Source organism: Camellia sinensis, chromosome 3, assembly GCF_055761805.1.
Source record: "Camellia sinensis isolate YWXY chromosome 3, ASM5576180v1, whole genome shotgun sequence".
NCBI lineage: Eukaryota > Viridiplantae > Streptophyta > Magnoliopsida > Ericales > Theaceae > Camellia > Camellia sinensis.
In genome coordinates, this window is record NC_138963.1 from 222,919,871 (window position 1) to 222,991,959 (window position 72,089).

Sequence of the window (72,089 nt, forward strand, 5' to 3'; positions counted from 1 at the left end):
GATGTCATGCGGTAAATACGACTTTGGTAATCCCTAGGTCGGTGTCTGCAAGTAGACTATACAAGTACTACCAATTTGTCATTTTTATCAGCATTGACTAGAAGGCTCGACACCTATAATCTGTCATTTTTACCAGTATTAACTAGAAGGCTCGATACCTATTCAATTTCATCTACACCACCTGTCAAAACTTACCACCGTATTTACCCCAAAACCAATTCATAGAAACTTGTTTCTCAACGTTTTTTTCTCAATGCAAGTTTTCAAATCAACTTTCAAAGTTTAATGTAATCAAATGAATTGATATGCCAATAACACAAGATGAATATTGTGGAGAAGCAGTTTGGTAATACTCTTCGGATCCAATGGGACACTCAAGATTCTCAGCTAGTCACCTGAAAAGGAATGAACACTCCGGTCGGGGGTGCCGGAATTAGCACTCTGACGGATAAATCAGTAAATACTCTCTTAGTTACTTATATCTTAAGTTAAACTTACTTGTTCTCACATACATCTTCTTAGCTGATACTCTCCTTATTTATAGTCGTTCTTGATGTTGATGGTTGGGCCCACCTTTCTTCCAATGAATAATCCCTCATTCGGCTAACTGTTCGTACTCGGCCAAGTCTACAACTGATTATTCGGCCGATCTGGTTATTCGGCCTTCGTCCCTCCGGGATAGAGCCGTATAATACACAACTTGGTTTCTTTCCTCAAGTTATTCGGCCTCCGTAAGTAATCGATTTATTCGGCCCCCACAATTGCCCCCCAAACATCCTATTAACGTCAGTTAGTCGGCATGTTTGGTCCTTGGACCTAGGGAGTCAGAAAATACGGCGGTTTCCCGTATTTCAATGCTAGCGTCAGGACGCCTACTATTTTTGAGCATCATTACAATTTCCCGTCCCTTTGTACACTTCATTCATTTAATACGATTTGAAACCGTGCTGTCTTTTAGTTTGTATGTTCTTCCTTGAATGCTCAAGGTTTCTCGTTGCCTGTTAGTTCAACACCCTCGCCTCTTGTCCTCTGCAACTTCTTTCCGCTCTTCATTGTCCTCCTCATTTCTTGTAAGTTTCTCTTTCTTCTTTCTCGACCTCCTTTTCCTTGCTAGTTTGCTGTGTAAAGTGTCCGTTTTTCATGTCGTGATGGCTAAACATTTGAGAGCCTTTCTTTTTGCGGAGCGAGTCACTGGTTTCCGTCGCCACTTTTCTATCCCTGATGACGTTCATCTGTCACATTTGGCAGAGAACGTGATTGACACGGAGAGGATTGATAAGAGTACAATCGTCTTTCCTCTCCTGTCAATCGCAGAGGGTGGAGTCCGTTTCCCCCTTCATCCACTTTTGAGGTCTGTCCTTCGCCATTGGAGTTTAATCCCTTCCCAGCCGAACATAATCTTTTTTCGAATAATAATGGGAATTGTAGAACTAAACCGTCGCCATAGGCTTAACCTTGGAGTCCCTGCCATTCGGCATTATTATGCCTTGGCCAAGTCCTCTGGCCAGCAGGGCCGCTACTTTCTTAAGGCCAAGGACACCGATCATCATTTGGTCACTATGCTTGCCAGCTCTGGCAAGCGTGTTGACGATGTTATGGTTGTTGTCCGTGGAAACTGGGAATTCGGCAAGGGCGAAGATCGTTAAGATCAAGTGCCCAAGTGAAGGGGCGAACCAGGTGGCTGTTTAACCCCCCATGAATTTTTATTAAATATTTCCAGTTCAAATTCCATGTGTTTACTGTTTTAATTGTGCAGGAAACAATTTGAAAAAAGTTCTAGTTTCGGCCGACGACGCCATACTTGCTCAGATCAGAACGGTACTCCTGTTCGTTGGCTGTCCGAATCTCTAGAAACAGGGGAGGGTGGCCCACATTCTCCTGCGATACAAGCCGACCTACGCCACTTTTTTAGCCATAGAAAATATTCTGATTCCAAGGGGCGAACAGCACCTTACGGCGCTTGTTTTTCTAAGCTTCAAGAACCTTAGGCAAATTGGTTTTGAGGCTTCAGACTCAGAGCTGGTGGGTGAACAAGTTGCCGCAGGAGTCACTAAGCAGCCGAATCAACCATCTTTGGATAAATCCGACGGACTAGAGGAGAAGGTTGACGCAGCACTAGATTTGGCTTTTGAAGAAGCTGGCCTCAATCCTCCATCCACTTTCGGCCGAGCGGACGTGTCCTTCGAGGATATTTTTACCGATTTAGGGGACCTACCCGGCTCATATCCTAACAACATGGCTGGTGATTCGCTCACTCAATTGACCAGACGAAAAAACACCGAGAGGATGGCTGCACATAGGAGAGCCGAAGCTGAGTGAAATAAACCTGCACCGCCTCCACCCGACGTTAGGGAAGAAACTCCTCCACCTGCTCCTATTGAAGAAGTTAAGACCGAAGTGGCCAAAATGAAACCTGTTGTCGATCAACAGGAGGGTCAAGTGACGGAGCATGGGGGAGAAAAATGCCCGACCGAGCACGAAGCCAATTATTCAGAAGACCTAGTTGATAAATGGCCACGAATGGAAGAATCTGACCTAGTTGTGCTGTTTACAATACAACCAAGGATAAAGAACATACCGGTTGCCTCTGATGCATTGGCTATAAGAGACCCAGCCATGGCCTTGAGCTTGGCGTCCTCCATTTCTCTGCCGGTTGACAGAGCAGCTTTTATGGCAGAGACCGATCTGCTGGCCATCGTATTAGTCGCTTAATCGGTGATATTGGTACGTGTCCTTTTATAATTTTGCAAGGCTAACCAAAAGAAAAGTTTTTATATTAGCTTATTGATCCCTTGTTTTGTAGGCGTCAGGGGGGATAGCTGAAATTGGTCGTTGCTAACACGACGCTATCGAACAGATCAACTTTCTTGCAACCGAGTTGGAAAACGAGAAGGGAAAGGCAGCAGAGGCCTCTCTCCAGGCCGAGTTTGAGGCCATGAAAGCGGAGGCAGAGAGAGTTAGGGCCGACTCTGAAGTTGATAAGGCCAAGACTGCTAACAAATTGAGAGTGGCCGTCGAGGAAAGGGCGAATGCCCACGAAGAAGCGCTCAAATTGGCCAATGAGACAATTTCCAAGCTGGAGGCCGACTTGGAAGAGTCAAAGAGGGCGATGGCAAACGCCGAGTCCAAGATCTCCAAGTTATTCCTAGCTGGCAAGGATGCGGCCTTGGCGGACTACGTAGAAGAAGTGCCGAAGTTCAAGAACAGGGGGTTCAAGCATGGCTGGCTCAAAGCCTTGGCTACCGCTAACGTGATATTGGAGCAGCCGATTCTGTACGAGCAGGTAGACATTGAGCCGCTAGAGTCTGACCCCGAAGACTGATCTAGAGTCCAGTATTTTTCATTTTGTTTTTTTTTTTTTTGGTGGTGTGTGTATGTAGGTTTTGTTGGAGTTATTAGGTTTTGACTGTTGATTTTTGTGAGAAGCTGATGTAGGGTGGTTTTCATTTGTAAAATGACTTATGTTTGTGCTCAGTTTATGAATGAAAATTACTTTTTCCTTTCTGTCTGATGAATATGCTTGTTAATGGCTAAGTAAGATGTAAAATCATGAAATGAATGGAACAAACTACTGAATTAAGCCAGCGCACAAATAATTGTATAGCACTACAACTTAGCCGAATATATTGATAAATCTGCCCTTTCCCCATCAAGTTGAACATGACTGCCTAAAAGCGGCAGTTCAGGTGTTTGTTGGGGCACAATAGATATTCGGCGAGGAGCTCTGATATTTAGGCCGAATGGATTGATGAATCTGTCTTTGCCCCAGCAAGTCGAAGGTGGCCAACGATTATCGGTCGTTCATGAATTGGCTGGGACAGCCTGTCTGTTTAGCACAAAGACTTATGTAAGGCTGAATAGATTAATTAATCTGCCCTTGCCCTAGCAGATTAGTGAAGGTGGCCAACGATTATCAGATGTTTACGAATTGGCTGGGGCAGCCTGTCTGTTCGGCACAAAGACTTACATAAGGCCGAATAGATTAATTAATCTGCCCTTGCCCCAGCAGATTAGTGAAGGTGGCCAACGATTATTAGCCGTTCACGAATTGGCTGGGGCAACCTGTCTGTTCGGCACAAAGACTTACGTAAGGCCTAATAGATTAATTAATCTACCCTTGCCCCAACGGATTAGTGAACGTTGCCGCCTATTATTAGTCATTTATGAATTGGCTAGGGCAGCGTTGAAGGGATCGCTTTGGGAGCGGTGCGCTCGTGGTTAATAAAAAGGGGGGTTACTTCGTGCGTGTAGGTCCCATTAGCGTGTTCAGATTCAACTCAATCCAGTCTGTCGAAGAAGGTTAAATAAGTGTGAATGTCAAGTAGACTATTCTTCAACAGCAGAGGAGAAGGTAGGACATTGGCTGAGCAGGACTTAGCGATGAATCGAGGTGGAGAACCTTCACGGACAGGAAGTAGGATGTCTAGGGAGTGGAAGAGGCGTCACTCTCCACATCGTCGAAGCAGGTCACCTAGAAGGAAGAAGCGACAGCGAGGGAACTCCCCTCATTCGCAAAGTGAGGCCAGTGGGCCACCGCACCCGCTGAGTTTTTCAGTCTTTATCGGGAACAAACCGATGACGGAAGCAGATTCGATTATCTGAGATCCAAGCGTGGCAGTTAAATTTGCACGATAGATTTTTTCACCGGAAGTCCAACAGTCGATGATTGGTCGACAAGATTTTGAAGTGTTTCGAGAGGGCGTTCACGGAGCGGTGAAAGGACTATACACCGCCTATGAGATAGGCATACGCCTTCGTGCCACGCAGCGGGAGCTCGAACAGAAAGATGAATACATTCGTATTTTAGAGGCTCGCGCAGAGAAAGCCGAGGGGGAGTTAAGAAAAGTCAAAACCGCCGAAACTCAGTCGACCGGCCTAGCTAACCCGATTATGGAGGAAAGGGTGACCCAGCGTCTTATAAGTCACGCGATTGCCGATCGCAATACGGCAAGCATGTTTGCGATAGAAGCTGCAAAGACCAGGGCTTATGAACAAGGCTTTCATACAGGCCGAAAAGTTAGGATAGAGAAGACGAAGGAAAAGCTTGCCGAGGAGGTCTGTTAATGCAAGAATCGTGGATTCAAACATGGATGGGCCAAGGCTCTTCAAGCCGCGGAGGCTCTCTGAGCAACAAGCGTTGATTCGACGTCGCCGTTGTATTAGGGTCAACATTTTTCCTTTTCGGCTTTCAAAGTCGAGAAGAGTGACAACGAGGGTGATGCCGAACAAAACTGAATGTAATGTACCGCTTTAACATGATTGGAAGTGAACTATGTATTCTCGATTATTTTAATGAAACGTATTATTTTAAACGTCTGCATGTTATTTCAGTCTATGTTTATAGATTCAACTACGATTATCTTTCATGTGTCAATCACAATATTCAAGAAGAGGGCTCCGAATTCGGATGCTCTTTCGTGCCAACTGCGCTTTTACATAGAGCGCTCCGAATCCGAAGTCTTACTCAGCCCAAAAGTGTCATTCACTGATGGGGCTTCGAATTCGGAGGCCTTTAACTTGGCCAATCGTGATTTCCACGAAGGGCGCTCCGAATCTGGAGTCTTATTCAGCCCAAAAGTGTCATTCACTGACGGGGCTCCGAATTCGGAGGCTTTTATCTTGGCCAATCATGATATCCACGAAGGGCGCTCTGAATCCGGAGTTTTATTCGGCCCAAAGGTGTCATTCACTGATGAGGCTCTGAATTCGAAGGCTTTTAACTTGGCCAATCGTGAAGTCCACGAAGGGCGCTCCGAATCTGGAGACTTTTAACTTGGCCAATCGTGAGATCCACGAAGGGCGCTCCGAATTCGGAGGCTTACTCGGCCCAAAAATGACATTCACTGATGGGGCTCCGAATTCGGAGGCTTTTATCTTGGCCAATCATGATATCCACAAAGGGCGCTCCGAATCCGGAGTCTTATTCGGCCCAAAAGTGTCATTCACTGATGAGGCTCCGAATTTGGAGGCTTTTAACTTGGCCAATCGTGAAGTCCACGAAGGGCTCTAGGAATCCGAAGGCTTTTAACTTGGCCAATCGTGAGATCCACGAAGGGCGCTCTGAATTCGGAGGCTTTTATCTTCAAACTAAAATTTCATGTAGTGAGATAAGTAATCTTGCATTATAAAAGTGAAAGTTTGTACACGGCAAACATTCAAAATAAATCATCATGCCCCACAAGTCGGGTTAATGATAGAATTTACACAAATTCGTGGAATTCCAAGGACGCGACAGACTTCTTCCGAACATGTCTTTGAGCCGATATGCCCCTATTCCCGCGATTGAATCGATTTGATAGGGGCCGTCCCAGTTAGGATCCAGTTTCCCATCAGTCGGATTCCTGGCAGTTGGGAGTACTTTTTTGATGACCAATTCTCCTAGTGTATAACGGCATAGATGAACACGTTGATTATACGACTTAGCAAGCTGTTGCTGGTACCGTGCCATGGTCGCAAGGGCACAAACTCATCGTTCCTCAATCAGAGTCAAATCCAAGGCCAACATCATGTCATTTCGGCACATATCAAAAACTTTCGATTTCAAGGTTCGGAGGCCGATCTCCAAGGGGATTATTGCTTGGGTTCCAAAGCATAAAGCAAATGGCGTTTCCCCAGTGGATCGTCTCGACGTAGTGCGATGAGCCCACAACACACTCGGCAATTCTTCAACCCATCTACCTTTGGCTTTTTCCAGCCTCTTCTTGATGCCGTCCACGATGGCTTTGTTGGAGGCTTCGGCTTGGCCACTGCTCTGTGGATAAGCTGGCATCGAGAAATAAGGCCGAATACCGTACTTGCTACACAGTTCCCGGTAGACGCCACAATCAAACTGGATGCCGTTGTCTGAAATAAGTGCAATTGGAATATCGAATCGTGTGATGATATTTCTCCATACAAAACGCTTAACATCAGAATCTTGAATGTGCGTTAGTGCCTCCGCTTCGACCCATTTTGTGAAGTAATCTATCGCGACAATCAAAAATCGCTTGTTGCCCGGGGTAGGAGGCAGTGGTCCGACGATGTCAAGTCCCCATTGGGCGAACGGCCAAGGACTGGTGATAGAGCTTAACTCTTCAACAGGAAAATAGGTTAAAGGGGAAAACTTCTGGCACTGTTCACATTTCTTGACGTAACACTAGGCATCAGCTCTCATTGTCGGCCAATAATACCCTTGTATCGCAGCTCGATGAACCAAAGAGCGCCCGCCGGAATGGGCACCACAACTACCTTTATGTATTTCAGTCAAGAGTTCTTCGACTTTGTCCGGATGAACGCATTCTAGATACGTACCTTTATGTTCCGCAGTTTGTGTGCTTCTTTCTTATCTGTCGGGAGCTGTTCAGAAGATAGGAATGCGGTGATAGGGTCCATCCAACTTGGACCTGATTCCATGACATCAGTTTCAATTGACTCTAAGAGGGCAATGCTCGGCTCAGGGATGAATCCTACTTCAATTGTCCATTTGATTTCTAAGTTGATGGAGGAGGCTAGGTAGGCCAGGGAATTTGCATGTGTGTTCTGATCCCGGGTTATTTGATTTAGTTCATGATGGTCGAATTTTGCCAGCAAAGAATTCGCCGTTTTCATGTAAGCTGCCATACGGTCATTTTTGGCAGCGTATTCCCCTTTCAATTGGTTGATGACTAGCTTTGAATCGCAAAAAATAAGAAGACATCGAGCACCAAGGAGATGCGCATTCTGTAAGCTGGTTAACAATGCTTCGTATTCAGCCTCATTATTCGATGCATCAAAGCCCGTTTGACTGTCTGCTCAATTATTGCCCCGTCGGGAGCCATGATCACTATGCCCGCCCCAATGCCACGTTAGTTGGACGATCCGTCACAATACAACTGCCAAATGTCCCTAACATAAATTCTCTAGTTCGGCTTAGGTTGAATCTGATTAGACTTAAAGTCGACGAGGCCTCCAGTGAATTCAGCCACAAAGTCAGCGAGCACTTGCCCCTTGATTGAGGTCCTAGGAAGAAATTGAATGTCATACTAGCCGAGTTCGAGAACCCACTTTGAAACACGCCCCGATGCTTCTGCACTACGAAGTACTGACCGGATGGGGTAGTCTGTTAGTATCCCAATGGTATAATGCATCAGTTTTCTTGTTGCCATGGAGAGAGCAAGGACGAGTTTTTCCAACGGTAGGTAACGTGTTTCTGCATCAACCATTACTTTGCTCACATAATACACTGGCCGCTGCTCCCCAAGTTCTTCCTTTAACAGTACGGCGTTGACGGCCCGGTCGAAAACTGCCAGATATAAAATGAGCGGATCACCTGCCGAAGGTGTTGTCAAGAGTGGAACTGATCGGAGGTAAGTCTTCAAACCGTTCAAAACAGCTTCACACTCAGAGGTCCATTCAAAAGCTTTGTCCTGCCGTCGGGTATGAAAAAATTATCGGCAGCAATCTGTGGGACGACTGATGAACCTGTTGAGTGCGACAGCCATCCCCATCAACTTTTGAACCTCTTTAACCGATCAAGGAGAGCCGAGTTCCATAATTGCTTTGATTTGCCTCGATTGGGCTTCGATTCTGCGGTGGTTAACAATGTAGCCAAGGAATTTGCCGGATCTGATCCCAAATGCACATTTGGAAGCGTTCAGCTTCATTTTGTATTTGCGTAAAATACCGAATGTCTCTTCCAGATCAGCTAGATGAGTTTGCTCCTCTTTGGACTTAACCACCATATCATCAATATACACTTCCGTAGTACGGTCGAGTTGCTCTTTGAACATGGTAGTGACTAGTCTTTGGTAAGTTGCCCTTGCAATCTTTAGCCCAAAAGGCATAACCTTATAGCAATAGGCTCCTCTTGGGGTGAGGAATGCGGTTTTGTCTTGGTCCTCTGGATGCATGGCAATTTGATGGTAGCCTCTGTAGGCATCCAGAAAGCTCATACGTTGATGATGTGTCGTGGCATCTACGAGTTGGTCTATTCTAGGGAGGGGAAAGCAATCCTTGGGGCAAGCTTTGTTTAAGTCCGTGAAATCCACACAAACACGCCAAGTCCCATTTTTCTTCTTTACAACCACGGTATTCGATAGCCATGTAGGATAGGTCACTTCCCGTATTGCCCCGGCATCAAGCAACCAATCAACTTCTTCAACAACGGTAGCAGTGTGTTCTGCGGCTGATCGCCGACTTTTCTAAATAATCGGCTTACATTTGGGGTCAACATTTAAACGGTGCTGAGAAATAGATGGATCGACCCTCGACATCTCATATGGTAACCACGCAAATGCATCAAGGTTGCCGAGTATGAAGGAAATTAACTGCTGTCTGTCAACTTTATTCAGGGAAGCACCGACCATGAAAAACCTGTCAGGATTCCCATCAATTTCAACTTGATCCAAGGCTTCGGTTGCCTTTTCGTTTGGGAGCTACCCAACATCGTCGAGGCTCTCTCGGTCCGGCACCTCAATAGAATTCACTTCCAGCTCTCGTGGTGTTTTTACGGCAAGCAGATAACATGCTTATGCCGATTTCTGGAAACCACAAATTTGTTCAATGCTGGGTTCAGTCGGGAAGCAAAGTAGTTGATGATAGGTGCTCGGCACGGCCTGCATGGTATGTAGCCAAGTTCGTCCCACGATGAGATTATACGGTGAAGGAAGCTTGACAACCAAAAATTCCACATCCACTGATCGGGAGCCCGCTCGAATTGGTAGCGTGATTTTGCCCAACGGATATTCTGGGTTGGCGTTGAAGTTGAATAACAGATAATGAGCTGGAGACAGGTCCGACTCAATGAACCCAAGTTTGATGAAGGTCTTGTAGTACATAACTTCCAAAGTACTCCCCTGGTCAATAAGAACGCGTTCTACGGTGAATCGGTTTACGCGTAGTTCGATGACTAAGGGATCAATGAAGGGGAGCGTTACGCCGACCAAATCAGAATCGTCGAAAGTAATACTCGAAGCTTCATGGGGCTGCTTCGCTTGGTGTGATTTGCTTTTGTGGGTCAGAATGCGACTGAATTGTATGTACCGCGGATGCCGTCGGCAAGCTGTATATCATATGGATTACGCCGAGTGGGGGTGAATCTTGCCGTAAAGCAACTATTTTGGTTGAATTATTCTTTCGGACGTGTTGATTAAGCCGACCGTCTTGTACCAACTCCTCAAGATGATCTTTCAAGGCATAATAACTGTCGGTATCATGTCCGTGGTCTTTGTGATATTCGCAACATCTATCCCGTCTCCTCGTGTCGGGAGGTCCCACCATCTTGGGTGGCCATTTGAAGAACGAAAGATGTTGGATTTTAGACATAACCGTACTGATCAGCTCTGACAACTCCGTATATTTCTTGTATGCGCACCCGATGCGCCTGTTATCTACTTGAAGTTGTTCATTAGCCCGTTGCGAACATCAGTCATTTGATCGGCACGAATCTCGTCTTTTGTCTTGTTTAGCCCGATTCCGTGGTTAAGGGCTCCGTGAGGGTACAGAATTTATCAGCTGAACGATCTCAGATGGGGCCGTCTTGTTGGCCTTGTGCACCCGCAGGGTGTCATCCTCCACTTTGCAGTATTCCTCGACTTTCTTCATTAGCGACCAGACTATTTGGGGGGCCTTCTAGTCAAGGAGCTGCGAAGGGCACTATCAGGGTGCAACCCCATTTTAAAGGCAGTAATGGCCATGAAGTCATTGTAGGCATCATCTATGAGATTAAAGCATTCTCAATAGCGCGCCGAATAAGCACGAAGGGTTTCCCCTTGTTGAATTTGCATTGCCCAGAGAGAATCGGCCTGCTTCGGCTGGACCTCATTAGTGATGAATCTTTCCCTAAAGGATTTTTGGAGTTGATGGAAGCTCTTGATTGATGATGGTTCCAATTTATAATACCATCTGACGGCCAATGGTCCCAAACTGCTGGGAAATATTCGACACATGAGGGCCTCGTCGTCTGCATGTAGTGTCATGGCTTGCTTGTAATGACGAATGTGATCGGTGGGGTCTAATTTTCCATCATATAGGGTGAACGATGGAGCTTTGAACTTTTTGGGTAGTACCGCCCTTGCGATCCGTCGCACAAAGGGGTCATGTTGATCCTTTTCATCTGAATCATTTCTTCTTCGTTTATTCCTTGCACACGGACTCCCTTCGGAAGAACTGGAGACTTCGGCTCATCCTTTCTTCTTGGATTCTGGGGATGACGAGTCAGAATCACTGTTACTATCTTGTCTTCGAATTCGAGGTCGTCGACTATCCTTTCTCAGAGGTCTTCCCGGATCTTGGCGCGCGGCCTGTTGGGATTTTGCCACCTCCAAGGCCAAATCCTGTCGAAGGCGCTCGTTCTCAGCCATCATGTTTTCCAACCTTTGTTTGTTTTGCTTCGCCTGATCCATAATTGTTTGCATCGTCTCATGTGCTGATGTTGAGGTGAGGTCTAGGCAGCTGAGTCGAAGTTCAAGGCTCTTCGTGCGGCAATGTTTTCTGGTCCAATCATGTTGCTTGGGGTGGTATCAACTCGTGGTGTAAGGTCGTCAGCGACTACCGGAGGATCTTCTGTCACGCCCACCATGGATGTGCTGGAGTGTTCCCACAAACGGCGCCAATTGTAGAGAAGTGGTTTGGAAATACTCTTCGGATCTAATGGGACGCTCGAGATCCTCAGCTAGTCACCTGAAAATGAATGAACACCCTGGTCGAGGGTGCCGGAATTAGCACTCCGACGAATAAGTCAGTATATACTCTCTTGGTTGCTGATATCTTAAGTTAAACTTACTTGTTCTCACATACCTCTTCTTAGCTGATACTTTCCTTATTTATAGTCGTTTTTTATGTTGATGGTTGGGCCCACCTTTCTTCCAATGAATAATCCCTCATTCGGCTAACTGTTCGTACTCGGCCAGGTCTACAGCTGATTATTCGGTCAATCTGGTTATTCGGCCTTTGTCCTTCCAGGATAGAGCCGTATAATACACAACTTGGTTTCTTTCCTCAAGTTATTCGGCCTCCGTACGTAATCGATTTATTCGGCACCCACAAATATAAATACTTTTATTCCAATTCATCATCCAAGAAGTAACACAATTCCCTCTTCTCAAGTATCCTTAACAATTAGTCATTTCAAGACTATTTCAACGTTTTGAACAATAATTTCTAAAATGAACAACAATTCTTATATTACCTGAAATTCATCATTTATAGAAATATAAATAAGAAATTTTCCAAACATCCATTTATTTTGACACACAAAATAAATATAATAATATCATTCTGGGATTTTCAGTCTCTTTTAAAAAAATCTCCAAATTCTAGGTTTTCTCACAAAAACTATACAACTCAAATCTTTTGAAAGAAAACTTTTCAAAATCATCTTTTCTTCAATCAACGAAGATCAAAACCCATAAGATCATTTTAAAAGAACAAGAGACAAACCCACTTTCCAAATCGCTCAACTTCTTGAATCAACAATTAATTTTCAAAGCTATCGAAGGATGATTTCGAAAATCATCTAGATCTTGCAAAAATATGTATATAACTCTAAGAAAATCCCTACCTCAAGTTTTGAAGAAAAATTGAGATAAAACCCTAAAATTTATGATGTTGAAACTCGATCTCCACCACACACAACAAAGCCCTCGAGGTGATGACCAACTTTGGTGAAGAACTTGGGCCTAAATCCCAATGGATTTGGAGAAATCAAAGAGAGAAGGTGACTTCTAGAGAGAGGAGCTGCAGGTTTAGAATTTTTGAGTGAAAAGGAAATCAAAAGTGAAGCAAAACGGCACTGTTGGTAACTTATATACGCCAGGCTCGCTCGAGCAAAGGAGTTCTCACTCGAGCATAAAATACCTAGCTTCAGAAGTTTTTCAGACGCACTGCTCACTTGAGCGCAAGAAGCTTCGCTCTAGCGGACAAGCAACTTCGAATGCATTTTGCATTTTTGCTTCGGGTGCGCTGCCCCTCGGACCCGCCAAGGGGCGCTGCCCCCTGGGCCCCCGCGAGCTGACCGGGCAGCTCAATCCCCGACATACTCAGCGATGTGGCAAAACATTAAACAAGAGTCAAAACTGGGATCGCTACAGGGCAACTGTAGACACCCTATTTTGATCGATCCTAAGACTTGGGCGCTTTCTTTTGATTACCGGATGATGAAAATAAGAATATGCTATCTCACAAAATTCTCAGTGAAAAGATGGAATGTAAACTTTAATCCCAACCTTACTCCTGTTTTTGCCAAATTATTTTAGATCCATTCTCCATTTTCTTTTATTTTTTTTATTTTATATATATATATTATATATATATATATTATGTTAACTTATCATATATAATATTTTATTAAATTTATTCGGTGTCATGGCTTTACCCACGCACCATACTTTTGTATATATATATATATATATAAATTTTATTATATTATATAAGGGTAGTATTCCCCCTTTGAAAAATTCACCACACTCTTACCGTTTGCTTTTTTGTCTTCTTCTGCTTCAGACCCGCTTTGGTCAAATTATGTTACGTATTTGTCCTGCTAAAATATATTTTATTAGTCCATGTATTTTGTTATTTTAATTTTATATATTTGTTTGTGTTTTTATATTTTTTTTTTTGGAATTTGTACGTATATTTATGCTAATAATACATTTTATATATTATTATATTGTAAAGTAAATAGTAATTTTATTGTGCAGTGCACAGTAAAATCACTGTGCACCTTTTGAGAAATTTATTCTCCTCCACCGTTTATTGTTTTGTTTGTTTGTGTTTTTTTTTTTTATTGCCTATAAAAGAGGCATATGGATGAAGAAAAGAAATGAGGGGGTTTTGGGAGGAGAGAATCAGAGAGAGAAGAAAAAAAGAATTGGTGCGAGAGAGATTGAAAGAAAAAAGAATCAGAAAGGAAAATTAGTTTTTAAGAGAGAGAGAAAATAAAATATTTTCTTAGATATTTTATTTTTCTGAACCAAACTTTTATTTCCATTTCATCAATACACCATTCAAAAACCAACCACTAAAGCTATAATTCCAAATTTTGGACTGAGAATTGAGAACACATTCCACAGACTTAATGGTAATCAAAAGAAAGTTTGTGAATCAGAAAATTCATCATGTCCCCGAAAGGTAAATTTTCATTTAATTTAAAAATATGATATAACTTGTTTAATTACTGCATTTACTGTTTTCCATAACTATTTTTTATCGCTTTAACGAGAATGCTGCACCACTCATATATTTGTTGTAATTTACTATTTTTTTTAATATAACTATTTTATTGCTTTAACGAGAAGGCTGCACCAGCCACATATTTGCTATATATAAACTATTATAATTTATTTATTGCTTTAAATAAAAATTTATAATTTACTACTTATATATAAATTGTTGTAATTTTACCGCTTTAAATGGTTGGTCGAACCACCTAATTTGTGAAAGATATGACTTCACCAGATGAGTAGTGATCGATGGTGAATAGTAACATTCGGCGGTGAATAGTAACATTCGGCGGTGAATAGTAACCCTGGCAATGAATAGTAGCCGCAAACGAAAAATGCCCAGTCAAATGTAAAACGACCAAGAAGGGTGAATAGTAATTGTCGTAGTGAATAGTACTATCAGCGGTAAATAGTGCCTCGAGATGAATAGTGCTCCAGCAAAATAAGTTTTCCCAGACAGAACAACGCAGTCTTCATGCGTCGAGCAGAACAATTTCTGGCGATCTCCGAGGCACATGAAGTTTTTGTTTTCTTTTTTAGTTTGAGAGAGTTATGAGGTTTTTATTTTGTTATAATATTCTCTTCTCTCTCTCTCATTTGGTTTGTAGTAATTTATTCAAAGTGTTGTAATAATTTCCCGCCCCACTTCTTTCTATCCCGTTCTTTTACTTACTTTCCTTATTTGTGGATATGCATCATGTTTTGTTGTTGTTGTTTTTTTTTAGTATATCCTTGCTTTGCATCTATGTTTCATGCAACTTGATTCAGCTAAATTTGTATTTGTGGATTTAATCAATTCCTACGTGATTATATGTGCTACCTTCTGTTCTTGCGATGATTCACATGTCATATCTTAGAAGCCGAATCTTTAGTCGCATCTCATGAGTGAATTGCATTACGATTTTGTATATAAGATCATGCATGTTTTACTAATTTTGTTTTGTAGTTGTTCGCGGGACGTCGGTAAATATGTAAGTTTTTATGCTTTAGCATCCCGCTTGTGTGTGTTGTTTTATTATGCTTAAGCATCCTACCATTTGGCTACTTGTTTATTTGATATAACTGTATGAATGCCAGTGGATGGAGATTGTGTCGCTTAATTTGGAATAATGTTGATTTCTCATGTTTGTAAACTCAATTTATTTGGGTTGTACATCTTCAAAACTCTTTCAAAATATATGAAATCAAATTATTTCAAAATAAATGACATAGTTTATACTTGTATGCTTCACATAGTAAATTTTAGGATTTATTAAATAATCAAAATATGAACATATAAAGCAAATAAAATTCGTATCATGGTTTAGTAAAGGTCGATCTTTTGATCGGGTGAGCGGGGGTGCTCAATTAATAACCTTCCCCTCTCATACCTAAGGTTCCGAACTGAGACAACTTTGGTTATGACAAACAGTGGCCTTGGCACGAGTCATGGGTTTCCTAATTTTCCAAAATATTAGGTGGCGACTCTGAAATCTGATGACGCAGTCCATTTGTGGCAAAATATGTTTTTGCAATAAAATGGATTTTCTAAAATTTGCCAAATGTGGACTCTTGTCTATGTTTTATATTGCACTCGTGAGACTAGATCAAAGAGACCAAGGGTCCGAACTGTTTAACGCACACAAGTACCCCTCGGCCATGTTACACTGTCCTTAAAAGTCAGAAAGTTTCTCTTCTAGATTCTTATGATCCTTTCTTGGGCTCCTTTAGGAATTCTCAACCCTGATGCTGCTTGAGCCATCTCATTGGCTTATTTATTCTATATTCTATATCTGTGTGCGAAAGACACATTGTTGAAAGAGTTTGTCAACCACTTTGACTCAATTAAATACTCTTCTAATGTTTTGTTCACACATTTGAATTCCCCTACCATTTGCTTGATGACTAATTGAAAGCCACCAAAAACTTGCAACCTTCGAATCTTGAACTCTATGGCCAACTCAAGTCCGATTATCAAAGCCTCATACTCAACTTGATTACAAGACTGCAAATGTTGCTCATCCAACTGATAAGCAAACTAATACATCAATTGACTAGGAGCAATCAAGACAATACCTGCTCCAACTCCCTCATCTGTTTTAGATCCATCAAACATTAACCTCCAAGGCTTAGTATCTATCAGATGAACCTCAAATAAATCTGGTTCGACAAGCAAGCATGGATGCTCTGCCAAAAAATCTGCCAAGGTCTGTCCCTTTACAGCTTTATGTGGCACATACTTAAAGCATTATTCAATTAAGGCCAATATGCATTTACCTTGCCTACCTCTCAACACAGGTCTAGACAAGATATATTTTATTACATTAGTTTGTGCCACAACAAACACTTCTGAAGGGAGCATGTAATGTCTAAGTTTTATGGCAGCAAAATATAAAGTCAAATATAACTTTTCGACATAAGTGTACCTAGTTTCAGCATCATTCAACCTTCTACTCAAGTAATAAATAGCATGCTCATGACCCATATCATTTTCCTGGGCCAACAGACATCCAACGACAAGTCACATGCTAAAATGTAAAGCTTCAAAGGCTTTCCATAAACAGGTGGCATAAGCACTGGACGATTGATCAAATATTTCTTGATCAGATCAAAAGCCTTTTGATGACATTCCTCCCATTTAAACTCACAATCTGACTTTATCTTTACCAAAGAAGAAAACACCAAAGTCTTCCTGGCTAAATTGGCTATGAATCTTCTTACGAAATTAATCTTACCTAAGAAACTTTGCAATTCTTTCTTATTACTTGGGGGTTTAGTTGCCAATATAGCCTAGGCTTTGTTAGTATCTACCTTTATTCCTTTGTGATGCACTAAAAAGCCTAAGAACTTCCCAACAGTTACCCTAAAGGCACACTTTAGAGGGTTCATTTTTAACCTGTGGCTTCTCATCTTTTGAAATGTCTGCTTTAAATGGTTCAAATGCTCTTCAATTGTGTCAGATTTGACAGCCACATCATCAATATATACTTCTAAAAACTTTCCTATCAAGTCATGAAATATAAGATTCATTGCCCTTTGATAGGTGGCTCCAACATTTTTCAAACCAAAAGGCATGACCACCAACTCAAATGTACCTAGAGCCCCAGGACACCTGAATGCAATTTTATGAATGTCATCTGGATTGATGAAAATTTGGTTATATCCAGCATGCCCATCCATGAATGATAAGACTTTGCTTTTGGCTGCTGAATCAACTAGCAAATCAGCCACTGGCATAGGATACTCATCTTTTGGAGTTACTAGATTTAAATTCCTAAAATCGATGCAGACTCTCAATTTTCCATTTTTCTTTGTGACAGGCACAATATTTGACAGTCATTCCATATATCTGGCTGTCCTAATAAAATCTGCCTTTAAAAGTCTCTAAGTTTCTTTTTTGACTAACAAAGTTACATCATTAGTCATTCTCCTTGGGGCTTGTTTATGTGGGGTGAAATTATTTTTTATTGGCAGCCTATATTCTACTAATGTCCTATCCAAACTAAGCATTTCTGCATAACTCCAAGCAAAGCAATTCACATACTCAAACAGCAAGCCAACCAACTTGCCTTCACTTTCATTAGATAAACTAGCATTTACATAAATTGGCCTTTTACATGCCATAGTACCCAAGTTAAATTCCTCTAAAGGATCTTGAACATCTGCTTTAAGGTCATCTAACTTGGCAGGCGCAGCTCTCAAATGTTCTAATTGCACCTCTTTATAACTTAGAGGGCTATTTTCTATTACACATTTTGCCCATGAACAAACAGGCATTGATTTAAACTTCAACCTACTTGCAAGAAAGAAATTAAGAAGTCTGACAAAAGTAGACCTAATTACAAGGGTTGTGGTTGGCTTTTGCATCTGCATCTCTAACTTCTATTACTTCCTCAATCACAAGCTCTTTATGTTTCTTCATCAAGCTTGGTTTGGCAAATTCTTGGCCTATCTGCTTGAACCCCTCTTCTATGATGTGCTTGAACTCTTCATTAGTCAAGCTTTTCTCTTGAGACTTAACCTCATCTTCAACTACTTCCACTGGTCCTAAGTCTTCATCATAGAGTACAACCTCTATGTTGTGAACATCTGCTACAAAAGGGTCGGCATCTGCCTAGTAAATCTTGATTCCCTTCTGCTCATCTTGCTCATTACTGGTTAGGAAAATTAGAGCTTGATGCAAAGAAGATGGTACACATCCATTAAGGTGTATCTAATCCCTTCCTAGCAGCACATTGCAGTCAGAAGTGGAATCAATCACAAAGAAAGTGGTTCCCATTAACCTTGAACCAACCTAAAGTTGGATAGCGGCAACTCTCCTTGCTTTAGATGATCCCCCAGCAAAATTACTTATATTAATATCAGTAGGTAACAAATCTTCCACTAACTTACCTATTGCCCTCAGAGTTTTGGAATGGAGAATATTGACAATTACTCTATTGTCCACCAACACTTTGTCGATTGGAACTCCATCTAGATGGGCTCTCATATACAATGGTCTTAAGTGCCTGATTAACTTTTCTTCAGGCTTCTATAACACTACCTTTTCATCATCGACAGACTTAACTACTTCTATGGACCTTAGTGGCATAACATCTGCCTTAGTCATTGCTATTTCCACAACTTGCTCTGTCCAGTCTTCTACATCCCATGCCAACATGTTTGGCTGGTCCATCTTGGCCTGAAACTTTTTTGGAATAGCCATAATCATATTACATTCTTTTGGACCAGGCAAAGAACCAAATTGGATAGTAGCCAACTTCTTCCCAAAGTCACCACTAGAACTATCTGACTTGGCTTCTTCCTTTTTAGCTTCCTCATCCAAATGTACCATATTATCCATGGCCAATTCTTGGCTTTGGATCTCTTGCATTGCGACATCTTCCCTATTCTTGTCATCTTCATCAGACATCAATTCCTTTTCTAACTTTTTCAATTTCTGTCTTAACAAAGTTTTTTCAGAAAGTTTCTCAGCAAGCTTGTCAGCTACTTTTTCTGGCTCCATTTTCCTCTTTAAAATATGAATTGGCTGCACTAGATGAGCTTGAGAAGTTAAAGTTGACCCCTTCATTTCCCTAACTGAAGAAGCAGGAATCAAACCATCTCTAGTCTACGCTAAATCTAGCCTTCTAATTCTTTTATCTCCTACATCTTTGGACATCATGGCGGGGAACTTCCTTTGTTCTCTTCTTTTTTGAGTCCTTGTCTCTCCCATAGGTCTCCAGCCAACCACAGGAAATTTTGGGTGAACTACCCCTTGCCATCCTAAGTTAGGTGGCACTGGAGGCTTCATCATTCTGGGTTGGACTAGTTGCATATCTGGCCTCACCCTTGGGCCATGATGCTACTATTGAGACCCTCAAAATAACCTTACAAACTGTTGTTGTCCTCCATATGGCCTTCCAATCTATTATTGGCCATTATGAGGATTCACAAAATGTTGTTGCTGGCCATTGTATAGCCTTGTCAATACCTTTGGAGTTTTATATGGTTTAGAACCTTTCTACTGTTTTAGCATGGTTTTAATATTATTTGATCCACTGAAACATGGATGGACAAGACCTCCTTGAAACAAAAATGGAGCCTCATCCTCCCCATAATTCTCTGCAAGGCCAAATATTCCTAGATATGACCCGTCATAAAACAAACAGTTTTTATCAAATATCTGTAGATCACCACTTCCCATAGTATTGAACCTAAGGCCAACATTACTTCCAATCTTTTGAAGTTCATCTATCACAATGGCCTTTGCTTTTTCTTTTTTAGTACCACATCTAAAGCAGATGAACCTTTCTTTAGGCTCCTCTTGAACTTTTTTCCCTTTTGCTTATTTGGCAGCCTTTTCCATTCTTTCTTTGCCCAATCTCTCCAGTTCTACTAGGAGAACTCTAGGATTCTTTCCCTTTTTCTGGTCAGTCGATTGGAGGCTAGTTGCTACCATATTAATACCTACCACCTCTGGAAAAGGATCACTGTCAACTGTCATAACATCTTTGTTTTTCTCGGCATACTTCAACATTCTTTTTTGAATCAGATCCTACACAAAATTTCGAAATGTGACACAATTGTTAGTAGAATGCCTAAAAGAATTATGCAATTTGCAATATTCTTTTCCAATTCTATATCTCTCTTAGGTATATTATGGCTAGGAGAGCTAAAAATCTGTTAGGCCTTGGGTTCATCACGTTGGGTTCATAGTGTAACATGCCCGAGGGGTACCCGTGCGCGTTAAACAGTTCGGACCCTCGATCTCTTTGATATAGTCTCACTAGCGCAATGTGAAACATAAACGACAGTCCAAATTTGGCAACTTTTATTGAAAATCCATTTTATTTCAATTTTGTCAAAAATGGACTGCATCATCACATCTCAGAGTTGCCACCTAATATTTATTTTGGAAAAATTAGGAAATCCGTGACTCGTGCCAAGGCCACTATTCGTCGTAACCAATGATGCTTGGCTCAAAACCTTAGGTATGAAGGGGGAAGGTCATTAATTGAGCACTCCCGCTCACTCGATCAAAAGATCGGCCTGTACTAAACCATGATATGAATTTTATTTTCTTATATGTTCATGTTCTGATTATTTAGTAAATCCTCAAATTTATAATATGAAGCATACAAGGCATAGACTAGTTTGCTCAAATTGGAACAATTCGATTTCAAGTTCGTTTTTTAAAAAGGGATTGAATTTGCCACTTAACAAAGTGGGCTTAAAACTTGTAAATTTTCCACTACAAAGTGGGCTTAAAACGTACAATCGGTGAATCATCTCAATTCAAGTAACAAGCCTTCATCCACAGGCATTCAAATAGTTATAGCATTTAATCAATTAGCCTCATGGTAGGATGCTAAACATAATAAGAAAATTATGGACAAGTGGGATGCTAAAGCATAAAAACTCACATATTTACCGACTTCCTGCGAACAGCTACAAAACAAAATTTAGTAAAATATACATGATCCTATATACAGAATCCTAATGCAATTCACTCATGAGATACAACTAAAGATTCGGCTTTTAAAATATGGCACTTGAATCATCTCAAGAACATGAGGTAACGCATAGAATCACATAAGAATTGATTGAATCCACAAATGCAAATTTAGCCAAATCTTAATGCATGAAACATGGATGCAAAGCATGGATATGCATGGCATGTCAGATATATATGTACAGGTATGGAAAACGATTAAAGAATGGGATAAAAAGAAGCGGGGATGGGAGATTATTATAACATTTTAAATATTATAGATCCAAGGGAAATAAATAAAATAGAATCCTCACAAACACTCAAAATAAAAATAAAAGTTTTAAACCCCCGACCATTCATCAACTAGCAAATAACCTTTTGTCTTCAATCCAGTAGACTGCATCCTCAGGTAAAAGAATTCGTTCATTAGTCAAGTATCCACTACTTGTTTCAACAAGAACCATTCTATCTCCTCCAACGCCAGGCTTTTCCTCACAGCCAGAGATTTGGAGTTTGTATGTTGGGAGGATACTGAGATCTACATCTGATGCACCCTCTTGGCCTGAAATATAGACAAAATAGTAACAGGATCCGTAGCTGATATAAGAGCACCAAACATGAGGCATTCATTAAATGGAAGTCTGTACATGAGATACATCAAACCACCAAGGTAAACCAAAACACCTGTAACAATAGAAGCTATAAAAGTGCCTGGGATAACAAATGTGATGATGGCTCCAAAGTGTAAGAAGAATGGTTAAAGATAAAGGTATGAGATGATGATGACGATGATGGGGTTTGGTGTGAAAGACAGAACAAGTTATGGTCTGCTGTGAATGTGAATTTTGGCCATTGGTGTGTTGCTCTTTTGTTTTTGTCTCTGTTTAGAACATTTGGTGCTTTTGATTCGTGAAGACACAAAGCGTTTCTTCTTATATAAATATATATATATATATATCAAAACACAATCATGTAAGCCATGGAAGAAATAAAAACTGTTAGGGCAAAAATGGAAGAGGAGAGGCCTCTCTCTTAGTCTTAAGCTTCGTGTCTTTTCTTGCCGAACCCTAACTTAATCCTTCATTCGGAGACATACAAGAACCTACTTCAAGAGTTGGCGCAAAGGAGCTACTGCCCTTCTTTCAGATCCGTAGGAAGTTGGCAACGAGGACACTGCCCACCAATGAGGGAAGGAAGCGGTGGTTCTAGTGGCGGTGGTGCGACAGCAGCGGGTTCGACGGCATTGGGTGAGAGAGAGAGAGAGTTGTTGTAAAAGAACCAGTTCAATGGACATGGTGGAGATGGTCAAGATGCCATGTTTTGATCTCGATCACTGAAAGATAATCTTTACAATGCCAATGGATCGAAGTTCTCGTGATGGTGTTTAATCACACAGAAGAATACAATCTGGAAAAGGAAAAACAGAGAGAAAATTCAAGTAAGTAAAGAACCCATGTTCTGTCCATATATTTATAGTATATGGTGGCTGTTAAGCAATGGTTACAACTTATCAGAAATTCAAACTCAATGATCACCATGTTTCTAAACCATTATGAGTCTTCATTCAAATCTTAAACTTCCTACTTCCAGTAACTTCTTTCTGCGGGAAGATTAAATCACCATATAAGGATTTCATTCGGACATTTGTGGCCCTTTAAGAACTAAAACTCATCGAGGCATGGAATACTTTATTACTTTCACTGATGATTATTCAAGATATGGACATATCTACCTTCTTAAACACAAATCAGAAACAATTGACAAGTTTAAGGAATATAAATTAGAGGTGGAAAAGCAACTTGGTCGGTCCATTAAACACTTGAATAATGATAGAGGTGGCGAATATGAAGCTATGGATTATTTCTGTAAGGACAATGGCATAAAATATTTGTTTACAATGCCATACACACCACAACAAAATGGGGTCGCAAAAAGACGAAATCGTACTCTCATGGAAATGACAAGGTCTATGATGGCTCATAGTGATCTTCCTATTCGTTTTTTGGAGGAAGCCTTGTCCACCGCTGCGTACATATTAAATAGAATCGAAACTAAAGCCAAACCTCTAACTCCTTACGAATGCTGGCATGGAACTAAACTTAATGTTCAAAATCTCAAAGCTTGGGGATGTAAAGCACATGTACTTATTCCCAAACCTTTAAGGGATAAATTGGGAAGCAAAACTTGGGAATGCAAGTTTATTGGTTATGTCGAAAATGGGAGCGGTTATCATTTTTACCATCCCAAACGTGGATTAATATAAAGTAGAGATGCTATTTTTCTTGAATCTACTGATCTTGTTACTCCTATTGAACAAATTGAATTGCTCTCTGAAGTATCTCAGGATTCTTCTCTTCTTTCTTTGTCACACAGTCCACATATTCTTCCCGAACCATCTAATAGTGGGAGCAAACGCAAATTACATGACGTTGTTTTACCTGCTTTGAATCCTGAGATAAATGGGAGTAAGAGAGCAAGACGTCCATCTATGTTTTTGAAAGATCATTATGTTTTTCAAGTTAAAGAACTTAATAACTTAGTAGATGATCCTACTACTTATAATGAAGCAATGAGTAGCAGTGATGCTACTCAATGGCTTAAGGCAATGAATGAAGAACTTGACTCAATCAAGAAAAATGATGTTTGGAAATTAACCGATCTCTCGAATGGAAGAAAAGCCATTGGTTGCAAATGGGTTCTTAGAAACAAATTCAAAGTAGATGGAAGTTTGGAGAAATACAAGGCCAGGTTAGTAGCCAAGGGATTCACTCAACAAACTGGAATAGACTTCGTAGATACATATTCTCTTGTTGCAAAATTTGTCTCTATAAGGATTCTAATGGCGGTAGTAGCCAGGATGGATTTGGAATTGCATCAATTAGATGTTAAAACTGTTTTTCTCAATGGAGAATTAAAAGAGGAAATTTATATGATTCAACCTGATGGTTTCCAAAACCAAGGCAACGAGGATAAAGTCTACAAGTTGAAGAAATCTCTATATGGATTTAAACAATCTTCAAGACAATGGTACTTGAAATTCCACCAAGCCATTTTAGAAATAGGCTATGTCGTGAGTCCATTAGATCACTGTGTTTATATCTGGAAAAATGATGACAAGTTAGCAATATTATCTATATACATGGATGATATATTGTTAGCAGGAAATTATCCAAATATGATTATAAAAACCAAAACTTTCTTGGCATCTAGATTTGAAATGAAAGACATGGGTCTTGCAACCTATGTTCTAGGAATTAGAATTTCAAGAGATAGAAATTCAAAATTATTATATCTAGATCAAGAGAAATATCTAGACAAGGTGCTCAAAAGATTTAATATGGATAACTGTAATTCTTTAAGTACGCCTGTTTACAAGGGACAAAGTCTTGGTAAAAGTATGAGTACTCAAACTAAGTCTGACATTAAGGAAATGAGAAATGTCCCGTATGCTCAGGCAGTAGGCAGCCTAATGTATGCTATAACAAGTATAAGACCTGACATCTGTCATGCAGTCGGATTGGTAAGTCGGTTTCAATCCAATCCAGGTAAGGAACATTGGCAAGCAATCAAAAGAATATTCAGATATTTAAAAGTCACTAAAAATTTGAAGTTATGTTTTGGTTTGTGTGATCTAAACATAAAAGGATACACTGACGCAGATTTTGCAGGAGATGTAGATGATAGAAAATCTACTAGTGGTCATGTGTTCTTGTTTGGTGGTACAGCAGTTGCATGGTTAAGTAAGAAACAGAGTTGTGTTGCAAAATACACTATGGAAGCTGAATACATAGCTTGCAGCACAGCCGTTAGTAATGCGGTCTGGATAAAACGATTTGTTGACAGTTTACAATTAGGTATACCTATCAGACCGGTCAATATGTTTTGTGACAATCAGTCCGCTATCTCATTAATAAAAAGTGGAGCAAATAGCTCTAAGGGAAAACATATTGATATAAGTTACCACTATATTCAGGACATAGTGGAGAGAGGTGAAATTAAAGTCAACTATATACCCTCAGAAGAGATGGTGGCTGACCCTATGACCAAAGGGTTGTCTCTGGAAAAATTCAGAGAACGTGTAGCTAATATGGGATTGAAAAATGCCTAGCTAAGTGGTTTAGCTACTTATATAAGTGCATAGTCGGATAACTCTGGGGACGCCTAGATAACCGATGTTTTGCGACTCTATCTTGCATGGAAACATGTGTTTGATCAGGTAACAAGATATAGGAACTGACAAGGTATGGATATCATAGTTAGCATGAAATGTAAAGTCCATAATATACAACGTGCTAACTAGATGATATTGTCTGCTTGATCAGCAAAAAGTCATTGATAAGGTGTGTTAAGGAAAACATTCAAGAATAGGTCTTAAAGGAAGTACTTAACAATAATTTCAGTGCAGGTCAACACATGAAAAATGTAGTGAATGGTGATTGGCTATGGACTATGAACCCATCACTGAAAATTGATGCCGTTCACTTGAAATATAGTGAATTGAAGTCATCTGGAGCGTGTTGTCAGTGGAAGAACACATTCGTATGGGTGCGGTCAGATTTGTGGCAAAAACATGCACACGTATGGCCAAGTCACAATCAGACGTCGATCCATGAGGTAATTTCATAGATGAAAGTGGCATGAGGCAAACTTTTGGTACCAAGGTAAACATGCCAAACTCAGGCTTTATCATCAATATTATAATGTGATCAAGTGGGAGATGAAAGTATGAGAGGTGATCACACCATAATATGGTGGACCCTCTCACACCAAATCAAATCCTTATATGGTGATTCAATCTTCCCGCAGGAAGAAGTTACGGGAAGTAGGAAGTTTAAGATTTGAATAAAGAGTCACAATGGTTTAGAAACATGGTGATCATTGAGTTTGAATTTCTGATAAGTTGTAACCATTCGTTAACAGCCACGATAGATACTACAAATATATGGACAGAACATGGGTTCTTTACTTGAATTTTCTCTCTGTTTTTCCTCTTCTAAATTGTATTCTTCTACGTGATTAAACACTTTCACTGGAACTTCGATCTATTGCCATTGTAAAGATTATCTTTCAAGTCTTGTCGATTTGAAGAAATTCTTCAAAGACGAGTGCTCAAAATCCTAAAGAGTAACTAGAGAGAGTGTCTTTTCTTTTTTTTCAGATCCAGCCTGTCCTCTCTCCCACAATTTAGCACAATAGATCCCTATTTACCATTTTTGTTTCTGGCGTTATCATGGCCACCTCAAAAGGAAAAGAGAGGGAGACTGCCCATGTGCGTGTCTGTCCGTGTATGTGTGTGATAGCCGAGAAGAGAGGTTTTCGGGCCCCATGCATGTGCCTTTTTTTTCTTTTTAAAACAAAAACAGTTCCCCCTCATGTGCCTTCTGAGTGAGTGTGTTCCATGTGTCTGTCTATTTTTTTTCTTTTTTTGTTTTGTGGGTCTATCCACCTCTCCAAACTACTTTTTATTTACCACCTTTTCTCTCCCTCCCGTCTCTCTCTCTCGTGTTGTCTGGGTTTACATGGAATTTTTTATTGTGTAAAATGGGTAATCGTTGATCATCCCCAAGCCAAACCTGTTGCAGGAATATATTCTATCCCACCATTAAAACAACAATAAACTATCAATCCCATTTATGTGCCACCAACCCGGCATTCTCTTTTTTTTTAAAAAATCATTATTATGCCCACCCAAAAACCATTATCCTCCCTTTTATCATTGTATTCTCTCCCACCAAAGATATCATCATCATGCTGACCATACACCATGTTCACCCCTGCCTTTCTTTTTTTGCCATCTTTTTCTTTATTCCTTCTACCCCAGCACAAAACACATAATCACCTATCTTCCACCAAAAAAACATCATCATCTCACCTGCCTACCCCAAAACTTCTTTAACTTCTCCTAAAAAATACCCTAACCATACCATCTTTTTTTTTTTTTTTTTTTTTTTTTGATAAAAGCACCTAAAAATATGTACACACATGAAATTATAAAATACTATAAATTAATAATTTGGCCAAAAATGAGTGAGGTTTGAGATTAAAGTTTCAATCTAATTTTTCTGCTGAGAAATTCATAAAATGACATATTCCAATTATCATCATGGGGTGTTCAAAAGAAAGTGTCCAAATCTTAGAGCCGGTCAAAATGGAATGTCTACACATAGTATGGTGTTATTGTATGGCATGATTCTGCATATTCTGAGGCCTTATTTGATTAATTGGCCTATTTCTTTGTTCTGCCATAGCAGGATAACCTGTTATAGGTCCATCAAATGCATGAGTACCATACATTTATGGCCTTGGTTGCCTCCAAGTCTCATTCCCATATCATTTAATTTGTAATTAAATACTAAGTTTGCAAGGTACTCTCTCTCAAACACAAGATTTACAGTCATTCCTTCCTCATATTTTTCTTCCTCATATTTTTCTTGAAGTGTGGGAGGCACTACAAGAAATTGTATTTTTCGCAACGCAACAAAATATGTTGCTAAAAGGGAAAATTCGTTGGCAAAGAGCTTTGCCGACACACAAAGCAACGTTGGCAACCCGTAAGCAAAAGTGAGTCGGCAAAAGTTTTTGCTGACGAAATTATTATTGCGTTGGTAAAAGTAATGCCTTTAGCGACGAACATAGTCGTCGATAAAAGCCTTCATCCATCATCGACAATTTACCTTGCGTCGGTAAAAGTCACTCAAATATGATGATTGTGTGGCACTTTTCGCAACACAAATTTGCATGGACAAAAAATATACTTTTAGCAACAAAATATGCATCGGCAAAAGTAAACTTTTGGTGACACATTTACGTCGGTAAATGTTGCCATTTGCCGACGATTTGTTTGCCGCTAAAGCTTTACTTTTGGCAATGACAAATTGGCATTGGTAAAAAATACACTTCTACCAACACAATATGAGTGGGCAAAAGTAAACTTTTAGCGACACATTTACGTCAGTAAATGTTGCCATTTGCCAACGGTTTGGTTCTCAATAAAGCTTTACTTTTGGCAACGACAAATTGGCATTGGTAAAAAATACACTTTTAGCAACACAATATGAGTGAGCAAAAATAAACTTTTGCCTACACATTTACCGACAAGTTGTTTGTCAAGAAAGCTTTACTTTTTGGCAACAACAAATTTTTAGCGGCAAAAAAAATTGAAAATCATTTATATTTTTTTATAAGATTTACATATTTACAAGAGGCATCCCTCAGGCACTACTATTACAAACTAATAACATTGATATTAAATCACCTAAAGTTGATGGGTAGGCAAAAAAACACTGCTAAAAAATATGCTTTTGGAAGCGGTGTATAAAACCTGAAAGGGTAAACTCACTAAAATACTCAAATATATCCAAATTGTGAACCCATAGTAAAAACAGCAGATAACAAAATGAAAACATGAAACTAACAACAACCCAAATTTGCAGCAGACCAGCATCTGGTAGCAACCCACTTCACAACAACATTGCAGCAGCAGCAGCCCAGCAAAATTCTGCAGCAGCAGCAGCAGTAGACCAGCAAGCAACAACCATCAGCCACCAGTGCTGGGTAACAACCGCGGTAGACAAATATTTCACCTGTTGACCAAACGGTCAACTGGCAAACACAAATTCAGACTTTGAGACAAACTCAAATTTAAGCTACCAATCATTTTTCTTATTCTTTTCAGCATTTTAAGCTGCTGAATTGTCCGATTGATTGTCTTCAATCAACCATGATGAGTGCATGCATCTTTGCTAAAGCTATAACAATGATTTGAAAAAATCAGGATGGTGACAATCAGACCCCACTAATAATTCTCAAAATCAAGCAACTATTGACATCAAGAGCACATAATTGCCAGTCTCTGACCTCCTGTGAACATGGTAATGTTAATCTTGGAAAATTATTCGATGCTTTAGGGATACCACGTGACTCATATCACCAATCAATTACTAAACAGATAGTCCTTGTTGTTTCCCATGCCGCAACAATCAATTGTGGACCTATGTTGCCCAGATTTTGGCTCTTCCGCTCGAACGGGCATTCTTGCGCTCAAGCAGACTTCACAAATTTTGCTCATCCGCTCGAGCGGCCATTCTTGCGCTCGAGTGGGATTTGCCACTTCTTTGCATTTCTTTTGCAGTTCTGAAAACACTGGAAAAGTGCTTTAGACGCTCAAGCATCTAGTTCCACACTCGAGCGGAGACCCACGTCTGCAAAACTTCTAAAAATGTGTATTTTATGCTTGAGCGCCAACTTTCACGCTCGAGCGGAACCTTGTGTCTGACGCTCGAGCGAGGCTTTCTACGCTCGAGCGAACTGCGCGTATAACAATCCGAGAAGATAATATTTTGAATCACTTTTTCATATCTTCCTCTCTCTCTCTCTCTCTAAAACTCTCCAAAAAGCTTGTTCTTGAGCCTCTCTCTCTAGAATTCACCTTCTCTCTTAGATTTCACATATTATTTCCTGTCTAGCCACTGAATAGTCATCACCTAGGTTGTCTTGCACCATCAAACTCTTCGCCATCTTCAACCCTTTTCTCGGGGTCTTCAAAGATTTCGTGTTGTTTCTTCCTAGCCATCACTCCAAATTAGATAAGTCCCACTGGGCATGCCAAAATATGTTAGCAAAAATCTAGTTTGGGTCAAATCGACAGAGAAGATTCGACAAAGAAATCAAATTTTCACAAAACAATAACAGATCAAAAAATTGTGGTTATTGTTCTATGTCTTGACAATTTCAAGGACTTCTTTGAGATTGTAATGCGAAGAAACAAGTGTACATAAACTGAAATTTGATTGAAGAAAAATTAAACTTGCCACTTAATTACAAGAATTAAATTACAAGTTCAAAATGCACAGCAATCGATTGAGGAAAACTTGGCTACAAAGACTGAATTACAAACAAACTAGTTTGAGAAAACTATACAAGGGGCTAATGTTTTTCAGTTTAAAATACATATATATATATATATATATTGCTGGAGCAGCCCTTACGTCTCAAAAGCCCTCTAAATACCTAAGAGACCTAATTCATATGGATTTCGTAGAATACTTATTTTGCCATGTGCCTTAAAATTGATTTGCAGAAACTCTTCTTTTAGGTGTTTAAAAACTATGCATCCTTCAATGCGCTTTGATCATCCACTATACATCAGTTATTTTTTGACATCTAACAAGCTGCAAGGAGCTGATATCTAAACTATTCCTAAGTACAAGAGCTACTCATAATTAAGTTATGATACTCCTAATTCCACATGGGTTGTAAATTTTGTTAAAGCCCTTTTTCTCTTTGAACTTTCACCTTTTATATGACTTACAATGGCCATGCTATGCTGCCACTGCCCATTTGTCATGCTCCTATAACTGCCCATGAACTGCAATTGCTGCAACTACCTCTGAACTCCTTTTTTTCTGCTATTGCCATGTATTGCCTCTTCATTTCTCTTTCTTAGGCCACTAACTTTACTTCATTCATTCTTGGCTTTCTTCTGAACGTATTCGAGCCTCTGTTGACAGAGAATTTTTAATTTTTTGGTGTCAACACCATGTTCACTAATTAACTTATTCATGGGTATCACCCTATTTAAGTTTTTAAATAAATTACACAAGTAGTCCGTAAAGTAAATGGTTCATATTTTTCATAATTGTCGTCTAAAATGCATAAAAAATGATAACGTCAATCTCACATCAGATGTTGAAAGGTATTTTAGTGTCTATTTATATAAAAAAAAAAAAATCAATCAAATAATTAAACACTCCACATATTTGACTCTTAGTAAGTGATTGAAAAGTATAAATATTCATTTCTCATGTCTCGTGATTTAGTTAAACAAAAATAGGATAAATTTCTCCAAATTCCCTTCAGATAGGTTGACATAAATATTTTTTTTTTGTATTTTTTTATATGGCAGTTAAGGTAGGGACTACGTTGAAGTAATGTGTAAAGTTGAGGGATATAATTGATACAAATTAAAAATCAAGGACCAAAATTAATAAAATAAGTGTTATAGTTTAAGGATTAACCTAAGTTGCTGGTATTTTCACAATTGATACCCAAATTTCATTAGTTGTTATGCCTTGTAATTGGAATGGATGGAATAAAATACAAGGAAACTATTTGGGCTGCAGTCTTAGAGCTCGTTTGGGATGTGGGTTAATTTTTTGGCTTTTTAACTTTTTTAGTCTACGGGTTGAAAAGTCTTATTTGGGATAGGCTTTTTGATTTTTTTGACTTTTGTGAAAGAAAAAATAAAATGATTATGAGTTGGATGTGACATTTTATCATATTTGACTAAAATAGCTTATTTTGTCTTATATGGCTATTTTAGAGGTTTAATTGGTGTAACTTATTGGGATGTTTTGTTTATGATGGCTTTTTATTTTTATTTTTAATAATTTGTGAGAATGCTTAGTGTTATTTATAGTTTATGAAACAAAAATTCTTCAAATAAATTAAAAATAATAATAGTTATTAGATTATGAATTTTTTATTTTGTAAAAGTTATAAAACATTAATTAGTTAGATGTAATTTGCTGCTCTTTGTGAGAAGCATGAGTGACAAGAAATGGTAAATACAGTGTTCTGAATTATTGAACAATGGTAAATATACTATTACCTGATTAATTTAATTTTTTTATATTAATGATCTAAGAAAAAAAAATTTAAATAAATAGTTTAAATTATCAAAATGAGTAATGTCAAATAACACTCTCTAGTTGGAACTTCCATCATTAAAATACTAGGCTAACTAAATAAATTTTATGCCAAAAAAAACATTTTTTATTAAATGAAGTGACATGCAATATATAATTTTAGTATTTGAAAACAGGACCACAATAATTATAGAAGAAAAAAAAAACAAAACAAAACAGGACCACTATAATTTATTTATTTATATTGTGCATTACAAAATTTTAGTATTTAAACAGGCGCACGATAATAATATGATATGTGTCGCCTTAATGACAGTGAGTTAAAAAAAAAATAGAATAATTAGTTTGTATAACATTACTTAATATTCACCTTAAAAAAAACACATTACTTATTTATACTAAAATTGGGGCATGTTGACTCACTTTGGTTGATTAAGAAATAAAGAATAATTCAACTTTACCTAGAAACATTATGTAGATTATATCACATAATATTTTTGGAATATCTAATAATTTCGTCTGGTTCTCACCAAGAGATTTGATTCTTTATAGTCGGGATAATTAGATTTGATTCTTTATAATCGGGATAATTATTTAATAGTCTCGGAATGCATTACGCTTTGCTAACTTATGAGTATAATTAATTAATTAATTAAACTAACCCAAAGACTTGCTAAAACCTCCCAAGTTTTAGTTACTATTCGTAAGCTCAGGCATTGACATTTACTCATGAATTAATGTGGGCTAATTAGTTGCAATTTGCAATAATAGCAGAAGGAAAATATAATATAAATTAATAAATTTTATATTTTTATTCTTATTAAGATGTGACATATAAGAATGTAACTTTAAATGTAAAAAAGTACTCATTTGAATAATATGATTGGGACAACTCAAATTTTATTATATAGTAAATAAAACGTTATAGATAAACAAATGTGTTATTCTAGCATTAATGGATTAATTTCTACCACTTATATCACCTAGGCCTTGTAGTTGAAGGAAACCATTATTAGTCAAGAAAAACATGGAGGTTGAGATCATTTCCAGGGAGACCATCAAACCATCTTCTCTAACACCTCCTCACTTGAGAACTTACAAGCTCTCTCTTTTAGATCAGTTCATTCCTTCAAACCATGTCCCGATAGTCCTCTTTTATCCCATGCTTGATAACGATCATGTTCATGTCACCTCTCAATTGTTGAAGAAGTCCTTGTCAAAAACCTTAACCCGGTTTTACCCACTTGCTGGGAAGGTCAGAGATGCTCTCACCATTGATTGCAACGATGAGGGAGCTTTCTATGTAGAGGCTCGAGTCAAATGCCATTTGTCCGACTTTCTCACCCAACCTCGTGTCCCATCCATGAATCAATTCCTTCCCTATGATGTCGCTTGGAAGCGAGATGAACCAATTTCAGGGCTCCATGTAACCATAATCCAAGTAAACATATTCGACTGTGGTGGAATCGCCATTGGTGCTCTAGTTTCACACATGACAGTCGATGGAACAGCGTTCAGCACCTTTCTCAATAGCTGGGCTGCCACTGCTCGCGGATCTTGTGAAGCAGTACCACGTCCAAGTTTCATTGCACCATCTCTTTTCCTTCAAAGTGATTCTGTGCCAAAAGAATTGACAGCGATGGGCCTGTTAAAACACTTTCTCAAAAGAGGCGACTGTGTTGCAAGGAGATTCATATTTGATGCCTCAGCCTTGGCCACACTCAAGGCCAAAGCAACCAGCTCTTGTGGTCAGAGTCAGAGCCCTAGTCGTGTTCAAGCTGTGTCATCTCTGATCTGGAAACGTTTCATTGCAGCTTCAAAAGCAACATCGGGAGCCTACAAGCCAATTTTATTGGGCCATGCAGTGAATATACGCCCGAGAGCTCTGCCGCCCTTTTCAGAGTCTTGCATGGGAAATTTTCTATGGCTGGCAGTTGCAGAATGCAAAGACGAGGCCAAAACGGAGTTGCATCATTTGGCGGGTCAAGTGAACGACGCAATAGCCAAAGTTAATGGCGACTTGGTGAAGCAGCTACAAGGAGAGGAAGGGTCTCTCAAGTATTGTGAGACTCTCGAGGAGATGAGAAAAGCACTTCACGAGGGAGCAGATTATTTGGGCTTTACAAGTTGGTGCAACTTTGGTCTTTATGAAGTCGATTTTGGATGGGGAAAGCCTACATGGGCATCTCCTGTTGGATCAGGAGAATCGATATCAACAATTTTTTACCAGAATATGGTTATTCTGATTGAAACAAAACAGGGAGATGGAATCGAAGCATGGGTCTCCATGGATGAGCAACAGATGGCTATATTCCAATGTGATAGAGAGCTCCAAATTTACGCATCGGTTGATCAAAGTCCACTGAGCCTTTGTAATTGAGTTTCTTTGCTCATGAAGATCACCATATTGAAGTTGTATGTCTTTTCAAAGTGTTTAATTGCAAATGAATGTGCTAAAATCTAGTGAGTCACTCCAAACAATAAACAAGGATATGATACATAATAATATGCTCAGTAAGAACTTGAGAGTTCAAACAGAGTCTACAACCAGGTATTGTTCTAAAAGATTTTCAAGTTACATGCTTTCTTTCGAACTTCCATTACAAAGTTCACATAAATCAATAGGTTGGGTACCAAAACAATAAAATAGCACAATGACTTCAGCAATATACAGGCAAAACTTTTTGCTTCCCCAGCTAGTTGGAGAAACACAAAACTCATCTCTCACACAGAACAGTAAAGTTTGTTGGCAAACACAAAACTTCTAACTACCAATCTGAACCAGAGCTTCATTCCCATTGATGACACAAATTCTCACTGGCGTCATCTGATCAAGCACCAAGAAGCGGGAACCAATGTTGTGGCCACTTAGGATACATGCGCTTAAACAAACTCATGCATACTGTATCGTGCTGCTGGAGGACCCCATTAAAAACACACTTCATCGCTCCTGAGAACAAGAAAAAGAAAATTACTGCGCGCATCCTCACTGTATAACTTTTTCTAAAATGAATTACATTAGTCCTAGTAAGCATCATACCATGTGTACCAACAGGTTCCTTAATGAGACCACGCCGACCACACTTTGACCATACTTCGACAGGCTGCAACAAACATGAAGATCCATAAATCCAACTATAATACCCGTAGATATGTCAATATACAATATATACTACCTGTCAAACAAGGAATTAAACTATGACATGACAGCTAGGAAATTTTCTTACCTTGAACCATCTCACATCCTCTGGATTATGAAACATGTATCTTACTGTGGATTTTAATTTTGATACTCGCTGAGGATAACTGCATCACACATATGCTTTATATGAGCAAATCAAATCAAAACTTATAATAACCAACAACAGCCACAAATGAAATTTCATTAGTGTTTAATTTACATTGAAAGCAAATCAACTATTAAGGGTGTTTGGCAAAAGCTATTTTTTTGCTTTTTGGGCTAAAATTTATAAAAAGACAAAATAGGCTAAAATAGCTGATAAGACAAAATGTCACATCAAATCCATAATCATTTCACGTTTTCTCTCACAAACATCACATCCAACTACAAAAAATTTCAATCATCTTCCGAAGCACCCACTAGGTATGCATGTGAAGCAAGTATCATTATGTAGAAACTGTAAGGGATGAAAATCTTGTAATCCTAGCACCAATGAACATCGGTTAAACTTTAAAGTCACAATTGAGAATTTAGAAGACATAATTATCAAAGCAAAGAGGAATTAATTGAAATTAAAAAAATGGTCCAACTCTCCAGTGCCTATTTGACAACCATGCTAACCTAGCAACCTTAACAAGCAGAGAAAGCCATTGGATAAGCTTAATGAAATTTTCAGGCAGTGACACTGATGAATCATTTTGGCTAACCGAATACACTTTACCAGTTCCAACTTAATTACCCAAGAAAGTATTTAAGCAGCAAAAATCAAAACGAAATGCTTGCCAATCTTCTGAGCCAGGAAGAATTGTCAATCCTGCTGCCTCATATGAAGGTCAAAATCCCAACATGTATAGTCAACAAGAAATAGTAATTCTAACAATCTGATTACTCTAATTTGATCTAATTTTTACACTGGCATTTAAACCACCTTTTGGGGAAGGGGGGAGAGGCAAAGGACTTGGATACAAATGTAGGGGACAGATTTTTTCTTACCCAGTTAAAATAATCTTCTTTGCAATAATCCTATCTGGATCGATACTCCGTAAAGAACCAACAGCAGCAACTGAAGGTGAGGTAGAAGCTGCCTCACACTTTAGAACAACCAAAGGAAGAGGAGGAAAAGAAATTGGAGCATATATTGTAGCTATGGAAAACTGCCCTGCATGAAGAAACCTCTCCATCTTGTGCTTGTCTGAATTTATATTGTCAGAAGAAAATATTGGCCTGCAAATTAAACAATCTCAATACTTCAGAAAAGTAACAGAAAATTATGTAATTTACGTAAAAACAAAAAGGGGACTAGCAGTGACATATGAATATATTACCTACAGACATATTGACGGAAACCAACATGAAATACCAGTTCCTCTTTAGCTTTGATAGGAGCAGTGTATGTGTCATGCTTCTTTACACTGAAGAAAATAACATAATCCAAACCATGCAACAAAGTCACAACAGAAAGTCACAACAGAGCAAATCATTATATCCAAAGAAAAAATAAAAGACATGGAGATACTAGAACAAAATATACCTGAAATGAAGAACAGAAATCTTAGACTCGTGTTGCAAGAGGCCACAAGCTATAATAGGCATTTTTTTTGCAAGCATGCATAATTTGGAAGCAACACCAGTTGGCATGTCCTTGACATGAAGTGTTGCATAAGAGCTTGCTGGTATGCAGTCATCTGAGCCCCCTTGCTCCATTTCTAAAGCTTTTGCAAGGACATGTTTCTGTGTTCTTGTGAAATTATCAAATGCATAAATTTTTGCATATTCTGGAGGTAGAGATTCCTGAATTCATAAACAGGATAGTCAATAAATCCCTCTAATTCAGAGACAACAGAAAACGCTTGCATAGACCAAACCAAACCAAACTAAGTCTTGAGTCCCAATCAAGTGGAGTCAGCAAACACACACTACAAAAATCAGAAGAATTACTTTGGGGTCCCATGAAGAGGTCCTGAAGGACTTGAGGCCTCTATATTTAGCAAAACGCCTTCGAGCGGGAACATCTATTGGAGTATCCACTTCATCAGGAAATTCTGTGATGTAGCAAACTAACTATTAGAAAACAAGTCAAGATAACATATACAGCAGACATAACCCACCCCCAAAAAATACATATAGCAAAGAACACAGAAAACTCATATATATTATACAATACTCAATTTAAAATGTAGTAAAGATTATCTTCAAAACAACTTAAACATGAATATACATGACTAAAGGAATAATTAAGTTATTTAAAGAAATATTTCCTCCCTTCCTGTTAAAAGATCTGTGGAATACAGTTAGATTCTGATTAGATGAAATTTCTCAGAGCAGGTGGGACAATGAGAGAGATCCACAGGTCAAAAGCTGGGATCAAAGAATTTTGTGCAAGAAATAAATGCACATCAATGAAAATGGGGAAAGATAGTTATAAACCGAACGTAGACGGGTGTGATGAAGTCAATAACCAATTGTTAGTCAATGGTGTTCGTTTAAAAAATGCAGTAGGGTCCTCACCTATGATATATGTACTGCAGTTCTATAAGCAACTTACATGCCAGACACAAGCTGACATGACAACCAAGTCCGTTGTAGAAGAATTCAATTCTATAATCATTGCACAAACAGCATGGGTATTATTAATTATATCATAAACCTAGAATGAAACATAATTTACTCAACTGTTCTACCCTTTATGTCTTTCCAGGTAAACACATAAATGCAAACATAGAAAGTTGTGTCAACAAACACACAACCACGCTCCCACATTCCATATGGCTGATTCAGTGGGGCACTGAAAAAAACCACACCACACACCCAAAAAAACAGTTTCTATCCTAGCACTTTTACATAATTAGAAGCATTTGCATCTCAACTGTACATTTTTAATGCTTTACAGAGACTACCAACTGCTACAAATGAGTCCACAAACACAACTATTTTTAATCTGGAACAAAGAGACGTACCCTCATCTTCAGCATGCTTTTCTTTAATTTTGCGAATCTCATCCTCTATCTGCTCTTTTGTCAAGTTCTCACCTTCCTGCAACACAAAGTAAAGCATCTTACATCTTTATGATCCAGGATAACTTATATAGCATGTATTGAAGAGGGCATTTTTGAGTCTTCATACTGACCATCATCACTGAATCAACTTCAGTTTCTTCATCTGAGTCCCTGAAATTTAGTTGAAGAGAAGCCTGGTCATCATCAAGGTCCAATTTGTCCTTGCACTCTTGGCCAGGAAAACCATTATCTTTTCCGTCCACCACCATTCCATCATCTGCATCATCATTGCTCTCTGATTCATCCAAATCTGAATCATCAACAATCCAAGCAGCCTGCAAAATTAATGTTTTGCACATATTACCAGTAAGCCCTTTGCTCCCCATCACGGTCATGTAGAGACCCTAGAATTAGAACAATGTAAGAGGAGATTTAGCAAAACATAAATAAGAACAGACCTGATATTCAGAAGTGCCACGAGGCAGGGACCTCTTTCTCATCCTTTTCTCTTTTTGGTTTCTATCAGCTTCAGCCATTTCTGCTTCCGTTGGCCATGTCTGATTGGTAAAAGAAGAATAAAAAAGGAAAAAAGAAAATCGATGTAATGAATGCAAAAGACAAACTCCAAAATAATTACATATATATAATTGAGTCCAATATTTTTTCCTTCGGCGATTAAAGGTAGACAAATGATTACTTAATAATATAGTTGCAGGGTCATTTTGAAGAAGGATTTTGTTAGCCACTCGTTATCAAGTTTGAAATGGTTGTACATTCTTTATAAAAGAGCACTCCATAGAGATTACAAATTGTTAATCAATGCCCTTAGGGGTACTTGTTAACAAGACCATTTAAAGAAACTGTTTTGGGCGAAAGAAAAATATTACATCATGCATTAATCAAGTGAGAACCAGATCAAAACCACCACCAACGAAAAAAAAATATACAGCATTGGGTGAAAATTAATGACATATTAAACTAAAAAACTAACTGAAGAAATCATTTACATAACCAAAATTGTGATATTCATTCGCGCTACCTGCTCTCCTGCAAGAGGATCTGGAACATTTTCAACAAGTAAAGGCTCTTGATTCATGGGATCAGGGGTCAAAGACCTGATTACCTGCCCAATTCAAAAAGTAAAATGAATTAGATGCAGAGAGGGAAATAAAAGAAGAGAATTTGAAAATAAAAAGTGACTAAGGTAAGGAACACCACCGGCCTTGTAGCCCATGTGGCATCCAGACCAGTTCAACACACCACCCATGGAAAAGGTACCAGACACCAGTGGTTTGTAACACCATGAAAAGCTAACTTAGGCCCCGTTTGGAGACTTACTTTTTTAGCCAATTAGCCAAAAAGTTACTAAATTAGCCAAAAAGCCAACAACTCATACCAAAAAGTCAAAGATTCTCTTTTCTCTCTACTTTTTGCACATCTTTTCGTAATTAGCCAAAAAGTCATCCCAAACATACAAGTTTGTTTTACCTACCTTTTGAGTCAAATAGCCAAAAAGTTACTAAATTAGCCTATTCCCAAACGAGGCCTTAATAAAAACAAGTGACGATCACTGTCAAATTCTTAGCCATACCAAAAAAAATGACAGCAAAGCAATTCAACATAATAAAGGGAAAAAAAATTGAAAAGGGAAAGGAAAGCATATAAATTTCTCATCCCATTTCCAGTTGGGAGGCAAAGACAACTCCCCGTAAATACGTAATATAACTAGAGCTATAGAAAGAAGTCCGTACTATTGTGCCTATGATTTTCAAATAACCAAATCTGTCATTTTTCTTTCAAATTTTTAAAACCTACTAACTTTTTAACAATCCAATTAACTTATTCAAAGCAATCTGTTTCAAGAATTTTGCAACTTCTCTTCCCTCATACAAATCAAAATGTATCTTTTTGTTGCACCAAATCCAATCCTTCTATTTCAAATTATTTAACCAAACCAAACCAAGTCTTAAGTCTTATCAAATGAGTTCAGCTACATGAATCATTCTTCTCCACGCGGCTCTATCAAAAGCCATTTCGTTAGTCAAATTAAGTAGATTCATATCTCTATTTATTACGCTAGCCAACGTCAATCTAGTTCTACTCCATCCCCTAACACTTCCATCCACTGTCACTGCATCGCATCTCTTCACTACTACCTCTGTTGTTCTCCGTTGAATATGACCAAACCATCTCAATTTATTCTCTTTTGACTTATCTTCTATTGGTGCTACTCCTACCCATTCCCGAATATACTCATTCTTAATTCTGTCTTTTCTAATCTTACCACACATCCACGTTAACATCCTCATCTCAACAACACTAATCTTATCTACATGTTTCTTGGTTGCCCCAACACTCCATCCCATACAACATCAATGGTCTAATAGTTGTTTTATACAACTTTTCTTTTAGTCCAGTGGGTACTCATTTATCGCATAGTACCCCATACGCACTGCTCCACTTACGCCACCCCGCCTTAATTCTATGGACCACATCCGCATCAATCTCCCTCGCCGTTGTGATAATCGACCCTAAATAACGAAAATGTTCACTCTGAGGTAGTCTTTGATTCTCAATCTTCACTTCTCCTCTGCTTTCATTGTTACTGTTACAAAATTTACACTTCATGTATTCTATCTTAGTTCTGCTTATCTGAAATCCTTTGAATTCAAGTGTTTCTCTCCAAATCTCCAACTTTGTGTTAACTCCTTCTCTACCCCCATCCACTAACACGATATCATCTGCAAAAAGTATATACCATGGCAAAAGAGGGAGGTGCTTGGTTTGTATTGTGCCTACGATTTTCTCTTTTTTATCAAAAGAGGATGAGGAAACACAGAGGAAACGATAATGATCTTACATTGAACATAACTATCACATCATAAATTGAAACGTAGAAAAATAGGGAGAAAAAAAGGTAGTGATCTTCTACGGAATGCTAGTATACCATCATAAATCTAAATGTTAACAAATCAAGTTAAAAGGCATCCAATGTATATTGGATGGGCTAATCTGGACTAAACATCACCTAGGTTTTAACTATTTGACAGGTCAATATCAAATTGGTTGCTTCTGCGTACACAACCAAAATATTTTAATTGTTCCAATCAAACAAGTGTGCCAAACAATACAACATAAAACACACTATATAAAGATACTAGATGCAATACACACAAGTAGACAACAATAAGGATGAGACTTTGCTGAGCTAAGTATTAAAACAAAGATATAATTTGGCAGAAACTTGTTTCTCTTGACAGGCACATAATTTTCACAAACTGTACACATAAAACTCCGAATAAAGGGGGGGAAAAAGAAGAAATTAGGCTCATGGTCAGGTTAGTAGATGTCTTTATTTTGTTTATATTTAAAGGTAACAACCAAAACCTGCGCATCATGTACTTCTTCTGAATCCATAAGATCCCCTACTTTCCTTGCACTCAATGGACATGGATCCTTGAGAAGTTCAATTTTGAGCAACTGAAAATCCCCGGCACCTGATACATGAACCTGATCCAAAAAAGATCAAAAGTAAACCATGATTCTGAGCAACCAAATGGGCCAATTGCCAAAGCCTAAACAACATACCAGCTGGTTTACAGAGAGACTGTGAGCATGCAAATAACCAGTAAGGAGGAGTGTACATTTCTCCGAATTGCAAGCATCAGTTACCAAATCAACCTGTCAAGGCTCAAGTACCATGAATTTAATATTATGGGAATTTAGCTTATACAGGTCTAAATGCAGGCATGTAAAATGCCATATCAATGAGGAACAAATGAACTGACAACACAAAATAAATAAATAATATAAACCAGAGGCAAAAGGCTAAAAATAGGAACTAATTGCAATTTGTAAAACACAGAATAATTTTTTTTTTTTTTTAATTTCATAATTTCCTAGAAAGATGGCATCCAGGTTAAACAAAGAATAAAAATGGATGAATTGTGATATGCATTATGACAACTAGAAAACATGTGAGACATAAGTAGCACCAGATGGGAAGGGAAATGGGAGAAATCCATCTTGATACCTATTATTGTGCCAGATAGAGCATAATTTTATGCACATTGCACAACAAAGACAGATGAATGAGAAAACAATGGGGGAGATGGGATGGGAGAGAACGAGAAAAAACAAATGGTCTATGAATGATGGAAGAAACTGCTTTGGTAAATGGTATATACCAGAAGGATTTCATGTAGCCAATTCGGAATGTTTGGAACAACAGAGTTGTCTAGAGTTGTGTCAAAGTTTATATTCTCCACACTTGTCCAGTGTAATCACCATTTATCTGACCCACCAGACCTCTTTTGCGACCTCTCTCCAAACTTCAAGACATAAACAATCACTTCCCTTTCACTTCTCCGAATGAAAAGCAAATTACATGCCTAGCAGTTATTGCACATATCCAGTGGACAATAAAGAATGGTTGATACAGACATCAATAATAAAATCTACAGCGCGTATGGCATCATTCCAATAATCTGAACCACATTAGATGATATAGTGTATTAGTTATTTAAAGCATCATATTAACTACAATTTTTATTTTATTTCTTTTGACATGGAACATAACAGAAATTTAGGTGCTCCATTTGTAAGGATATATTATTTAAAATAAACTAAAGGTTAAACAAGATCCTCAAAGTCCAAATGAACCAGATCTTAACTAGAAAATAGAAAAAGCAAATAGCACCTTTTGAGCCATGAGGTAAGGACGCTGGTTTCGCCAGTGAGGCACTGTTAGCCTTTGCTCCTTGAAAAGCCATATGAACTGCAACCATCACATAATAGGATAAATACTGGAAGTTTAAATGTATAATGGAAGACCTGTGCAAACTATGATTCTATCCATTCCCATGTATTTTAAACCTCAACGCCTCAAACCCAAAGTGTGTGAAGTAGATATATAATTACCTTGTGTAACTCATCTTTTGTATCTGCAGGATAAAATTTACAATCCTCGGGAAATTCAGAAACAAGAATAGAAGAACATGTCTTCTTCACATCGTGCCTTCTTTTCAAATCATTAGGTAGATCCTGAAGGCAGAACATAAAATTTTAAATTCTGCAACTCATGCAAATTATTACCAACAAAAAAAAAAAAGAAAAGCCTCCACCAAAACATCCAATGCATGCAAAAAACTTACACGAATCAATACACAAGTGCTTGGTAAACCAAGAGCTCGGAACACAGAAAGGCATTGTGATCCAAATGAATCAATATAAAAGCCAGAACTGCCTTCTTCACGTGAAGAGCTTGCAGATGCCACAAAAGCAATCAAATCTGCAACCTATAAATTCCAGTGCATTAAGTTTCACCAACGATATAGAGAACAGTAGCCCTAACGACAAACCTGCAATCAAAAGAACTGGAAAAATATAAATGGCTACCAGAAATATACATATACCTTGGCCATTTCCATACAGGACAATAGATCTCCATGAGGTGCTTTCAACACCTAATGCAGACAATACCATTAGATACTAAAAATTGTTACACATTGAGGAAATAATAGTTTATGCTTTAATCAAACTAGCATTGTAGATCATAAACAACAAAAATATAAAATATAACCTTTCAAAAGAATATCCCTTTTTTTAAAATGTGCATAAATAGCCAAAGATAACAAGAACATGATATAAAAAGTATAAGCATACCCTATGTGACTATAACTTATTCTCATACTCAAGGATAACACCGTAATGTAACAATTCCTTTGTTATGTCTAGACTACTCAGGTGAGCAGAATCTGATAGCATTAGTTATTTTCTAGCCATCACCTTGATCAATTAATAATTTTAATCCTTGTTGTCACACACACACACACAAAAAAAAAAAAAAAAACTTTTATCTGCTGGTTGATCATTCTGACTGGTCTGCTCCAGGTAATATGGCTAAAGCAAAAGGGAAAAAAGGGAAGGAAGGGGGAGGGAGAGTTTATTCGAGTCATATAATTGTGCTTAAAATAATTGCCACTAAAAATTAGTAAACAAAATCTCACCAACCCCTCACTTCAAAGAAATGAAGTGGATCTTCAAAGTTCAAACAAAGGAAAAACAAGTTAAATTATGTGAAAATAGAACAACAAAATAAGGGCACTATCACATACATATCCAGAGTTCTAAAACAGTTGAAGAATGCACATTTCTTATCTAAACAATATAACAAGTGATGCCACCAAAGAACAATTGAACTACCTACCACCAAAAAACAAATTACTAAATGGTATTCTGAATGGACTGTTACAAAGCCTACCGTAGTTCTCAGCTTGTAATCGGAAGAAGCTACAGCCGGAAACACAACTTCAGCGGATAATAACGCAAAAATATCTTCTGCAAGTGAATTTAGGTTCACAGAAGCAGAGAGGCCAAAAAGAACCTGTTATAAAGAGAAGTTAGAGTAACAAAACTAGTGAAGAAAACAAAGTCACAACTTTAAAACCTAAAAATCAAACCTGCACTGATCCCATAGGGGTATTTTTTTTTTTTTCCCCATGTGTGTGGATGATAGCACTCTTTTGTGGATGATATCAACCATAAATGCGGTTCACCAGATTATTGGATAATTGATGATAAATAGTACAATTTACATCACATTATGCACTTTTTTTTTTTATAGACATGTCATAAAGTGTAGTGAAAATGCATATCTAAGAATTCAAGTACAACCTCATGCTATTCATGGAGCCATCACTTTCAACAAAACCAACATTGCCTCACTGGAGCATGTAAATAAATTCATGACAAAACAGAAAGCTGAGAATGTCAAAATCAGGTAACTTGCTGAAATGCTACCTAAGATTATAGTTGAAACCAAGACTAGTCCAAAGAAGCAAGTGTAGGTCTACATGTATGTAAAACAAACCAAGCAACTCGAGCTCGGCTCTTTAAACATTCAAAATTGGTTTGTTATGTAAACAAATCAAGCTTCAGCAAGTTCTAAAAATTGCTAGTTTTCTAAGATCGTACTCAGCTCAATAAGCATTATAAAAAACCAAGCTACTAAAACTCGTTTGAGATTGGCTCGAAAGGTTAAAAAAAACTAAGCTTCAACAAATTTTGAAACTCGTTAAGTTTTTTAAACCAAGCTTAAATAACCTACTACAAAGCTTAACTCAGCTCATTTATAGCTCCATACCACCAACAGAATGGTTGTTTCTTGATTAAGATAACAGTATCATTTTAGCAGAAAGATGTTTACGAACTATTGTTATGAGGAGTTAACATAATAACATTGTATTAAACAAAGTTGAGTACCTTATCTGCGCAGTGACCTAATCTACTATTTTCTATCCTACCTGATTGTAAACTGCCCTAAGGAAGAGCCAGCTATGGTATATAGACACCTTAAACAGCGGCAAGCAAGGAAAGGGATTCCCCTGCTTTTGTAGGATATAATCAAACATGCCAAGCGCTTCTTACGCCACTTTGGTACCATGAAATCAATGTTGATTCAAGGAATTTTCCCAATTCCAAGTAAAAAGGGGAATGGTTGGTCAACTTATCTTTGAGAAAGAAAGTCCATATTGTCTATGCTTACTTCCTTATATTTGAGAAAGAAAAGTCTAATGCATTTTTCTTTTTCATTATCTATCTCACCTAAGGTTTTCGTTTTGGTGGACTCTATGGTAACTTACCATTAAAATATCCCTACCACAATATTTTAGCCTATCCCTATTTCGTTTAAGGCTAAGGTCTGATCTTCATCATATAGTCAATCACCACTCATAGTATCCCATCCATGCCCCATACTGTCCTCCTGCTACACATATATAGTTCATTATTTAATTAATCGATAGTTTAGTTGACGTGGTGTTGAAAAACTGTCACACTATTGACCAAAATTAATTGAATATTTCATCTGAGTCCAAACAATACAAACATTTAAAAAAATATCGTATACAGGATACTCACAATGACACGGGGAGGGCTTGTCAATCCACTAGAGGCCCTTTTTTCTTTCAAAAGAGCAGCCCGTTTCTGCTCCCTCATCTACAAAAAAAAAAAAATGCAATCCTGCCTTTAGGCAACAACAATATTATCTTTTATTCGATGAAAAGCTACAAATACAAGACCCCTAAGAGTAAAAAGTAATATATATTATGTAGAAGGGTAGAGAATTAAGACAAAAATTACCATCTTGTTGCGCTGAATTCGAGCAGCCCGAGCACCTTTGACAACATTGCGCTCAGATCTGTTCTTGCTATTATCTAAGTCACCCAATACAGATTACATAAAAGGAATAAATCAGGAACAACAGGAGGGTAGTAATTAAAAGCAAAAAGAAAACAATATTTGAAGAGCAAAATCAGAATGTAAAAGGACTGGAGGTACAACGAAATCTTGTATCTTGTCTAACCTTTGAGAGAGGTTTTGTGGATGTTACGAGATGATTTCGAAGCAAACCGAGTCTTATGGGCCTTGTTGACCTGAACTCGAGAACCCGCCATTACAACAGCAAGACTCTATCGCGGAGAAAGCCCTAGTGGCACATTAGATTGATGCTTGAATTCAATAACTTGGATCCTTCAGAAAAATATATATATATACAGTTACAGACAGTCACACAACTCAAGACTCTGCAACCGGAAAGTTTCCAGGCAATGTAAATATATTGAAATTATATATATATATATATATATATATATGTAAGTATTAAACTTCAAAATTGCTTAACAAATAAACTCAACATAATAGTCGAATTTTCAAATGTAACAATTAATGATGCTGTACTGTGTCACAAAACAAGTACTAATCAAAGAAAACAAATTAAGGAACAATCTGTCATGATTAGTTTTTTTTTATCCTTAACTATGAGATTTGGTTTCTTCACCACATGGAATGAATCAAGAAAACAAGTCAATCACTGCTCCGATGTTGCCATTGAATAAAAAAAATAAAAAGTCTACATATATCGCCCAAAAACTCATGAATTTATTATATATAAATCAATACAATTCAATTGTGTAGCAACTACCATTACTAAATTAACCCCAAACGTGTAAGAAAAACAAACAAAAAACAAAAGCATAAACGATCATTCAAACTCCAAATGATCACGCACCCAGTTCAAATAAGAAACAAAATCTCCGATAATTTACAACTTTCAAGTCAATAATCGAAGAGCAACCAAAACTGTTAATCATAACGCCTCTAATGCTCACCGACTGGGAGAGAGTTTCGCTCGTAGCTTCGTTTCTCACCTTTTTGCCGCCAAAACTAGAGACGCAGAGAAACATAGAACCAGAGAAAGAGAGAAGAGATGGCTAAACTTTACCCTAATTTAGGAGCTGGGCATTGGCCGGTCCGGGCCGAATCCAAAATTTACCAGGCTTTGTGTCTTTTCAAATATGATGCAGTCCGAAGACTGGGCCAAATCAATTTAAGCCCAGATCTAAAAATAATATAACTTTCAAGCCCACTCATCAGGCCTGTGTTTATAAAAGGCGACTAATTTTTAAAAAATAAAAATGTATTAAAAAATAATCAAATCTAACATTCCAACTTAAAATATGTAATAATACTTTTTTTTATATAAATAATAGTACTTTAGTTATTAAAAGCAACTCATTGACATTTTTTATTAAAAGCAACTCATTGACATTTTACAAATACTCTAATAATATAAATATTATGTATTGCGGTAAGTCAAAAATATAAATAAAATCAAATTAAAAAATAACACTCTAATAATATAAATATTATGTATTGCGGTAAGTCAAAAATATAAATAAAATCAAATTAAAAAATAATACTCTAATAATATAAATAAAATCAAATTAAAAAATAATTGAAGAAGATGTCTGGTCAGCAAACAAGGATGGAGCGCAGCCTTTCTTTGGAGAGTCTGGTCAGCAAACAAAACTGTCCTTGGAGGCATGAGATAAGAGTTGCCACGTTAAATAAAGCTAAATTATGAGCAAATTATTAAGATGTCTTTTTTTGAAAAACGTGTCTTTTATTTAGTCTTACAATCTTTTGTTTATGCTTAAAAGTCCTATAATATTTTTTTTATTCCCCGTCTTTCTTCTTCTTTATCTCTTTTGTTCTTTGTGATTTTTGGTGATTGTCGATGGGTAACCACATCTTATTTCTTCTCTTTCTCTTTCTCTTTCTGATATATAGTCATCAGCAGGGGCGGAGCCACTCAAGGGCCAGGGGGGTCACGTGCCCCCGGGTTTTTGGATTTTTTTTTTTTTTTCAAACATAAAGAAAATATTTTAAATAAAAAAATTTATAAAAATATTATTTAAAGTGAAATATCAATGACTTTTTTAAAATTGTGAGAAAAATAATGGTTATTTTGATTGAAAGTAAAGAGACTATGATAAGTTATATTATTATTTATAAAAATTTCAATATAATGGTAATGTCTATAATTATTGACATGCAAACATAATTAACCTTAATGAAGATATATGAAATTTATTAGATTGTTACGTACATTTGACCTGTAGAGTTTGTCCTCCATATGTTTTTTTTCATTCATAACTAAAATGACTAATATATAAATTATAATCAAGTACCGCATCTTCAATTGTTAAAAAAAAAAATTAAAAATTACAATAGGTCATAACTAATATCAAAATGAGTCATAACTAACTATTACTTGATATATAATAATAGCCAAAATAACAACCACAAGAAATTATAACTAAATTATATCTAACACTATAATGTGTCATAACTAAAGACCACAAAGATCATAATTACGACATATGATAGACACTTTTTTTTATGGTGTGTTTTATAGAGTTTGTCTACTAAAATAGATTATTTTTATCTCAACTTATCTTCTTTTTTAATTTTCCAATCTACCTATAAATAGTTACTCCCCAATATTTATATAAAATTTAATCTCAAATCCTATAATTTAAAATTCACATTTATCTAAATGGACTCTTAATATTTAAGTTTAGTAATATCTCATTGTTGTTTATTATAAAAATAAAATAAAATAATTTGCTTGGTTAGAATTTTCCAAAAATACTTTTTAGAAAATTCTACTTGTTTTTTGTTTTTTTTTTAATTTTTACTGAATTTTTTTAATATTTTAAGCAATTTTTTTAATTTTTAGACATATCTAACATAAATATATCTAAAAAGTAAAAAATTTGTGAAAAAACCTTTTAAAAATTCACTAAATACCAAAAATACAAAAAAAATGAAAATTATGTACATTATTTGTATTTTTATGTATTTATTAATTTTTAAAATATTTTTTCACAAATTTTTACTTTTTAAATACATCTAAGTAAAGTGCATCTAAAAAAGTAAAAAAAAAAATTAAATTTTTTAAAATATTCACTAAAAACAAAAAAACACAAAAACCAAAAACTCAAACTAAACAAACTGATGTTATCATTAATTTGTGCCCCCTCTCCATCAAATTCCTGGCTACGCCACTGGTCATCGACGACTGACGACTACCATCGATTGGAGTTCACCGGCAACCACCAACCACCGACTCCTTACTTCACCATCACCAACAATAAAGAAGATATGTTTCTGACGAAGAAGATTAGTAGATATACTTAAATCTTATGGAGATCTACATCAGATACGACTAGATCTAAATAAAAAATAATTGTTCGAGTACAATTCTCTCTCTATATTTGCCTCTCTCCTTTGATCTCTTAATTTTTCTATATTTTCTTTGCTATACATTTCTCTTTTTCTGATTTAATAGATAAAATTTTCAAGTTCTGAACAAATTATTTTCGAGTTTTAGTTACAAGCGGTAAAAACTGTAAAGTTTTGCAGTTTTCACTTTTTTTTGATGTTGGAATGAATCATGGTTTAAAATTGTAAAATTTTACAGTTTCATAACATTCTTTAGAACTGTAAAATTTTGTAGTTTCATAACATGTTTTCCAGTTTTATTAATAAAGATAAATGCTTAATAGATTTTGCTTTGAAACTATAATAGTTTCAAAGCTTGCTTTTCAGTTTGATCAATATTGGAGGTTGTTTGCTTAAACCCTACAAACATGAAAAAATAACATATGTTTTTTTCCCATTGTTGCTATTTTTTGTCGTTATATATATTTTTTCTTTTAGTTTATCAATATTTAACACATTTTGTTATGTTTTTTCGCTCTAATTTCTCCATTTATTCATGTTTTCCTGGCAATATTATGGACATTCCGGTGAGTCTCCAATGATATTCTTAACCTCCAGCGAACGTTTTGTTCATTCCGGCAACTTCCATTAACATTCATAGCGCTCCGATGAATTTCCGGCGATACTCCAGCGACTTCCTCGATGATGTTGAACATTCCGACGAGCCACCCGTGACCGCCTGATAAAAGTTTGACGATAATATGATGTAACAATGTTTGTAGATTTTAAAAAAATAATAAAAAATAAAATAAAATTTGGTAATAATTAAAAATATATAGGACTAATTTGTGCAAGTGTTTTGTTTTGAGATTATATGGGTTTTGAACTTTGTATATGAGACTTATTGGTAAGTTCCCCCTAAATTATTAACTTTAAATTGGCTCTACAGGCTAAAATAATCTTTCTAAACTCTGGGGAAAAAAATAAGATTAGATTTTTCAATTGAACGTGTGACACCCTGAACGTTTAATTAAACACCACATAAATATTTATAGTTATATACAATTGTGGGTGTATGTGATAATATATTGTTAAATAATTAATAATAAATACATAATCTAATTTAGCACTAGGTTATATGGGATTAATTAGGGATCTTTATTTGGGGCCAAATTAACAGAAATATGAAATTCTAATACTAATTGGGTCAAATTAAAGTTAAAAATAGTAAATAAATAAATAGATAAATATAATAAATGTAATAATATATATATATATAAGTGATATTAGATCTTTAATTAATGACGATATTGGATCTCCGAATCTGAATGATTAGGAATAGATTTGCAAATATATTAAGCATTAATGAATAGATTTATAAATATTGTTAAAGAAATAAAAGGAGGTCATCTGCACATCTAGGCTAGAAGAGGGGAGTGATTCATCACGTAGGCTATCATGGACAAGTGAGTCATCACCGCTAGCCGTGTGTATAAATAGAAAGAAATGTGTTGTGGAATTAGGATCAGCCAAGAAAGAAAGAAAAACGAGAGAGAGGTACGTGAATACTGGAGTAAGAAGCTTATAGTAAAAAGGTTGTGTTAGTGGAGTAAGGTTAAGGGTTAATATTAAGGTGAGTTATATTATACCTTGAGTTACCATAATGTATTTTATGTATGTTTTGACTTACCATATTTATTTTATACAAGTTATGTTTTATAAACTATTATAAATTATATAAACATTTCAGTTACGTGATTTTATTTTGTACCCCATTTGCTTAAAAGGAAACCCATGGATATGTTTGTTTATATTTTAAAGAATATTTGACTATAATCTTATAAACAATTATGTTTTATAAGTACTACCGCGGGAGTCCCACGCCTTAGGGGACTTAAATAGCCATTGGCCTCTGTTTGGCCACTTCGTGGTCCTCTGTTTGTCACGGATCCATTGACCTCTGTTCTGACTGTCACTTTTGTGACCTCTGTTCTGTTATGTTTTGTACCGTGGTTATGATTATTTGTTAATCATATTATTTAATTTTGATGATGTCTAAAATATATTAGTTAATATACATATTATTTGACACAAATTATTATCTTTTTAAAAAATATATATATTTGTTAAATATTATTTAAATAAAATAATATTATCTTTTTAAAATATATATGTTAAATATTATTTTAAATATTTTCAAAAACTTTACTATTCACTTTTTGAAAAATAGGGTTTATTACTATTCATCTTTTGACAAATCGATTAATTATATTATTTTGACAAAAATGATTGATTGGTTGTATTATTTTGACAAATTTAATATTTATGGGTTGTCTTATTTTGACAAAATTAATATGGAGTGGTAAAATACATTTAGTTTAAAATCTTTACAACATATACAATATTTTAAAGATGACATATATTTTCAGATCCATCATAAATATTATTTATAGAGATTTTTCTGTATGCAAAATTTTGATCAGAACTTATATAACATTATATGCAGAATACATCACGTGCGCTATTAAATTTTTTACACTACTTTAATTATATCATATTATAATTAAACAAGAAGAGCAAGATGGAGTTATGTATATATGTATATATATATATATATATATATATATATATATTATAAACTAGATGGAGAAAATTATTTGTTTGTTTGAAAGTTGTGAACTTTGTATTAAATTGTCTACAAAAACGGTGGCTCCATGTTTGAAAAAAACAAGAAGAAAAAATCAATCTTATTTTTATCTTTTTAATTCTTATCATTTGCTGACTATTTAAATTTAAGGAGTGTGCTTATGTAAGCAATGACATCAAGAGCCTGCTTATGTAAGCGATGACATCAGGAGCGTGCTTATGTAAGCCATGACGTCAGGAGCGTGCTTATGTAAGCCATGACGTCAACAAGGAGTGTCCAACGGGTATATTTTTGTGTATAAATAGAGGTGTTGGATGTGGAGAAGAAATCAAGAACTTGAAGAGAAAATATTTCTGTGAGCTCCAAAATTCTGAGTATTCTGCTCTTTCACTTTCAGATCTAAGTCTAGCTTTTGTTCTTACACTTTCATATCTACTCTTTGTGAGAGAATTATTGTAAAAGTGGGTTCAATTACCACTTATTCTTATTCCTTATTTTTGTGAGAGATTTTGTAAGGGTAAGGCATTTATTGTTGAGTGAGGCTCAATAGATAAGAGTAAGTCCTGTGCCAAATCCACAAGCTTGGTGGTGTATTTATTCAATTGATAGTAAAGAAATTCTCAAGGAGGTTCCTTGGGGAGTGGACGTAGGCCTGGCGTGCCGAACCACTATAAATCGCAGTGTTTGATTTTCTCTCTCTATCTCTTCTACCTTTATATTGATAATTATTATTCTGTTTGTTTTTATTTATTCAAATTCTGAATATTGTGTTATATTTAATATTATGAAATTTTTAATAACCCAATTCACCCCCCCTCTTGGGTTGCCTAACTGGGATAACAATTGGTATCAGAGCCTAGACTCTAGTTTTTGTGACTTAACCGTCTCAGAGTAGATCATGGCAACCCCTAGTTATTCCTTACCCGAGGGACAAGCATCTAATAGGCCACCTCTATTTAGCGGCACAAATTTTAGCTATTGGAAAACTAGGATGACCATACATATTCAATCTAATGATTATGAATGTTGGAAAATTATTTGTAATGGTCCAAAAATTCCTACCAAAACTATAGATGGACTTAGGGTACCAAAACCTGAAGATGAGTGGGATGAATCAGATACTAGAATGGCCCAAATTAATGTCAAAGCTACAAACATGTTGTATTGTGCTTTAGATGCCAACGAGTTCAATAGAATTTCCACATGTAAAACCGCTAAAGAAATTTGGGACAAGCTTATAGTGACTCATGAGGGAACCGAACAAGTTAAAGAATCTAGAGTCAGTTTGCTAGTCCATAATTATGAACTTTTTAAAATGAAGCCTGATGAAACTATTCCTCAAATGTTTACTCGTTTTACTGATATTATTAATGGTTTAACTTCTCTTGGCAAAATATATACTAATGCTGAAATTGTAAGAAAAGTGCTTAGGTCATTGCCAAAAAGTTGGGAGACAAAAGTCATTGCCATTACCGAAGCCAAGGATTTATCAAAGCTAAGTCTAGATGAGTTAATGGGATCTCTCTTAACTCATGAGCTCATAATGCAAGAAGGAAAGGAAGAGGAAGACAACAACAAAAAGAAAGGAATAGCTTTCAAATCCACCTCGAAACATCAAGAGGATAACGAAGATGATTCAGATGAGGATGAGGAAATGACATTCATCACTAGAAAGTTCCAAAGGTTTGTGAGAAAGAAACAAGGTGTACGAAATTTTTTCAGAAAAGACTTCAACAGCAGGGATTTTCAAAGAGGAGAAAATCACAAAAAATCTGAAGTAACCTGCTATGAATGCAACAAACCTGGACACTACAAATCAGAATGTCCAGAACTTAAGAAAAAATTCAAGAAGGACAAAAAGAAAGCTATGATTGCAGCATGGGGAGAAGATAGTGATGAAAGCGACACAGAAACCGAAGTTTGCAAAAACGAGGTAGCTAACCTATGTTTAATGGCACTTGGAAATGAAAATGAGGTAAATGACGAATCCTTTACATTTGATGAATTACAATTAGCTTTTGATGAATTACATGCAGAATTTAAGAAACTTAGTTTAAAAAATAATTGTCAAAAGAAAGTAATTTCAAGTTTATCAAAAGAAAATGAATCATTGACTTCCAAGATAAATGTTTTAGAAAATGAAGCCATGAAAATGAAAAAGGAAAATGAGATTTTAACTCAAAAAGAGTCTTCAATTTCTGAAAAACATTTAGTTGTATTACAAAAAGAAAACGAGTCTTTAAAAAATGAGCAAATTATTTTGAAAGAAAATATTGAAGACTTGAAAACTACTCTTTCAAAGTTCACTCAAGGTAGAGAGACTTTAGATAAAATTCTTAAAAATCAAAACCGTACTTTTGGTAGAGCCGGAATTGGATATAAACCTTTTTCAAAAGTAAAAACTGCCAAAAATGGTTTTGTATATGCATCTTCTAATCACTCTCATCTCACATGTCATTTTTGTGGAACAAAAGGTCATATTTCACCTTCATGTCCTATTAAAAGAAATCCTTTTGCTAAAATAAAAAAGATGTGGGTTCCTAAGGATATCTCAAGGGTGTCAAATTCTAACTTTTATGGACCCAAGAAAAAATGGGTACCAATAGAGAAATCAAATTTTTGTAGGTATGTTTCAAGACAAAATCTAGTAACGATAGATGGTATCTCGACAGTGCATGTTCGAGGCACATGACTGGAAATAAAGCTATGTTCGCCACACTCCAACCAAAGGATGGCGGATATGTGACTTTTGGCGACAATAGCAAGGGTAAAATCATTGGTGTAGGAAGTATTGGTAAAAATCCCTCTCCTATTATTGAAAATGTTTTATTTGTTGAAGGTTTAAAACATAACTTGCTTAGTATTAGTCAATTATGTGATAAAGGTTATAGAGTTATTTTTGAGAAAACTCATTGCACTATTGAAAATACCTTAGAAAACAAAACTTTATTTGTAGGTTATAGACATGAGAATGTATATGTGTTTGATTTACATGATTTATCTTCTCATTTTAACATTAAATGTTTATCTGCTATAAATGATAATGGTTGGCTTTGGCATAGAAGATTAGGACATGCTCATTTTGATTTAATTTCCAAGCTTTCAAAAAATGAGTTAGTCATAGGTTTACCAAAAATTGTTTTTGAAAAAGATAAACTTTGTGATGCATGTCAATTTGGAAAACAAACTAGAATTTCTTTTAAATCCAAAAATATCGTTTCAACTACTAGACCGCTTCAACTCTTGCATATTGATCTATTCGGACCATCTAGAACATTAAGTTTAGGAGGAAAATCTTATGCCCTTGTTTGTGTTGATGATTACACTAGATATACATGGGTATTATTTTTAACACACAAAAATGAAGCTTTTTATAATTTCTCAAAACTTTGTAAAAGAATTCAAAATGAGAAAAATCTTAATATTTGTAGTATTAGAAGTGACCATGGTAGAGAATTTGAAAATGATGATTTTATTAAGTTTTGTGATGACTTAGGAATAAATCATAATTTCTCAGCCCCTAGGACTCCTCAACAAAACGGTGTGGTTGAAAGAAAAAATAGAACTCTTGAAGAAATGGCTCGTACTATGCTTTGTGAAAATAATTTGCCTAAATATTTTTGGGCGGAAGCTGTAAACACTGCATGCTATGTTATAAACCGTGCCATGATTAGACCTATTCTTAAGAAAACTCCTTACGAACTTTGGAAAGGTAGAAAACCTAATATTAGTCACTTGCGTGCTTTTGGTTGTAAATGCTTTGTATTAAATAACAATAAAGATAATTTAGGAAAATTTGATGCTAAATCGGATGAAGCTATATTTCTTGGTTATTCTATGTCTAGTAAAGCTTATAGAGTATTTAATAAAAGAACTCTACTTGTTGAAGAATCTGTGCATGTTGTTTTTGATGAATCTAACGATATTATTTCCAAGAATCTGTTAAGTAATGATATTGTAGAAAATCAACCAAGCATGGAGAGTATTTATAAAAAGGAAAATGAAGAAAATCCATTACGCAAACATGACGAAGAAATGACAATGGAGAATCTTCAAGAAATATATGCTCTTCCAGAAAATGACTCAAATCTACCAAAAGAATGGAAGTATGCTCATGGCCACCCCAAAGACCTCATCATAGGTGATGCGGCGGAAGGTATAAAAACTCGTTCCTCTGTTAGAAATATTTGTGGTAACTTGGCATTTGTTTCACAAATTGAACCAAAATCATTTTTAGAAGCTGAAAATGATGAAAACTGGATTTTAGCAATGCAAGAAGAATTAAATCAATTTGAAAGAAATGAAGTTTGGTTTTTGACCCCTCGACCTAAGGATCATCCAGTTATTGGTACAAAATGGGTTTTTCGAAATAAAATGGACGAATCTGGAGTTGTTACTAGAAATAAAAGCTAGATTAGTAGCTCAAGGCTATAATCAAGAAGAGGGAATTGATTTTGATGAAACTTTTGCACCAGTTGCTAGACTTGAAGCTATTAGAATGTTACTTGCTTTTGCGTGTTTTAAAGATTTTAAATTATATCAAATGGATGTTAAAAGTGCTTTTTTAAATGGGTACATTTCGGAGGAAGTCTATGTTGAACAACCTCCCGGTTTTGAAAATCATAAATACCCGGATCATGTTTTCAAACTTTCAAAAGCCTTATATGGCTTAAAACAAGCTCCTAGAGCATGGTATGAAAGATTGAGTAATTTTCTACTTGACAAAGGTTTTTGTAGAGGAAAAATTGATACAACACTTTTTATAAAAATCAAAAAGGAAGATATGCTAATCGTTCAAATTTATGTTGATGATATCATTTTTGGTGCTACTAATGAAAATTTGTGCAAAGAGTTTGCTAAAGACATGCAGGGTGAGTTTGAAATGAGTATGATGGGGGAATTAAATTACTTCCTTGGTCTACAAATTAAACAAACTAATGATGGAATCCATTTAAATCAAACGAAATATATCAAAGATCTACTCAAAAGGTTTGAAATGGAATCATCAAAGCCTGCAGCAACTCCAATGAGCACATCGATAAAAATCGACAAAGATGAGCAAGGTAAACCCGTAGATGAGAAGAAATATCGAGGTATGATTGGTTCTTTACTTTATCTTACTGCAAGTAGGCCCGACATAATGTTTAGTGTTTGTATGTGTGCACGTTTTCAATCCGCACCGAAAGAGTCACACATCATCGCAGTCAAACGCATTTTCAGATATCTTGTCGGCACTCAAAATTTGGGATTATGGTATCCTAAGGGAACCACCTTTGAACTTTTTGGTTACTCAGATGCCGACTTTGCGGGATGTAGACTTGACCGAAAAAGCACTAGTGGCACTTGTCATTTTCTTGGACACTCACTCACCTCTTGGTTTTGCAAAAAACAAAACTCAGTGGCTTTGTCAACTGCTGAAGCAGAATACATTGTCGCCGCTGGGTGTTGTGCACAATTGCTTTGGATGAAACAACAACTTCAAGATTTTGGACTTCACTATGATCATATTCCTATAAAATGTGACAACACAAGTGCCATTAACCTTTCAAAAAATCCTATTCAGCACTCACGCACTAAACACATTGAAATAAGGCATCATTTTCTGAGAGATCATGTACTCAAAGGTGACATTGAACTCGAATTTGTGCCTACAAATTGTCAATTAGCTGACATATTTACCAAGCCTCTAAATGAAGAACAATTTTGTTATATTAGAACAGAACTTGGTATGATGAATACTCCAATATAATGTTTATATTAAAAAATAATTTTTTAATAATTAAATAAAATAAATATTGTAATTATTATTATTATTATAAAAAAAAAAAATTAATAACAATAATAATATACATATATTTATATATATAATTTTTTCTCTCTCTCTCCCGTTCCGTCCCTATCTCTCACCCACTCTCTTCCTTACTCTCTCTTTTTCTCTTTCTCTTGGTCTCTCGCTCTCTCCTTCTTCCTCAGCCGACTCCATATCCATATTCACCATCATCTACAACCATCTCCACCATCCACAAAATCATCCATCACTTTCATCACTACTATCATCCACCCAAATCCCTCACCAATCCACAAAACTCCATCACTTCTCTACCCAAAAATCTGCATCACCATCTTTGCCGATCCATCAAGTTCCATCGCCGATCCACCAAGATCCGTGACAGATCCATCAAGATCCATTGCCGATCTACACAAATTGCCACCGATCTACCCAATCTTCTCTATTTCTTCCGATCATCAAGGTCATCACCGATCAACATGTTAAAATTATTATTGCACTGTGTTGTATTTTTTTTCTTGTTATATGTGCTCCAAATTCTCTTGGATTTAATATTGGTTGCTTCTACCTTGATTGAAGTATTTGTTTTTATTTTTATTTTCTCCTTTTATGCTAGTGCACTTGGTGTAGTTGTTTATGGCCAGATCTTAAGGGCCTTTGGTATCATAGATTGGTAATCTATTTCTTCAATTTTATGAAATTTCTAGTGCATTAATTCAGGGGGAGACTCATATTTTGAGATTAACAATCATTATAAAAATATATATATATATAAAAAAAAAAAAGGGCATGTGTATATTCTGTGCATAATTTTAGGGGGAGTATATATATACATTTTTTTTCTTATCTGCCATACTCCTTATCTGCACCAACAAACAATTTTTTTGTGCAAAGTCAAAATTTAAAAATAATAATAATAATAATAATAATAATAATAAATACATAAAGGAAGAAATGCTCACAATTTTATTTCAGAAAAAGAAAATATTACTCGATTACAGGTAAATTTTCAGAAGGTTTCACAGATTTTTTCTTTTTCACTTCTCTCAACAATTTTTCATGAGCCTCTGTTACATGCCTCTCTCTGTTTTCGATTTCTGTGAGTCTTGGCATTATCACCGTTGCATAATACTGCACTGCATTCTCCAACTGTGCATTTTTTCTTTTCAGCTCTTTCTTCTCCTTACACATATTCACTACTTGTTGTTTTAACAAGCACACCTCATCTCTCCATTGCTGATTTTCTTGTACTCTTGCTTGTAATCGTCGCGCCATATTGGAAACTGCAGTCATGGCCTGTGTACTAAGAGCCATAGTGTGATTAATAGCATCGAAATCATTTCGATTGCCAATACCACTAGAACCCTCATTTACAGGCATAGCATGTGCCTGCGTCACTGGTACTCTCTCATTTGCTTGCATTACAGGCACCTCATGCAGGTCCGACTCATTGATAGCCAAGGTAAGGAATGACATGATTACAAAAGAAGCTAAAACAAATTTTTCTCTCAAAACACTTGATGATTTTGTATCTTTGCCTCTGATCTGTGTCACTTTTTATACACTCCATTGCTCCATTCCTCGATGCATATGTGCTATCTCTGCTCAAATCTTTTGTTTGTCCATACTTCCTGCGCTCGAGATGCTCCAAAATCCCCATAATGATTCCGACAAGACAGCCGGCCCCTTATTTTATTTTTGACCACCCAGATTATTGTATCCACTGTGTTTGTTTCTTATCTTCATCTTTATTTTGATGATGTCAAAGGGGGAGAAAAAATATGATTTTGAAAATTATATGTCGCAGGGTTGTCAAATATTTTGTCAAATTTATTTTGTGTCAAATCCATACAAATATTGCCATCATCAAAAAGGGGGAGATTGTTAATCATATTATTTAATTTTGATGATGTCTAAAATATATTAGTTAATATACATATTATTTGACACAAATTATTATCTTTTTAAAAAATATATATATTTGTTAAATATTATTTAAATAAAATAATATTATCTTTTTAAAATATATATGTTAAATATTATTTTAAATATTTTCAAAAACTTTACTATTCACTTTTTGAAAAATAGGGTTTATTACTATTCATCTTTTGACAAATCGATTAATTATATTATTTTGACAAAAATGATTGATTGGTTGTATTATTTTGACAAATTTAATATTTATGGGTTGTCTTATTTTGACAAAATTAATATGGAGTGGTAAAATACATTTAGTTTAAAATCTTTACAACATATACAATATTTTAAAGATGACATATATTTTCAGATCCATCATAAATATTATTTATAGAGATTTTTCTGTATGCAAAATTTTGATCAGAACTTATATAACATTATATGCAGAATACATCACGTGCGCTATTAAATTTTTTACACTACTTTAATTATATCATATTATAATTAAACAAGAAGAGCAAGATGGAGTTATGTATATATGTATATATATATATATATATATTATAAACTAGATGGAGAAAATTATTTGTTTGTTTGAAAGTTGTGAACTTTGTATTAAATTGTCTACAAAAACGGTGGCTCCATGTTTGAAAAAAACAAGAAGAAAAAATCAATCTTATTTTTATCTTTTTAATTCTTATCATTTGCTGACTATTTAAATTTAAGGAGTGTGCTTATGTAAGCAATGACATCAAGAGCCTGCTTATGTAAGCGATGACATCAGGAGCGTGCTTATGTAAGCCATGACGTCAGGAGCGTGCTTATGTAAGCCATGACGTCAGCAAGGAGTGTCCAACGGGTATATTTTTGTGTATAAATAGAGGTGTTGGATGTGGAGAAGAAATCAAGAACTTGAAGAGAAAATATTTCTGTGAGCTCCAAAATTCTGAGTATTCTGCTCTTTCACTTTCAGATCTAAGTCTAGCTTTTGTTCTTACACTTTCATATCTACTCTTTGTGAGAGAATTATTGTAAAAGTGGGTTCAATTACCACTTATTCTTATTCCTTATTTTTGTGAGAGATTTTGTAAGGGTAAGGCATTTATTGTTGAGTGAGGCTCAATAGATAAGAGTAAGTCCTGTGCCAAATCCACAAGCTTGGTGGTGTATTTATTCAATTGATAGTAAAGAAATTCTCAAGGAGGTTCCTTGGGGAGTGGACGTAGGCCTGGCGTGCCGAACCACTATAAATCGCAGTGTTTGATTTTCTCTCTCTATCTCTTCTACCTTTATATTGATAATTATTATTCTGTTTGTTTTTATTTATTCAAATTCTGAATATTGTGTTATATTTAATATTGTGAAATTTTTAATAACCCAATTCACCCCCCCTCTTGGGTTGCCTAACTGGGATAACATTATTCATTTACATGATTTATGTATTTCAGTATGCTGCCACTTTAAATAAATTGTTATTTCAAATTAAATTATGTAAATATTTTAGCTTAACTAATTATTCATGGTTATTTTGTATTCTCTATACTCGTGCCATAATATTTCTCACTCTGGTATGTGTTTATAGCTATTCCCCTTTCAGGTGACGAGATGTAGGAGAAACCCATAACCCCACGAAGTGGAACCCACACATGGATTGTTGTTGAACCATTTTATTTTTATTTTTATTTTATCTCCCTTTTTTTTTTAGTTTTGCTCCATTTTTGTTCTACTCGGGGCCGGTCACTGAATAATAAAATAACTAAAGCCCTATAGATGTATTTTTTTTTCTTAAATAGCAAAATGAAGTAAATTTTCCATTTCATTATTTTTACTTTCATTTGCGCAGTTTAATTTGCTGCAAATAATATAAGTTAGTAAGTTGCGATTCCAACCTTAAGTCCCTGGGGTTGGGTCGTGACAAAGGTGGCATTAGAGCAACGGTTTAAAAAAAAAAACTATTTTAATTTGATCAGGAAGTTCAAAAAGTTATAAATAAAACTATATAGTTAGATGAGCATAATAAAATGAAATAATAATAAATATTTACCTGCAATGTTAGTCTTTCTGTGTAAAATCTCACTTTTATTGTGGTGTTGTAGGAATGTCAGAGATTTATCTCGATGATGCTTTTTGGGATGAGCTCCATGCCATCAATTTAGATGAAATCTTAGCCGAGCACCCCGCCCCCGGCTCACCTGAGGGTTGGGGAGACTCAGAGGACATAGTCAGGGGACTGCACCCAGGCCTTGCCCGGTTGATGGGTCGGCCAGTTTACATTCAGGCTGACCCTACCGACGTCCCACATTTATTATGGAGGCACAGCCTTGTCGATACACGTAGACGTTTTCTTGGACCATCTCACATCCTTGGCATCGCCCCGGGTTATGACCGCCCGCATTAAATTATAGCCCTCTACCCTCAGAGTTTGTGGCAAGAAGGGGGAACGTGTACCCTGAGAATTATATTTTCACCACAGTCCCTAACCCACTAGAGATCATTAATATTCAAAATGTTGACTTTAATAATGACCTGTCATATGTTGAAACACCTGGCTGGATTGTCGACCGAGCATTTGTGGGACACATACGGTCCATCCCCATTTTCACGGTCCAGGTAGCATGGGTGTGTTTTGGTGTAGTCCAGTTGGGGTAGGAATTTGAGCTTTTTATGCAGCACTATTTCCCATGGTTTTTCGGCCCATTTGACCCACCACTCTAGATTTGGGTAACAGAAAATCTTTTGTATGCTGACCATGATGTGTTCTAATCCCCTTTTTGTTGACTTTTTGTTTTTGTTTACCGCAGGGATGGGACACTAACATATTCTGACTGATGTAATATGAATTGTAAAAAAATTAAAAAATTGGCATTTCATATAAATATAGATTGTAAAAAAAAAAAAAAACAAAATTGGTATTTTATATAAATATAGATTGCGCTACATATGCTTATATATATGTTGTGTTAGGAATATAATACCTCGTTTATTACTTTGTAGAATGGCTAATAATGGCAATGAAAGTGAGTCATCCGTCAATGGCACTGAATCGTGGAAAAAATAATAGAAAGATCGGTTACTAGCTTTTTGCAAGCTTTGCAAACTAACATAAACAATGGGATGCCGGAACGGCGAGAAAAGCCGGCTAACATAAAACAGTTTCAGGATCTGAAACCCACCACATTTACCGGCGGTCCAGACCCAATGATAGCAGACGCTTGGGTTAAAGACATAGAAAAGATTTTTCATGCCCTACCCTGCACCGAGAGACAAAAGGTAACTTTCGCCACTTTCACTTTCAAAGACAATGCACAGGAATGGTGGCTTCTCACTCTGGTCAAAGAATAAATTACGACTTGGGCAAGATTCTTGGAAGTATTCTACGAAAAATACTTTCCAGATTCATTGCGAGAATAGAAGGCATCCGAATTCATATATCTAAAGCAAAGAACCATGACAGTAGCTGAATATGAAAGCAAGTTCATACAACTTGCTCGGTTTGTAACATACGCCATTCCCACCAAAACTCGAAAAGTAAGAAAATTTGAAGCAAGATTGGATGCTGGAATTAAAGACAGGCTTGAGGTCTTGAAATTGCCAACCTATGTAGAAGTGGTGGACCGGGCGTACATTGCAGAAAAGGGAATTAAAGCCTCGCATTCCAGAGAATCAAGCCACAAGTAGCGATTCTGGGAAAGAGATAACAGAAGACCCGGTGTTGTACCTCATAAAAAATGTGAATATAGGCACAACCAGCTCAGGCCACCAAGGTCTTACCAACCCCCGAGGTGGCACTATTCCAAATTGCCCCACTTGTGGGAGGGCTCATTGGGAATAATGCCATCGAGACACGGGAGCATGTTTTAAATGCGGACAGGTTGGCCACTTGCTGAGGGATTGTCCAAAGCTGATTAATCCTACAGTCAACCCCTCTGGCTCAGTCAGGAGACCTGCAGGACCTGGAGGAAAAAAGAAGGACCAAAATCGCCAATGTCGAGCTTTTGCCTTGGTACCTGGAAAACTAGAAATTACCGAAGATGTTGTGTCAGGTACACTTTCTGTTTGTGATCATTTAGTTCATGTCCTCGTTGACTCTAGGTCAACTCATTCTTTTGTCACACCACACTTTGCTTCCAAGTTGGCATCAACACCTGAACCATTGGGATATATATTGTCTGTGTCTTTTCCTTCTGGTAAGTCTGCTCGTAGTACAGATGTGTACAGATCCTGTGCTATATTCCTAAAAGGCAAAACCTTATACGTAGACTTGATTTCCCTCCACATTGGGAACTTTGATGTGATCATAGGTATGGATTGGCTGGCTGCCAACCGTGCCTCTATCGATTATAAAGCCAAAAAGGTCTTCCTCAGGTTACCAAACCAACCCAAACTTGTCTTTGATGAGGCTGGAGTTTCTAACCCTCCCTGTATTATATCCTCCATGACAGCCCAACAACTTCTAAGAAGGGGTTGTGATAGTTATATTTGTTATGTGATCGAGTCACGACCCAAACCCGGCCCTATGGGTTTAGCCCCGTAACCGGCCAGTAATCCGAGATTACCGAAGGCCTGCAGAACAGTAGTACAGCAAAACAGAGTACAGGGCCTGGCGGAAGCCAAAACAGTAAATAAACAATGCCCAATGAGTTGTGACAGTCTGTATGTAAAAAGACTTTTCATACATTTATACGTAAACAGTACAGAACAGTATGCACAATATTTACAATCATTCAGATTAGGGACTCAATCCCTGCATAACAGTACGGTAAACATTCAGTCTATACAGAACAGTAAGACAGTACAGAAGGGGGAATTGTAAAACACCCCTAAGCCTTGACACGATAGGCTCGGAACCTCGCAGTGAGGCATATAGGCTGGCTTGACAAAACTGGAGTAATCCTGACGCTTCTAGCCGCGGTCTGGTGCCTGTACACCTACATATATATATGAGCAGTGAGCTAAAGCCCAGTGAATAACATAATGCGTAAAGAGGTTAGGAATGAATGTCCTTACAGTATGAAAACAGTTCATTTAGGCAGTATTTCAGTCATTCAGTCAGTACAGTCATATGTGGTACACCCATTAGCATAACAGTACAGTAAACAGTAGGTCTTAAAAGACCGAGCAGTAATGATAGCCATCAGTCAGTAACAGTAGTGGTTCCAACCAGGGAACCGACAGAGAATTCTGTCGCAGTAACAGTAAATAGTAGGTGCTAAGGATGCCACAATACAGTTCAAAATATAGGACATACATTCATTCAGTTAACAGTAATCAGTTTAGAAAACAGTACAGTTCAGTTGTTCAGAAGATAATCATTTGTGAACATATCTTTACACAGATGTTACTCACAGAGTTTGGGCTACAGTATGCTAGAGCGTGTCTCCCCAGTCGCCAACCCTACACAGTTAACAGATTGAACACACACTAAGCTACACAGTTGGGAAAGATAATAACTTAACCCCTAATTTGCCTCGGTGTGTTCTACATCTATATCCTCAACAAGATGTCTTAAACTAGGTCTAAGAATGCCTAGGATGGGATGAGGATGCAAAAATGTACTCAAAAAGCAATTTCAGAATTTATCAGAAAAACAGAGTCCCACTCTAGCACAGGTTTCCCCGCTCGAGCGGTCATGCAACAAGGTACACGCTCGAGCGTCAACTTTCCCGCTCGAGCGTACTATAAAAGTACTGGATGGGTGAAATCTCCGCTCGACGCCCGCTCGAGCTTGAGACATAATCCTCCGCTCGAGCGGACTGTAAAACAGTGCAGAGAAATACTGGATGCTCGGATTCCACGCTCGAGCGCCACTTTCCCCGCTCGAGCGGAAGTGCAAAATCTGGGAATTCCATATTGCACCTCCAAGCCAAAACCAGGTTTTCACAATTCAAAACTCGACCTCTTGGGCTGAATTTCCAGAAAACATTGGTAAACACATAGAATATCATGGTTCAAAGCTCAATTTTGAGAAATCAAAGGCCAAGGGTGTTTAATTGAAACCCAATTTCAAACCAATTTCAAGAACAATATGAACATGCAAACATGCATGAATTCAAATCATTTTGAAGCTCCAATTTGATGCTCTAAGGAGCCAATTGATCCAAAAACAAGTTGAAAACATGGACCATTACAAAGTTATGGACATGCATGTACCATTTAACCATGAAATCAACTCACAACTCAACAATTCAAACATGCATGCATGAATTATGCTCTATGTCAACATGCTAGAACTAATCCATGGCTCAATCTTCAATTCCAACATGAATCATGTAAGAACAAGCTCAAACACATCAATAAAGGTTGAATTCTCTTACCTAGAGCTTCAATTACAAGTGTAGAACCACAAATCAACAATCAACCTTCCATTCTCCAAGTTGTCTAAGCCAAATCTCAACATGAAATCCAATTCTCTCCCTCTCGCCTCCCTATGGTCGGTTTGTGTGCAAGAAATGGAGCTTATGAGATGTTTAGAGTCAAGTATGCAAGGCTCTAGCATAACTAGGTAGTGGGCCACTCGGTGGCAAAACGGTAATTACGGTAAACTTTGCAATTAACTCATTTTAATCTAATTTGATCATACCTAATCAGTTTTCAAATAAATATACCATAAAATCACATTAATTATGATGATCATAAAACATCAATCAATTTCGGATTCGGCCGCCGATAAGGCCTTCAATTAGCAGTTTACATACTAAAACATGAACAGATCAGATAAACAATCAACAGATAAAATGCAATTCAAACAGATGTACTCATTCAATTCAGTTCCAATTTCGGTCAGTCAGTTCAGTACTTTAAGCAGTTCGGTTATCAGTCATAATCAGTTCAGTTTAACGGTAATCAATCAGTCATTAATCGGTAAACAGTATGAGGGTTGTTACAATACACAAAAAGAGGCCCCCACCATTGATGTAATCCCGGTAGTTTGAGAATTTCCGGATGTTTTTCTTGAAGATCTACCCGGTATTCCAGTTGATCGGGAGATCGAATTCACTATTGAAACCCAACCTGGTACACAACCTATATCAAAAGCTCCTTATCGCATATCGATGACAAAATTGAAGGAGCTGAAGACTCAACTCCAGGAACTCCTAGACAAGGGTTTTATTTGACCTAGTACCTCACCTTGGGGAGCTCCAGTATTGTTTGTAAAGAAAAATGATGGCACGATGAGATTATGCATCGATTACCAGGAGCTGAACAAGGTTACCATCAAGAATCGATATCCTCTGCCGCGAATCGATGACTTGTTCGATCAACTTCGAAGCGCCCAAGTATTTTCCAAAATCGACTTACGTTCTGGCTACCATCAACTAAAAGTTAAAACGGAAAGCATTGAAAAAACTGCCTTCAGAACCGTTACGGGCACTACGAGTTTCTCGTCATGCCTTTTGGCGTCACAAATGCCCTAGCAGCCTTTATGGACCTCATGAACAGAGTGTTCAAACCTTATCTTGATGAGTTCGTCATCGTCTTCATTGACGGCATCCTCATATACTCCAAGTCACCAGAGGCCCATGGGCAACACTTGCGAACGGTTCTACAAACACTACGTGATCATAAACTTTATGCAAAGTTGAAGAAATGCGAATTCTAGATCACTAGTGTACACTTTCTCGGTCACGTCATTAACAAAGATGGCATCTCGGTTGAACCCCAAAAAGTTACAGTAATCGTGGACTGGCCACGACTTACTAATGTGTCAGAAATCTGAAGTTTCTTGGGTCTAGCTGGCTATTATCGACGCTTCGTGCAAGATTTCTCAAAAATAGCATTGCCCTTGACCCATCTAACTTAGAAGAACACACCATTTGAATGGACTGATAAACAGGAGCGTTGCTTTCAAGAATTAAAAAGGCAACTTGTGTCAGCCCCTATACTAACACTCCCCACCGGAGCAAATGGGTTCGTAATCTATAGTGGTGCCTCATACAACGGATTGGGTTGCGTTCTCATGCAAAACGGAAAAAGTCATTGCTTATGCGTCACGACAACTAAAGACTCATGAGAAGAATTACCCAACTCATGATTTGGAATTGGCTGCGGCAATCCTTGCCCTTAAAATCTGGCGTCATTATCTCTACAGTACAACCTGCGAGATTTATACGGATCACAAGAGTCTTAAATATCTGTTCACACAGAAGGAACTGAACATGAGGCAACGAGGGTGGCTAGAATTCATAAAAGACTATGATGTAGAGATCCATCACCATCCGGGCAAAGCTAACGTGGTGGCAGACGCATTGAGCCGAAAGACGATGAGAAGTTTGGCATGTACTCTCGTTTCCCGCAAGATCAATGGGTTGCTTACCAATGTAATCGTGGAGCCTACATTGATTGGAGAAATTAAAGCGCGCCAATGGGAAGATAAACTTTTGAAGAAAAAGTACGAGGAACAAGGAAACACGCCTGATCCTGATTTCATTATAAGCAGTGGCATACTGAAATTTCAGAATCGAATTTGCATACCCGACATCCCGGAACTCAAGAAGAAGCTATTGGAGGAAGCTCATAACTCGAGATTTGCATTCCACCCTGGCAACACAAAGATGTACCATGATCTGAATTAACACTACTAGTGGACCGGAATGAAAAGAGATATAGCAAGCCATGTTTGCAAATGTCTGCATTGTCAGCGTGTTAAAGCGGAACATCAGAGGCCTGCAGGGCTGCTGCAACCACTCCCTATTCCTGAAAGGAAATGGGAACACATTACTATGGACTTCGTAATCGGGCTACCACAGTCTTTTTCAAAGAATGATGCAATATAGGTTATAGTAGACCGATTGACAAAGTCAACACACTTTCTACCAATCAAAATCATGTACTCTCTGAATAAGTTTGCCACTTTATATATCAAGGAGATTATTCGTTTGCATGGTATCCCAGTTTCGATCGTGTCTGACCGAGACCCTCGTTTCGTGTCTCACTTCTAGAATAAATTGCAAGAAGATTTGAGAACTACACTGAAGTTTAGCACGGCCTATCATCTACAAACCGATGGGCAATCCGAAAGAACAATCCAGACGTTGGAAGATATGTTACGTGTATGCGTGTTGGACCTTAAAGGTAATTGGGATGAGCACCTACCTTTAGTAGAATTCGCCTATAACAACAGCTATCAGACAAGCATTGGAATGGCGCCGTATGAAGCTCTGTATGGAAGGAGATGTCGATCACCTCTGTGCTGGACGGCAGTCGGGGACAGGAAATTGTTAGGCCCCGAAATCGTGCAAGTCACAAGTGAGAAAATCCAACTCATCCAACAGGGAATTTGCACTGCTCAGAGCCGCCAGAAAAGTTATGCAAATACTCGGAGACGAGACTTGGAATTTCAAGTAGGGGATCATGTGTTTCTCAAAATCTCACTAACAAGATGAGTGATCCGATTCAAAAAGCGAGGAAAGCTAAACCCACGTTACATCGGGCCATTTGAGATACTGGAAAGAATTGGTCCTGTAGCCTATCGCCTTGCACTACCTCCTGAGTTATCTTATGTCCACAACGTGTTTCACGTTTCAATGCTTCGATGGTATCTCCGAGATCCAAAACATGTCATCGACTATGAGAACTTGGAAGTTCGAGAAGATCTCTCATATGAAGAACAACCAATATAGATTATCGATCGTCATGACCAAATTCTCCGAAACAAGACCATACCGTTGGTCAAGGTCTTATGGCGAAATCATCGCATCGAAGAAGCTACGTGGGAAACGGAGAGTTAAATGCGAACCAAATACCCACACCTCTTCGAAAATTAAGGTACGTCAAGTTTGGAGACAAACTTCTATTTAGGAGGAGAGAAATGTGACACCCTGAACGTTTAATTAAACGCCACATAAATATTTATAGTTATATATAATTGTGGGTGCATGTGATAATATATTTTTAAATAATTAATAATAAATATAGAATCTAATTTGGCACTGGGTTATATGAAATTAATTAGGGATTTTTATTTGGGGCCAAATTAACAGAAATATGAAATTCTAATACTAATTGGGTCAAATTAAAGTTAAAAATAGTAAATAAATAAATAGATAAATATAATAAATGTAATAAATATATATATATATAAACGATATCAGATCTTTAATTAATGACGATATTGGATTTCCGAATCTGAATAATTAGGAATAGATTTGCAAATATATTAAGCATTAATGAATAGATTTATAAATATTGTTAAAGAAATAAAAGGAGGCCATCTATACATCTAAGCTAGGAGAGGGGAGTGATTCATCACGTAGGCCATCATGGACAGGTGAGTCATCACCGCTAGCCGTGTGTATAAATAGGAAGGAAGGTGCTGTGGAATTAGGATTAGCCAAGAAAAAAAGAAAAACGAGAGAGAGGTACGTGAATACTGGAGTAAGAAGCTTATAGTAAAAAGGTTGTGTTAGTGGAGTAAGGTTAAGGGTTAATATTAAGGTGAGTTATATTATACCTTGAGTTACCATAATATATTTTATGTATGTTTTGACTTACCATATTTATTTTATACAAGTTATGTTTTATAAACTATTATAAATTATATAAACATTTCAGTTACGTGATTTTATTCTGTACCCCATTTGCTTAAAAGGAAACCCATGGATATGTTTGTTTATATTTTAAAGAATATTTGACTATAACCTTATAAACAATTATGTTTTATAAGTACTACCACGGGAGTCCGACGCCTTGAGGGACTTAAATAGCAATTGGCCTCTGTTTGGCCACTTCATGGTCCTCTGTTTGTCACGGATCCATTGACCTCTGTTCTGACTGTCACTTCTGTGACCTCTGTTCTGTTCTGTTTTGTACCATGGTTATGATTATTCATTTACATGATTTATGTATTTCAGTATGCTGCCACTTTAAATAAAATTGTTATTTCAAATTAAATTATGTAAATATTTTAGCTTAACTAATTATTCATGGTTATTTTGTATTCCCTATACTCATGCCATAATATTTCTCACTCTAGTGTGTGCTTATAGTTGTTTCCCTTTCAGGTGACGAAATGTAGCGGAAACCCATAACCCCACAAAGTAGAACTCGCACATGGATTGTTGTTGAACCTCTTTTTTTTTATCTTTTTTTTTTTTTTAGTTTTGCTCCATTTTTGTTCTACTCGAGGCCGGTCACTGAATAATAAAATAACTAAAGCCCTATAGATGTATTTTCTTTTTCTTAAATAGTAAAATGAAGTAAATTTTCCATTTCATTATTTTTACTTCCGCTTGCGCAGTTTAATTTGCTACAAATAAGATAAGTTAGTAAGTTGCGATTCCAACCGTAAGTCCCTGGGGTTGGGTCGTGACAGAACGACCATCCAAGCAATTTTCAGAAAATACCTTTGTTTTTTTTTCTCTTGGAAGTTGGTTCATCTAGGAAACAAAATCGATCATCGGTTTAATTGATTGTATGATGTTTAAAAACAAACCTAAGGCTTGGTAAAGGCTTGGGTTAAGACCCCAAGTCTCAAGTTTAAAATTCATTAAGCTAATTTATTGGGTGTAGCGTAGTTAACTATGAGGTTAAATTTGAAGTTTTTGTTGCCACAACACTTGGTGTGGGTTCGATATTCCTCCGTTACACGAATCCTGACTTTAGTGGAACTTGTTTTGATGGTTAATGCAAGTTCTCAAGTTATAGTCTCTTACTCGAAATATACAATATAACATCTTGGTGATCTTTGCGAGTGACATTACTTTGGACCTATGTGAGAGTGGGAAGATTTGCTTATAACAAAAATAATAATAATAATAATAATTTGAAAACATTGTTTTGAGATTAGTGAACAAAGCTTTGTGCTATGTAAATAATATAAAGAGACTCATAGGCTGGTTATACTGGCCAAACTTACTTATTTATAAATCTTGCTCATTTCACATATCAACATTCTCAAAATGTATTGGGACAAAATAAGCATTTTAAAACTTGGGCAAATTACATTAATAGTTATTGAAAGGGTCATTTATATATAAATTGGGCCGAGCTGGGTAAATGGGCCATTTTGTGGGCCACGGTAAGAAGGACAGAGTAAAAGGGCCTTGTAATTAGTCCGGTCCAAAAGAGCCTTGCAAATAGTCTGGTCCGAAGGAGCTTGGTGGTTAGCTCGGTCACCACGGTTGGCGCGGTGATAGTTAGCTCGGTCATACTATGTTGGGCCTAAGTATGTTGAGCTTTCCTCAGAACCTTGCTATTGGTTAGCTCGGTCCAAGCTCAA

At 36.9% G+C, this 72,089-nt stretch overlaps 4 protein-coding genes and 1 long non-coding RNA gene across 10 annotated transcripts; 3 read left to right on the top strand and 2 right to left on the bottom strand.

Annotated features, from left to right (window-relative positions):
* Nucleotides 1-21,340: 21,340 nt before the first annotated feature.
* LOC114315224 (uncharacterized) lies at nucleotides 21,341-26,562 on the bottom strand. The gene is made up of 2 exons (XR_003647710.2): nucleotides 26,096-26,562; nucleotides 21,341-21,691 (listed from the first exon to the last, which is right to left on the bottom strand). It is a non-coding gene; the product is annotated as an uncharacterized LOC114315224 (long non-coding RNA).
* Nucleotides 26,563-32,802: 6,240 nt separating this feature from the next.
* LOC114315222 (epi-neemfruitin B 7-O-acetyltransferse L7AT) lies at nucleotides 32,803-34,234 on the top strand. Its single transcript, XM_028261804.2, has one exon. The coding sequence runs from the start codon at nucleotides 32,803-32,805 to the stop codon at nucleotides 34,153-34,155; it is 1,353 nt and encodes a 450-aa protein (XP_028117605.2). The 3' UTR covers nucleotides 34,156-34,234.
* A 16-nt stretch (nucleotides 34,235-34,250) lies between these two features.
* LOC114315221 (pre-rRNA-processing TSR1-like protein) lies at nucleotides 34,251-47,357 on the bottom strand. 6 transcript variants are annotated; one of them, XM_028261801.2, is made up of 22 exons: nucleotides 47,123-47,357; nucleotides 46,318-46,440; nucleotides 46,095-46,168; nucleotides 45,873-45,950; nucleotides 44,215-44,337; nucleotides 43,367-43,417; nucleotides 43,106-43,249; nucleotides 42,873-42,995; nucleotides 42,652-42,729; nucleotides 41,541-41,633; nucleotides 41,340-41,462; nucleotides 38,992-39,075; nucleotides 38,411-38,509; nucleotides 38,084-38,287; nucleotides 37,914-37,989; nucleotides 36,895-36,998; nucleotides 36,488-36,747; nucleotides 36,282-36,368; nucleotides 35,950-36,180; nucleotides 35,003-35,081; nucleotides 34,816-34,879; nucleotides 34,251-34,725 (listed from the first exon to the last, which is right to left on the bottom strand). In XM_028261801.2, the coding sequence occupies exons 2-22, from the start codon at nucleotides 46,406-46,408 to the stop codon at nucleotides 34,607-34,609; spliced, it is 2,385 nt and encodes a 794-aa protein (XP_028117602.2). In that variant the 5' UTR covers nucleotides 46,409-46,440; nucleotides 47,123-47,357; the 3' UTR covers nucleotides 34,251-34,606. The 6 variants fall into 6 exon arrangements, with proteins under 6 accessions (XP_028117602.2, XP_028117597.2, XP_028117604.2 ...); XM_028261796.2 differs by having other exon boundaries at nucleotides 46,318-46,484; nucleotides 47,123-47,328; XM_028261803.2 differs by having other exon boundaries at nucleotides 47,162-47,271.
* A 5,607-nt stretch (nucleotides 47,358-52,964) lies between these two features.
* Nucleotides 52,965-58,674, top strand: LOC145823120 (uncharacterized). The gene is made up of 2 exons (XM_082922334.1): nucleotides 52,965-54,142; nucleotides 54,840-58,674. The coding sequence occupies exons 1-2, from the start codon at nucleotides 53,066-53,068 to the stop codon at nucleotides 54,867-54,869; spliced, it is 1,107 nt and encodes a 368-aa protein (XP_082778460.1). The 5' UTR covers nucleotides 52,965-53,065; the 3' UTR covers nucleotides 54,870-58,674.
* Nucleotides 58,675-62,986: 4,312 nt separating this feature from the next.
* On the top strand, nucleotides 62,987-66,987 carry LOC145822259 (uncharacterized). Its single transcript, XM_082918879.1, has 3 exons — nucleotides 62,987-63,142; nucleotides 63,744-64,293; nucleotides 66,830-66,987. Exons 1-3 carry the CDS (start codon nucleotides 62,987-62,989, stop codon nucleotides 66,985-66,987), a joined length of 864 nt encoding a protein of 287 aa, XP_082775005.1.
* The last annotated feature ends 5,102 nt before the right edge of the window (nucleotides 66,988-72,089 follow it).

Bases quoted from the DNA above. Each gene is read 5' to 3' on its own strand.
- LOC114315221 (XM_028261801.2), bottom strand. From the start codon at position 46,408: ATGGCGGGTTCTCGAGTTCAGGTCAACAAGGCCCATAAGACTCGGTTT. The intron at 44,338-45,872 runs GTGAGTATCCTG...TCTTTATAACAG, and splicing joins CAAGCCCTCCCCGTGTCATT to GTTCTTTTTGGCCTCTCTGC. The intron at 42,996-43,105 runs GTAAGTTTTTTG...TTCTGCCTTCAG, and splicing joins GCACTTGTGTATTGATTCGT to GATCTACCTAATGATTTGAA.
- LOC114315222 (XM_028261804.2), top strand. From the start codon at position 32,803: ATGGAGGTTGAGATCATTTCCAGGGAGACCATCAAACCATCTTCTCTA.
- LOC145823120 (XM_082922334.1), top strand. From the start codon at position 53,066: ATGGCAACCCCTAGTTATTCCTTACCCGAGGGACAAGCATCTAATAGG. The intron at 54,143-54,839 runs GTAAATGACGAA...GTATCTCGACAG, and splicing joins CACTTGGAAATGAAAATGAG to TGCATGTTCGAGGCACATGA.
- LOC145822259 (XM_082918879.1), top strand. From the start codon at position 62,987: ATGCCGGAACGGCGAGAAAAGCCGGCTAACATAAAACAGTTTCAGGAT. The intron at 63,143-63,743 runs GTAACTTTCGCC...AAATGCGGACAG, and splicing joins CCTGCACCGAGAGACAAAAG to GTTGGCCACTTGCTGAGGGA. The intron at 64,294-66,829 runs GTATTATATCCT...TTTTTCTTGAAG, and splicing joins TGGAGTTTCTAACCCTCCCT to ATCTACCCGGTATTCCAGTT.